The sequence below is a fragment of the Lycium barbarum genome, chromosome 3, assembly GCF_019175385.1.
Source record: "Lycium barbarum isolate Lr01 chromosome 3, ASM1917538v2, whole genome shotgun sequence".
Lineage (NCBI taxonomy): Eukaryota > Viridiplantae > Streptophyta > Magnoliopsida > Solanales > Solanaceae > Lycium > Lycium barbarum.
The window spans coordinates 34,590,535-34,662,623 of NC_083339.1; the positions used below are offsets into that span (position 1 = coordinate 34,590,535).

A 72,089-nucleotide genomic window follows, 5' to 3' on the forward strand; every position below is an offset into this window, starting at 1 on the left:
AACCTCTAATATTTTACTTCTTTAGTGAGCTTATAAAGATTTGTCCTAAAATTATTTTAGGTGTAATTTTAAAATCTATAATTTATTAATGTATTTTAATTATTACTTATTGATATTTTTGTGAGATAATTAATTAGGTTAATTTGTATAAAAACTCAAAATTAAGGTTATATACTGTAGTCTAAATTTAGAGTTATTGAAATTTTTTGTTGCGTTAGATGATTCTAGAAGATGAAATATGAGTGTCTAATACGGATGAAAATAGAATACATCATTAAATCTTAAATGAGTTCAAGCTAAACAGAAAATGAGTTTGAAGCAGGGCAAAATTAAGTGTCGGCTACATGTTTATCAGATTCGGTAGCGGTTTGGTTCAAACTCTTTATTTGTCTTAAGAGTTCATTGAGTATTTATTTGTCTTAAGATTTCATTGAGTATGTATAGATTATAAATTTAGAAAAAAGTAACATAAAAAAGTTAGAATTAAGGATCCATAAACTTAATATTTTGGCTCCGCATCTAATTTGAAGTAAATAATTTCATTAAAAATAAAAGTTAAGATGCTAAAGTAGTGAAATGAACGTTTTATTTTTATATATTGAAAAAAGTCTTATTTGAAATTTTAATTATTATACAGTAAAAAGGTGTAATATAAATCATTTTAAAATTAAACTATCTACTCTATATTTTGAGTTTGGGCTCGGGCTTAGCACGGACCCCGAGAAACTAGTATATATATATATATTTTTTTTTTTATTATTATTATTTTTTTTTTATTTTTTTTTATTTTTTTCAAAATCAATCGATTTAGTTTAATTGTCCGCTCTAGATCCGCTCTTCATGAACCAAATGAGCGAGTGGACCAATAATTTTATCTAGCTAGAATTATTACTGCACTTATTTATCTTGATTCTAGAGCATAAGCAGATGAGCCAAAATTGAAGATGCAGAAAATGAAGCTTTACACCAAAGAGAGAAAAACAAACTTTACTATTGACGTACCTTTTGTCTGGATATTTTCTAAATCAATTATTCTTGGGCGGAGGAAAGAAAATTTCGACTTTTTTCAATACTCACTTTTGAGAACAGCATAGACTGAAAAATACAATTAAGACAGATTCACAAGATTAAATAGGCGTTCGGCCATAGAAATCAAATATTTTTCACTTTATTTGAAACTTTATAGTTGGAGTTGCGTTTGGTTATAATTTTTGCAAAAAAATATTTGGTTGTTTGAATGTACCGAAAGTGAAAAAAGTGAAAAATGATTTTAGGTGTTTTCCAAATTTCATATAAAACTTCAAATTTTATTTGGAACTTTCATGGCCAAACGCTGATTTTCTAATAAAGTGAAAAAAAAAATCGAAAAAAATGAACAATTCTCATGGCCAAAAGGGTCCTAAAAAAAGAAAAGTGATTTGTGATATACTTTTTAATAAAAACTCATCTAGTCAACTAGTCAATTATTAGGTTTTTTTAATGAAACCACGAAACTGATTGTTTGGTAGTATTTTATTAGAATAAAAAATCTGTACAGAAAATGAAAAAACAGAAAGAGAACCTCAATTCCAGATAAACCGCTGGAACTGAGATGAGTGAATTGAAAAAGAATTACAAACACAGAGCTTGTCTACTGCAAATCCCATGGCCTTGACTTGATGCCATCTTACACCTACAGAGGTCTCACCAGGTGCTATGGATCCACATTTTAGAAAAGTTAACTTCAGGCTTCAAGGATGGGTAGAATTCTTCACGTTGTTCTTCAGCATGATCTTCTTTGAAACAGTTTTTTAAATTTGAGTCATGTGAATTTATCAGACTTCAATGAATTCACTCTTGGTAACATTACAACAGAATGAGCATGCTAACATGCTAATACCACACATTGTAATCTAACCAAACCTGATTTCAATGAAGACTAATTCCATTGTTCATGACAGTAATGATAAAAACTGCAGTCTTGTTTTTCTGCATTTCTGATGTTGTTGTCTAATCTCCTGGAATATCAATCCTGCTTTCCTTTGCATTTCTGAATCTCATATATGGAATCTGAGATTTTTCTGTGTTGAGAATTTGCTTAGTCTTGGTTGGTAATTCATTGAAGTTGTTGAACTGCTGATAACCTGCAAAATCAAAAACATTGTTAGCTATAAAAATCTGCCAGTCCATTTCCTTCTCTTAGTTTATGCTCCACCTGAATCTCCTTATCTCTACCGATGTAATTGATAACCATAACTATGCTCAAAGGGACATCCCATTACCCAAACAATATCATCTTCATTGTCATTGAGTCAATCTCTAGCACCAAAGGTACATATGCATGAGATACACAATGATCCAATCCCATCTTTATGAGTACAACTTCTGCAACTAAGTTTGTACCATCTACTTTCTACTTGTTACAGCATGTAACAAGTTGCCTACACTATTTTAACATAAAAAACTACAGAACTTGGGTTTGTATTTCCTCTTGAGGTTCCATCTAAATTTCATTTGTACCAACCTTCCCTAGGAAAACTCAATTACACAACTCTTGGTCTATATGCTTCAAACAGTTACATGATCTGAGGCAAGCGTTTTGGCATGTTAGGTTGCCAAGGGAATCTGGTTCTACACAACATGTTACACCTCGAAAATTTTTCGTTCATGCACAGTGAATAGACTGACGAAGGTCACGACGTATGCGATGTTTTGGTAAGTAAGAAAGAACATTCAATGATTCTAAATAAGATTTCAAAGACATTCGAAGTAAGAAAAGAAAGTTTGCCACGAAGAGGCAAGACATACGAGATGTATCGGAAAAAGATTTATGAGTAACGAGTTAATGACGATTCAATGAGGCTCGGGAGAAGAGTTATAACGTCCCGTAGATTGTTAATGAGGTTCCAAACAAGTGTCAAGAAGGTTCTATAAGGATTGGAGATCAAACGAGTCGACGAAAATGATTTTCGGAAAACTGTGGATTGTACGATCCATTATACGGACCGTAGGTATGGCCGTATATTTAGCCAAGATGGGAAGTGTTCACTGGAACCATTATACGGTGACACATACGGACCGTATAAATTGTACGGACCGTATGTGTGTCCGTATAAATGGGTCGGGATAGAATTGTGTGTATTTAATAAGGGACCAAGTTCATTTCATTTCATTTCCCTTCACACCCCTTCTCTCTAAAACATCCCTCTACACTTCTCCAACAAGAATTCAAGGGGTATTTGTGATCAAATACATCAAACCAAGTGAATCAAATGTAAGAAACTCATTAAAGTTCATCCAAGACAAGGAATCCAAGTGAAGGTGAAACTAGGGTTTTGCTCAAGAGAAGTGTTTGCACTCAAGGTTCATTCCTACACCATCTAAGGTAAGTTTTATGGTATTTAGATGTTGATTAAGGTATTTGAAATTTGAAACACTTGGATTGTAAAAGGATATAGGAAATGGGTCATGAAAGGGTGAATAGTGTCATTTTGAGTGATAACTTGAATTAAGTCACGATTATTGATGTGTTGTGATATGGTTATGTTATAAATGATATTGAGGACACGGGATAGGTATTATATGCAAGGAAACGTGCTAGTATACTATGACCATGATTATGGATGAATTGAAGTGAAATTGTGAAATGAGGGTAATGTAGATGAATGACGATTGATGGTTATGATATTGTGAACGTTATTATGAATGTTTGGGAGTTGATATACAATACGGGAAAGGTTGTATAAGCAAAAGAAATGCTGCCCAATTTTCTCTAGCTTTAGTAAGCACGTTCATATAATCGATTAGCTAATGTGAATGCGAATTCTCTTGAAGGTAGAAACGTGAGCATTGCAGGAGAACAATCAAGCGATGGAAATTGTTAAACGAAAGAGGTATGTAAGGCTAGTCCTTTCTTTCTAAGGCATGAATCTTATGGTATGAATCCCCCTATCTCTCTATGATTTTCCTACACATTGGGAACTATGAATCTACGAGTATAAAGAATTTCACATGAGATAAAGAAAAGAGATACGTTACGAACATGACGATACCGATGATGAATCTAAGTCTAGAAGTCATAAAGCTCATGATATGATATACCTAAGAAGCTGATGATCCTTATATGATTCCTATGATAGTATTTTCCTTGCCTCTCCATGACTTTCCTACTTTCCGGAAAACTAAGAGCCTATGTTTATGAATAGCCATATGGGATAAGATAAGAGGTATGTTACGAATACGACAATGATGAGGATAAGTCTAAGTCTAAAGATTCTAAGGCCTATAATATTACGGTTCTACAAGGCTAATGATCCATATTACGATCCATTGATGTTGTTCATTGACTACACTCACCTTATATGCTAATTCCTTCAAGGTGAGGCATAATGCTTATGAAGGCTCCATAATGGAATCGGGGGCTCTCGACCTTATGTGTCACGACCCGACTCGGGGCCGCGACGGGCACCCGGTGCTAGCCCACCCGAGCACCCTCTTAGCTTACCCTCATACTTACGCCTAGATGAGCCACATAATTATACATACATTTCCATTCATTCGTCAACTAGTCCCAATTGGACAACATTACATTTATATCACCATAGGCATCTATGCCACATCAATGTACGTGGGCCAACGTGGCCGACAAAATGGTATACAAAACATAGGCCGACAGGGCCGGACATGTCTAACCATATACACATGACTACGAGCCTCTAGGAAGAGTATAACATATCACATGAGCGGGACAGGACCCCGCTATGCCCATAATTATATACACAAAATAATAAGTACCCAAAAGATATGGCTCCGGAGGAAATGGAGCTCTCTATGAAATCTCCGAATAGGCAGCTATGGATCAAGTCTGTCTCCCTGTGCACCTGCGGGCATGACGCAGCGTCCACAAACAAAAGGACGTCAGTACGAAGAATGTACTGAGTATGTAAAGCATGATTAACATCAATATAGAAGCATCATAGACAATATATGAAGTGGCATAGGAGGGAAGACAATAATATCATCATCATGGCACTTACCTGCCTTTCATAGGAACTTTCCATTTCTCATGCGTATTTCATAACAGTGCTCGTATTCGTATACATGCCCCTATTCGCATTTATATACATAGTCATTTCACATTCATATTCATATTATATACATAGCCATACACTTATATACATACATAGCGTACCCGACCATAAGGTTTGGTGTTTCATACATACTTGGCCAACCAAGGCTCAATGTTATTTCTACCTGGCCCTACCAAGGCTTCAGGGTTATCCGTACCATCTGCAGATGTGTGCGCGCGTTACGTAATCATATACATCCATATACATATATTCTACCCGGCATTATAAGCTCGGGGTGTCATTATAGCCCTTCATAGGCACATGTGAATATAATAGCCCGTAGGCACCTTTAGCATCATTATTATTATCATCGTCATCACTAACCTCATCGTTTTCGCTACATCTCTATCTTATGCTTATTCGTCAAATGGGGTGCGTAGTACATTCGTAGCACGTATCGAGAATCGTGAGCTTATGAGCTCGGAGTGTTAATCGTTTAAATACAAAATACTCATATAGAGGGTTCAAGAGTTTGGCCAAGGAACCATGCCTTATGAAAGAAGGGTTAGCCTTACATACCTTTTCATCGGACTATTCTACACTTGCACGCTTCCTTCCAATGCTAGCGTCTATACCTTCATTAATATCATAACAATGGCCATTAGTCATTCACGTTATCCACATTATTTAGATTCCTTAATTTGCCTCTAATTCACCCATATTCATGGTCATAACATCCAACTTCGCCTATTCGTCTAAAGTGTCTAGTTCATGATCTTAGTACCATTTATAATGCATTCATATCACAACACAACAACATTCATGATTCAATTCAAACTATTCCTCAAAATGTCACTATTCATCATTCATGACCTACTTGACCATATTTTCTACAATCCATGTATTTCAACACTTCAATACCTTAAACATCATGTAAAAATCATGAATCTTACCTTAGAAGTTGTAGGAACAAGCTTTGGTTAATAATACTCCACTTTGAGCAAAACCTTAGTTTTTCTCCATTTGCATTTCTTGACTTGGATGGTATTTAATGGCTTGCTTACACTTGCTTCACTTGTTTATGTTGTTGTTGACTTATAATCCTTGAAAACTTATGAAATAAATGTAGAGAGATGATTCTAGAGAGAAGTGGTGTAATGTAGAAATGAAACAAAACAAGTCTTGGTCCTCATATTTAATGAATTGAAATTCTGTGCTGAGGGGTACAGTGGTCGTCCATGGAGGTTTACGGTCCGTATTCCAGTTTACGGACCGTCCCTCGTGGTCGTCTTTAACCTTAAGCAGAACCAGAAACTTTGGCTGCATGCATGGTGATTTACGACCATGGTTTACGGGTCGTAAATCACTTTACGGTCCGTCCATCAAGTCGTATTTTACCACTTCTCAACTGGGCAGAAAGTTGAAACCTTGCATGGCAATTTACGACTGCCAGTTTACGGACCGTATATTCCATTTTACGGTCCGTATTTTGCACTTGACGACCACTGGGCAGTTTTGCCAACTTTTAACTTTTCGCATCTCTCGACTTTTCATTCTAATCATTCTCGTCCATATACGCACATTGCTTATGAAACATTATACACTCGCACTCCTCGTACACATCACTAGTTCGTTTACTTGCGTACCAACGGGAAATTTTCCGAGGTGTAACATTCTCCCCCCCTTAGGAACATTCGTCCTCGAATGTTAAAGTCTCGGGGAATTCTATAGAAATTTCGTCAGAGTTCCCCTTATAATATGGCGCTACCATCCTGCCACAACAACCCATAATATCGATGCCGCACAGGGCCACAACGTAACAACATAAAAAATTTGGCCACACATGACCCAAAAGCATAAAAGGAAATATACATACCTTATGATCTTGACGTCTCATCTTGGGCTTCTTCCACGGGCTGAAATAAATGTGGGTATTTAGATCGCATACTTTCTTCTGCTTCCCATGTCATCTCCTCTCGATTACTATTCCTCCACAGAACTTTAATTGAGGCCACTTACTTGTTCCTAAGCCTCCGTACTTGCCTGTCTAATATGGCAATGGGTACTTCTTCATAAGTCAATTTCTCTGTCACTTGCACATCATTCACTGGGACGATCGTAGTAGGATCTCCAACACATTTTCGAAGCATCGAGACATGAAATACTGGATGGACTGACTCCAATTCCGGAGGTAGATCTAACTCATATGCCACTTTTCCTATTCTGCGCACAATCTCATATGGTCCAATATACCGGGGACTGAGCTTCCCCTTTTTGCCAAATCCCATAACGCCTTTCATTGGCGACACTTTCAAGAATACCCAATCCTTAACTTGGAACTCTAAGTCCCTTCGACGATTATCCGCATAGGACTTCTGGCGACTTTGAGCCGCTAACAACCGATCTTGTATGAGCTTGACTTTCTCTATAGCTTGCTGGACCAAATATGGCCCTATCAACTTGGCCTCTCCAGTTTCAAACCACCCAATCGGGGATCTACACTTTCGCCCATATAAAGCCTCATACGGTGCCATTTGAATGCTAGAATGATAACTGTTATTGTAAGCAAACTCAATGAGTGGCAAATGGTCATCCCAATTTCCTCCAAGGTCTATCATACATGCTCGTAACATATCCTCGAGAGTCTGAATAGTGCGTTCAGCTTGCCCATCGGTCTGTGGGTGAAATGTCGTGCTTAGGCACACTTGGGTCCCTAGGCCCTCTTGGAACGATCTCCAAAACTTAGTTGTAAACTGGGTCCCTCTATCGGAGATAATAGATACTGGAACGCCATGGAGTTTCACTATCTCTTTAAGATAAAGCTTCGCATAATCTTCTGCCACATAGGTTGTCCTGACCGGTAAGAAATGAGCTGACTTTGTGAGTCTATCCACAATCACCCATATGGAGTCATACTTACGTCGAGAACGGGGTAACCCTGTAATGAAATCCATATTAATCACTTCCCACTTCCAAGTTGGGATTTCTATAGCTTGCAATAATCCACCCGGCTTTTGGTGTTCAATCTTCACTTGTTGGCAATTAGGACACTAAGCTACGAATTCCGATATATCTTTCTTCATTCCATTCCACCAGTATATAGAATTAAGATCATGATACATTTTCGTCGCTCCGAGGTGTACGGAGTAACGGGAACAATGAGCTTCCCTCAATATTTGGTGACGTAGGCCTACCACATCAGGAACACATAACCTGCCTCGACATCGGAGAACTCCGTCTCCCGAAATATCAAATGATGACTCCTCTTTCTGAGGGAGTGTATCTCTGTACTGCATTAGCATGGGATCCTCATATTGTCGCCCTTTAACTTCCGCTACTAGCGATGAAACTGCTGAATTCTGAATAGTAGCTCCGCTGCTACCTGAGTCCACTACTCGGACTCCTAGGCTCGCTAACTGTTGAAGCTCACGAGCCATCTCTTTCTTTTCTGGTCGTACATCACTTAGACTTCCCATGGATCTGCGGCTAAGAGCGTCAGCCACAACGTTAGCCTTTCCGAGGTAATACAAGATATCAACATCGTAATCCTTTAGCAACTCCAACCATCATCGTTGCCGCAAATTCAACTCTTTTTGCTTGAAGATATACTGAAGGCTCTTATGATCTGTATAAACATCCACATGGACACCATATAAATAATGTCGACATATCTTTAATGCATGGACCACTGCGGCTAATTCTAAATCATGGGTCGGGTAATTCTGTTCATGTTTCCGCAATTGCCTAGAAGCGTACGCAATCACCTTACCGTGTTGCATCAGTACACAACCTAGCCCGATGCCTGAAGCATCGCAATAAACAACATACCCTTCCAATCCCTCTGGAAGTGTCAAGACTGGGGCAGAAGTCAATCTATCTTTCAACTCTTGGAAGCTACGCTCGCAGGCATCTGTCCATTGGAACTTAGCTGACTTCTGAGTCAACTTTGTGAGCGGTGCAGAAATAGAAGAGAAACCTTCAACAAATCTTCTGTAATAACCTGCTAAGCCCAAAAAGCTGCGAACCTCCGTAGGAGTCGTGGGCCTTGGCCAAGTCTTCACGGCCTCAATCTTTTGGCTATCCACCCGAATACCATCGGCTGCAACAATATGGCCCATAAATGATACTGAGTTCAACCAAAACTCACACTTGGAGAATTTTGCAAACAACTCTCGAGCTCGTAGAACTCCAAGGACTATACGCAGATGCTCCGCATGATCTGTCTCGGATCAACCGGAGCGTCCTTAGCATACCATCAATAAAGTCGTGGGGATCCTCCTCCGATTTTGACCCAAAGAATTCCGGAGGGTTCAAAGTAATGAAATCACGGGCTCTTGCACTAACAGCCCTATCACCATACCTTGAACCTTGCCTCTGAGCCTGGGCCGCAACCAACTGGGTCAACAAATTAATGGCCTCTTTCATATCTTGGCCCGAAGCATCTGGTGGAGGAGCTGGAGGTGCTGGAGCTAAGGCGGAGGCTCCCTCACGCTCCTCAGTAATAGGCACTGTCTGGGAGGACTGAGATTGAACCGCACTCTGGGACTCACTTTCCTCTACTACCGGTGGCGGTGCTTTCTTAGCCCCCTTCGCTGCCACCGTCTTGCCCTTTTGGGCTGCCGTAGCCTTTACCTTTATAGGCATCTCTGAAATACACAACACACGATTTAGGAGCAAGAATTTTCTACATCATAGCTCTATCGCACGATTCTTATGAAGAAAGAAGGTCATTTATTCCTAAAATGTCTGCATCTTCTTGTTTATAAGTGTGGCGCGTAACACACCCATAACCAAGACTCTACTAGACACGGCTCGTAGACACACCCTAGGACTGAACTGCTTTGATACCACTTTTGTCATGACCCGACTAGGGGCCGCGACGGGCACCCGGTGCTAGCCCACCCGAGCACCCTCTTAGCTTACCCTCATACTTACGTCTAGATGAGCCACATAATTATACATACATTTCCATTCATTCGTCAACTAGTCCCAATTGGACAACATTACATTTATATCACCATAGGCATCTATGCCACATCAATGTACGTGGGCCAACGTGGCCGACAAAATGGTATACAAAACATAGGCCGACAGGGCCGGACATGTCTAACCATATACACATGACTACGAGCCTCTAGGAAGAGTATAACATATCACATGAGCGGGACAGGACCCCGCTATGCCCATAATTATATACACAAAATAATAAGTACCCAAAAGATATGGCTCCGGAGGAAATGGAGCTCTCTATGAAATCTCCGAATAGGCAGCTATGGATCAAGTCTGTCTCCCTGTGCACCTGCGGGCATGACGCAGCGTCCACAAACAAAAGGACGTCAGTACGAAGAATGTACTGAGTATGTAAAGCATGATTAACATCAATATAGAAGCATCATAGACAATATATGAAGTGGCATAGGAGGGAAGACAATAATATCATCATCATGGCACTTACCTGCCTTTCATAGGAACTTTCCATTTCTCATGCGTATTTCATAATAGTGCTCGTATTCGTATACATGCCCCTATTCGCATTTATATACATAGTCATTTCACATTCATATTCATATTATATACATAGCCATACACTTATATACATACATAGCGTACCCGACCATAAGGTTCGGTGTTTCATACATACTTGGCCAACCAAGGCTCAATGTTATTTCTACCTGGCCCTACCAAGGCTTCAGGGTTATCCGTACCATCTGCAGATGTGTGCGCGCGTTACGTAATCATATACATCCATATACATATATTCTACCCGGCATTATAAGCTCGGGGTGTCATTATAGCCCTTCATAGGCACATGTGAATATAATAGCCCGTAGGCACCTTTAGCATCATTATTATTATCATCGTCATCACTAACCTCATCGTTTTCGCTACATCTCTATCTTATGCTTATTCGTCAAATGGGGTGCGTAGTACATTCGTAGCACGTATCGAGAATCGTGAGCTTATGAGCTCGGAGTGTTAATCGTTTAAATACAACATACTCATATAGAGGGTTCAAGAGTTTGGCCAAGGAACCATGCCTTATGAAAGAAGGGTTAGCCTTACATACCTTTTCATCGGACTATTCTACACTTGCACGCTTCCTTCCAATGCTAGCGTATATACCTTCATTAATATCATAACAATGGCCATTAGTCATTCACGTTATCCACATTATTTAGATTCCTTAATTTGCCTCTAATTCACCCATATTCATGGTCATAACATCCAACTTCGCCTATTCGTCTAAAGTGTCTAGTTCATGATCTTAGTACCATTTATAATGCATTCATATCACAACACAACAACATTCATGATTCAATTCAAACTATTCCTCAAAATGTCACTATTCATCATTCATGACCTACTTGACCATATTTTCTACAATCCATGTATTTCAACACTTCAATACCTTAAACATCATGTAAAAATCATGAATCTTACCTTAGAAGTTGTAGGAACAAGCTTTGGTTAATAATACTCCACTTTGAGCAAAACCTTAGTTTTTCTCCATTTGCATTTCTTGACTTGGATGGTATTTAATGGCTTGCTTACACTTGCTTCACTTGTTTATGTTGTTGTTGACTTATAATCCTTGAAAACTTATGAAATAAATGTAGAGAGATGATTCTAGAGAGAAGTGGTGTAATGTAGAAATGAAACAAAACAAGTCTTGGTCCTCATATTTAATGAATTGAAATTCTGTGCTGAGGGGTACAGTGGTCGTCCATGGAGGTTTACGGTCCGTATTCCAGTTTACGGACCGTCCCTCGTGGTCGTCTTTAACCTTAAGCTGAACCAGAAACTTTGGCTGCATGCATGGTGATTTACGACCATGGTTTACGGGCCGTAAATCACTTTACGGTCCGTCCATCAGGTCGTATTTTACCACTTCTCAACTGGGCAGAAAGTTGAAACCTTGCATGGCAATTTACGACTGCCAGTTTACGGACCGTATTACATTTTACGGTCCGTATTTTGCACTTTACGACCATTGGGCAGTTTTGCCAACTTTCAACTTTTCGCATCTCTCGACTTTTCATTCTAATCATTCTTGTCCATATACGCACATTGCTCATGAAACATTATACACTCGCATTCCTCGCACACATCACTAGTTCGTTTACTTGCGTACCAACGGGAAATTTTCCGAGGTGTAACATTATGTCACCCCGACATTGTTATAGGTTGTCTATAAGCTCTAATACGTGTCCTATGACCAATGTTCCGAAAAGTTACAAGTCTATGTTCATAAAGGGTTCCATATGAGATTAAGGAAAGAGATGTGCCATAGATACGATGGTAATGATGAGCCTAAGTTAGAGATGATAAAGGCTATTATGTGATATTATTGCGAAGTTCGTGCTACGAATACGATGCGATTCTCATAGATTGTCTTTAAATCCAAATGTATGCTCCATGAAAGGTTATGATAAGTTTATGAGACATATGTGATGATAATGACGACGATGTTAATAGTGATGATGATAATGATGACGATGTTGATAGTGATGATGATAATGATGACGATGATAATAGTGATGACGCTAAAGATATTTATGGGATTTTATGTATATATATGTGCTTATGTATGACTATTATGAAACCCCGAGCTTATAAGGCCGGGTAGAATATGTATATATTGATGTAGAATCCGGATAACGTTAATGTGTATGAGCGGATGCGGTGTTATGATATATATATATATATATATATATATATATATATATATATATATATATATATATATATATATATGATATATGAGCTATGATGATACATTGATACATGTATCGTGGTAGTATATGATATAGGCATGAAAGGTATCCTCCCTTAAAAGTTAAGCAGGTTATGTCTTCATCTTAAGTCTTATGATTCTCTATTATGTTTATTTCATTCATGCCTTACATACTCAGTACAATATTCGTACTGACGTCCGTTTTCTTTGGACGCTGTGTTCATGCCCACAGGTAAGCAGAGATGAGACCCAGATTTGTAGAAGTAGATAAGCAGAGTGTCGAAAGCACTCCATTATTCCGGAGGTGCCATTGATTTATCATTTTATGTACATGTATGTTTCGGGCACGACGGGGTCCTGTCCCGTCCATATGTCTAGTATTCTAGTAGAGGCTCGTAGATACGTATGTGTGGGTAGTATGGTCTCACGATTTTGATAAGCATATATATGTATATATGTATGTGTGTATTATTTGATAGCCGAAGGGCTTACGTATATAAAGGTTATTATGTCTCCAAATGAAAAACGATTTTCCTATGATTTGAGTATGAATTGATGAATGAACGTTTAACGAGTATGATAAGTAGCAGAATGAGCGGTGCTCGGTGGATAGCCCCGGGTACCCGTCATGGCCCTAGTCGGGTTGTGACAAAAGTGGTATCAGAGCAGTTCAGTCCTAGGAAGTGTCTACGAGCCGTGTCTAGTAGAGTCTTGTTTATGGTGTGTTGCGCACCACATCTATAAACAGGAGGCTACAGGACATTTAGGAGGGTTACTCTTCTTTCATCTCTAAGATCGTGCGATAGAGCTAAGCCATAGAAAATGAGATTCCTTATACTAACCCCTGATTGCAGCAGAAGAATGGTAATGATAGAAGAAAGTGATGGATGACATTGAAAGCTACGGAGGTAAGCCCCTTCGTTAAGGCTACGTTATCGAAATATGTAATTATATGATGATAAATTGATTGTCGTGAAAGTAAGTCAGTGCTCATATGACAGAGAAATTGATTAAATGTGTCTCTTGATGATAAGTTCAGCTATAAGTTGAGAACTAAGCAAATTGAATGAATCAGAACAAATGTAAGCAACGGTACGAAAGATGTGTGTCGAATAAAGTAAGAATATTGAGATATGATTGAAATGTGAAGCCGAAGAATGAAAGAGAAAGCAGATAGGAAGAAGTAACAGGGCAGATCGCTAAAGGATCAGGCACATCTTGAAGCGTGTTATATGAGGTAAGTTTCGACATCCTTGGGCTTTTACTTGAAAGTGGGAGCCCTGTGTGGCTGAGATATGTCGCATATATATATATATATATATATATTCGTCCTCCAATCTAAAGGCTCACCTACAACACAAGAAGATAGATCACTTACATTGAAAATATTATGAACATTATACTCACTTGGTAAGTCGATCTTATAGGCATTGTCATTGATCTTCTCAAGGACTTTGAAAGGCCCATATCCTCTTGGGCACAACTTTCCCTTCCTTATTTAGGGAACCTTTCTTTTCGAAAATAAACTCACACCCAATCATCGGATTGGAAGTCCACCTATCTCCAGCCATGATTTTGTCTATTGGTGATCTTCTCCATGTTTTCCTTTACCTTAGCATGAATTTTCATCATCTCAGATGCCATTTTCTTGCCATCTAAACTCACACTAACATCACTAGAAAAATGGGTTAAGGTTAAGGGAAACAAGGGTTAAAACCATAACAAACTTCAAATGGAGTCATGCCAATAGGGGAGCATAAGGACCTATGATAAGCAAATTTGAACAAAGGCAAATGGTCCTCCTAAGAAGTTGGTTTTCCTCTAATCATACACCTAAGCATGCTCCCAAGATTCCTATTCACTGCTTTAGTTTGTCCATCCGTTTGAGGATGACAAAAAGTAGAGAACATGAGCTTGGTACCAAGTGCACCCCATAGACTCTTCCAAAAGTGACTAAGAAATTTGGAGTCCCTATCACTAACAATAGTGCGAGGTACTCTATGAAATTTGAGCACATTGGCAACAAACAAACATGCTATATGAGAGGCATCATCACATTTATGACATGGTATAAAATGAAACATTTTTGAGAATTTATCTACCACAACAAAAATGTTATTATGCCCCCTTTTGGTTCTTGGAAGTAAAACAAAAGTCATAGAAATGTCTATCCAAGGACCAATAGGGATGGGAAGAGGAGTGTACAAACCTTGAGGACGAGTCTTGGATTTCGCTTGCTTGCATTCAAAGCATTGTCTGCAAAGCTTCTCGACACCATGCTTCACCAACAGAATTGTTCATTGAGGATGTCAAGTGTTTTGGCAACACCAAAGTGCCCCATCATTCCTCCACTATGGGCTTCGTTCATAAATACCTTCCTCCATGAGCTCATAGGAACACACAATTTACCATCTTTGAACAAGAACCCATCAACTAGTTGGAACCGGTTAACTCTTTTCCTTCATTTAACTCCTCACAATTTTTTTTGAAGTTAGAGTCCTTAGAATATAACTCCTTTAGGCTCTAAAAATCCATCATCCTAAAGGTCATAGTATTGAGCAACACAAACCTTATAGACAAAGCATTCGCCACAACATTCTCCTTTCCCCCTTTATAATTGATCATATAAGGAAATGTCTCAATGAATTTCACCCATTTCGCATGCCTTTTGTTTAGATTTGATTGGCTCTTCAAGCGCTTCAAGGATCCATGGTCCGATCTAATCACAAACTCTTTGTTCCATAAGTAGTGTTGGTGTTGCCAATGAGACAACACCCTCACAAGAGCATACAATTCTTTGTCATAAGTAGAATAATTCAAATACGCACCCTTGAGATTTTCACTAAAGTAAGCCAATGGCTTGACCTTTTGCATTAATACTCCACCTATACCAACTCCTGAAGCATCACACTCGATTTCAAATGTCTTCTCAAAATTTGGCAACGCAACAATGGTGAAGAGCTCAACATGGACTTCAACTCTTGAAATTTTTTCTCTTGCTCAACTCCCCAAACAAAAGGAACCTCCTTTTTTATTAGCTCGGTCAAAGGAGAGGCAATGGCTCTAAACCCTTTCACAAATCGTCTATAAAAACTTCCTAACCCATGGAAACTCCTTACATGGATTGCATTTTAAGAAGTTGGCCAAGTTCTAATGGACTCAACTTCTTCTTCATCAACCTCCACACCATTCACACTCACAACAAAGCCTAATAATACCACTCTATCAACACAAAAGGAACACTTCTTAAGATTAGAAAACAACCATTCACGCAACAAAACATCAAACACTTGCCGCAAATGGCTCACATGATCCTCAATGGTTTTGCTATACATAAATATGTCATCAAAGTAAACAACAACAAACTTATTGATAAAGGGCTTCAAAACATGGTTCTTCAACCTTATGAATGTGCTCCGTGCATTGGTTAGGCCGAATGGCATAACAAGACACTCATAGAGACTAAACTTGGTCTTAAAGGTCGTTTCCACTCATCACCGGGATTCACGAATCTGGTGATAGCCACTTCTAAGATCAATCTAAGAGAACACACTTGAGCCACATAGCTCATCCAATATGTCATCAAATCTAGGAATGTGATGTCGATACTTTACCGTTATTTTGTTGACAGCTCTACAATCAATGCACATCCGCTAAATGCCATCTTTCTTTGGAACTAGGATCACCAGAATGGCACATGGACTAAGAATTTCTTTGATTAGACCCTTCTCACGGAGTTCTCCAACTTGCCTTTGCAACTCTTTAGTCTCTTCCAGATTGCTCCTATCGGTTGGTTTGTTTGGAATTTGAAATCCGGGCACAAAATCAATTTGGTGTTCGATTCCCCTCAATGGGGGCAATCCTTTGGGCCTCTCCTCCGAAAATAGACCATCATATTCCTGAAAAAGAGAAGAAATAATACCAGGCCAAGTGCTAGTATCTTGGTTAGCATGCAATAAAATATCCTTGTTAACAAGGCACACCATGAAATGCCTCTTATCAAGGCCCTTCAAGCAATTACTTGGCTTTGTAATCATACACATTTTGGACCTCTCTTGATCCGACTCTTGTCCTCTTTGGGAAATTAAGGTCTCCTTCTCACGCTTCTCCATTTCCTCCTTTTGAACCCTCTCTTCAAATTCCTTCATAATTCGGTAATCTTCACTCACTTGATAGGGGGTTAGTGGTGCAAGAGTATACTTTCGACCTCCAAATACAAATGAGTACTTATTGGTCCTTACACTATGTTGAGCATCCCTATCAAATTTCCAAGGCCTTCTAAGCAATATATGACATGCTTGCATTGGTACAACATCATATAGGATCTCATCTTGATACCTAAAAATGTTAAACTTGATAACAGATTGCTTGGTTACCCTTATTTCACCATAATTATTGAACCATTGGACCTTGTAAGGACTAGGATGTTTCCTGTAGGGAACTTCATATGCTCAACTAACAATTGACTCACCACATTGGTGCAACTCCCACCATCAATGATCAAGGAACACACCTTGTTCACTATCTTGCATATAGCATGAAATGAGTTTTCTCTTTAATTGAGCTCTTCTCTAGCTAACGCACCTATGACTCGCCGTAATACAACAGAAAATTCCACTCTCTCCTCCATTCTCTCTTCATTATCACACACGGATTCTCCGTCATGCTCACTTTTTTTATCCTCAACATCACTTTCAACTCAACCCTCTTCTTCCTCATCGGTACGGTAGCCATCACGTAGGGCCACAATTGACCTCCTATTGGGACTCTCACTTGCAATATGCCCTCTACCTGACATTTGAAACATTGAATGGTAGAAGGACAAGGGAAGATGAGTTTAGCATTGTTACCTCTTTTTGCCTTGTCATCTCCCTTGGCCTTGTATTCAACTTTGTTTTGAGGAGTTTGAGTAGTATTCTTGGATTTTTCCTACGTGGACGACGGTTTACATTTGTCCTTACCCTTACTCCATTATGAAGATGGAGTACTCTTTTCCTTATACGACTTTTCCTCCTTCATATCCGCTTGAACCTTGGAAGCAACATGAAAAGCTTTCTCTAAACCTCTATAAGTTTGTAGCCTCATGGGTTTGAAGATCTCATGATTCAAGTTAGCTACAAATCTTATCACGGTGTAGTTCAAATGCTCTTCGACCTTGGATTTCATCCTCAAGTTTTCAAACTTATTAAAGTATTCCTCAACACTCTTATGGCCTTGTCTTAGCATGTAAACCTTTTTAAGCACACTTTAGTAGTAGTCAGAGGTCACAAACCTTTCTTCAATAAGCTCAACCAACTCGTGCCAAGTGGGAATGTCATAGATGTGTTGCTAAGCTCTATCCTGCTTCTTAGACTCCCAACAAGTGGATACATATCCTTCTAATTGTGTAAGGCATATCTTGACTTTAAAGCATCAGAAATATTATTAGTGAGAAAGATCCTCTCACTTTGTATCTTCCACTCAAGGAACTCTTCGGGTCACTACTTCCTTTGAAAGAAGGAAGGTTCACCTTGATGGTGTTCAAATTTCGCTCTTTGTCAACCTTGCCATCTACCCCGATCCTCATAACCATGGGGCCGCCCAATACCTCCTTATCTCCCTCTCCCTCGATTAGAAATATGCCCATATGTTCCTCCATATAGTAGCTCATCCAACCATCTCTCTTGGGCGATTTCCTCAACCTCATCATCAAAAAGAGGGTTTTGAAATTATTGTTGGTAATGGTATTGTGGAGGGTGTTTGCGGAGTATTTTGTGAGGCTACTCGTGGGGTCATTTGTGATGGTGGTTCATCTTGGGGCGGGCGATATATTTAGGGGTGTGTGTAAGGATTGGTTGGCCTCATAAAGGCTTGAGTGTTGGTATTTTCGAATGTTAGTGGTTGGTGGTGTTAGGTCTTTTGGGTAGGTGAAGAGGTGAGGTTAGGAAGGCATAATGTATACATTTGCCCGGGAGTAAGAGTTGGTGATGTACTTGGGTTCTTACTTGTGTCCTCTCCAACATTAGATTTTGGAGTCCCCATTCGACTTGTACGTTCAACTTGAACCACCCTAGACTCCAAATTTCCCATTTGTTCCTTCACCTCTCCTACTTCCGCCTTCAATCCGGAAAACTCCTTAAGGATGAGGGATATCGAACTTATAAGGGACACCGGGTCCTCCCCTTCTTAAGAATGTTTTCCAAAGTTAGTCATTGTACCTGCAAAACTCAACAAACGATGTTAGTAGCAAACGTTTCTCACATCACTCGTGTTTGCACTCAATCCATACCACACTCTAGTGCTCTTCCAAAGTTAGTATAGAACCTCGTGTCCAATCAATTCACAAGGTTACTAAGCCTACTTAGAGGAATAAATTCTTGTCAAATTGAACAACGGATGACTCGATAACGCTAACAGACTTGAGCCAAGAAATTAAAAACGAATTCAAACGAGAAAAGCTAGAAAGAAATTAGCAAGAAATAAAATACGGACACAAGAACTAGTAGACACAAGTAGGAACAACTACTAAATGCAAACTGGTTGAGAGACACAAGAACGAAATGCGAGAATAGGGAAATAAATAAAATTTTGGGGTCGATTGTGTGATAACTTGAAAACACGGCCTTGAAGCCCCAATTGATCCAAGGTATCAATTTGAAATAACGAAAATTTTAAAATTTCTATACTCTTTTTTTTTTTTTTTTGCTCCTTACTCTGAAATACGACACAAAACCAACTACAATCACGGATCAAGAAAAATTTGAAAATTGAAGTGAGATGAGATGAGATTTTGAGGCTTGAGACAATACCAGAAATACGGTGATGGCTTGAAAATTTACGAACCGTATATAATTCTACGCCTCACTTTTACGATCTCTGAATTTTTTTACGATCCGTTCTGATGGACCATGAAAAGATTCAGAGAGTTTGATTTCTGAGTGTCAAATTCAAGCTTCGGAATTACGGTTCACAAAACAATTTTGCGGTCCGTAATTGGCCACCGTAAAACTCTTTAGTGATTACATATTTGTACTTTCTTCCTCGAACTTTGGGCCAAATTTTTTGAATCTTGTAACTTCCTTGGGCCCACTCAACCTAGTATTTACTCCTTTTGAGCCTGAAAACACATTTCCAAAATTTGTACTTGGGATCTTAGATTAAACCTTACTTTTGGCACCATCTTCCGCAACAAGATATGAAAATCTTCAAGAACACCTTGAACATTCAAATTTTTCAAATTCTTCAAATCAAGTCGAAATGCTCCCAAACTTCGGATCTTGAGCCTCTATCACGAGATAAACAAATCCCAATAGGTTTGAGCCTTTAATTTTTATCAATCTTCAAGACCCATCAACTTTTTCATCAAGCTTTGAAGGTCAACAATGGTGAACTATCCAAACTTCTCCAAATGACTTGAAACTTTAGATCTAGGCTCTAACAACACTAGGGAACAAGAATATAGTGTCAAAAACAACAAACAAGATAGATTAAACATTTTTTTTTTGGGAATTTTTGAATATTCAGATTTTTTTATTTTTTATTTTCAAATTGAAACAGTCTAAGGATTAAGAATTGTTGGAACAACTCTTTAGCCTAAGCTCTGATACCAAATGATAGAATTCTTATGTAGAAACTCTAAGAAAATAACAATAAAGTAAATGTAAGGAAAATAAGATAGAAGCAAGACACAATTAGTAATGGGTTTATGAGCAAACTTGGATTGGACACCAAATCCTCTCAATCGAATCCAACTAAAGGAACCAATACTATTTGAAATTCAACTAAGAGTAATCCCAAATAATTCCACAAGTGAGCAACTCAATAATAAAATCAACGAAAATGTTTCATTAACAACGAAGAAAGCACACTCTTAGATCTATGACTACTCAACTGAACAAACTATCACTCAAAGATATGTTTACCATCAATACAAGCTAACTAATGAAAATAACTAAGGCTCCTATTTATAGTTTGCCTTTATTACAACTAAGGCCAAATGTGACCTTTGCAAATATAGCCCAAAATGGGCTTTCCATCTCAATCTGCCACTAGCCAATTTTTGTGGCCTCCACTCTTTCGCCTTCATCTTCATCTTCACTTCAAGCTATCATTGACACACTGTACACCCATGTGTGATATCCTTCAAGGGCCTCCAATGCTCCTCTTTGCATGAACATAACTTGCAAGGCTTGAAACTCCATAGTTTGGCTACAAGTGAAAGACTTTGAATGAGTTGTGCACTTTGGTGTCGTATCATTATTTTATTAGAACTAATGGTTCATTTATACTAGTTGCAGCTTTGAAATATCTCTACACCTTTGTTGCTACTGTACCTGTAATAAACAAATGATCTATAGTTTCAAATTATCAGCAACAACACCTTGCCTCAATATCCATTCCAATACTTCTTAGCACCTCTCAACTGGTATTTTAAACTTGCACAGTCTCCATAAAAAGAAAGAATTTTAAACCACAGTATCTTGAAATCATTAGACTTATTGGATTTCCTCCTTAGCAGTTCCCATGCACTCCCAGCAGATAATTTACCAGATGAGGTCATCATCCATCTAGGTTGATCCCACTCCTCTGATGTTTCATGAATTTCTAGCTCCTGAGTGATGTGATCTATTATATCTTCTGAGAAAATTTCCTGCAACTTTCCCACATTCCATCTCCCATTCTTAATAAGTTCTTGAACCCTCTCATCCATCGAAAAGTTTTCTGGAACAACATAATATTGTGCTCTCAATTTTGTCCAGTTGTCAAACCAAACATTTGCAGTGCCACTTGTAGGTTCCCACCAAATCACTAGTTTTATACTATCCCTAGCTATAAGGATCATCTTCCACCCTTGTGAACCACCTTTCCATTGAACAGTCTAAGAAAACGATTTGTTACAACACTTTTTCCAAGTGTAATTTGCCAAAAGTGTATTTGTTGTTCTAAATTTCCACCATAACTTAACACACAAAGCTTTGGAGACATTATAAACTGATCTAAAGCGTAGACGCCTTTATCTTTTGGTAAACACATTTTCAACATGAGGACCAATGCTTGCTTCTTCCTTCTTCTTTGTTGTTCCAAAAGAATTTTGCAAAAAATCTATGCAAATCATTTATGACATGTTTTGGTGGCCTTATTGCTGATAACAAAGGGATGAACATACTCTTGAGAACACTTGTAATTAAAACTGCTTTTCACCAAATGAGAATAATTTGCCTTTCCAAGCCTACAGTTTATTTTTCACCTTTTTTATCAGTTCATTGTAATTAGCCTTCCTCTTCCTTGCATATGGTATTGGGCATCCTAAGTAGGTGAAAGGAAAAGTCCTTCTTGAAAAACCTGTTGCTGCTTCAACTTGTCGGACCAAAAAATTTGATACTTTGTTATGTATGTAAAAAGAAGTTTTTTCTTTATTGATTTTCTGTCCTGGAACCTGTTCATACTCCTCTAAAGTACCCATTATGAGGTCCAAAGATTTTGAATCTGCAGATGTTAAGATTATTGTATCATCTGCATCTGCAAAGTGGTTTAAATCAGCACTCCATTTTGGCATTTAATAGCCTCTAAAGTCATTGTTTTCAAACAAAGAGTTCTGTGCTCTAGTCAATACTTCAGTTGATAAAATGAATAAAGCTGGACATAGAGGATCTCCTTGCTTCACCCTCCTAGTGGAATGAAAGAACTGAGTACTAATTACTTGCATTGTTATCACTTTTCTTCTCCTTGTTATTCTTGCTTCATGGATATGAAACCACCTTACCACTTGATAATACTTTTAGAACAAAGCATGCATTGTTTTGTTCCTTCCTGAAATCTTTCATGCATTCCTTGATTTTGCTTCTTACTCTCCACTAGTTGTTGAGTTTTTTTTTAACTTTCTCTTCTTTTTTAGCAGCTTTACCTAGTTCTGGATGTAGAACTCTACATTCATCAATAGGGTGGCCTTGTAACATGCATTTAGTGCAGTATTTTGGGAGAAAGTCATACTGAATTTTCACTTTATCATATCTAATTTCCTTTGGCACTTCATCCTCTATTTCCATCATTACAAATTTAGGAAGGTCAGCAAGTATGTCCATATGAACTTTAACTCTAGCATAGTTTGGCCTTGTTTTGTTAATAGTAGCCAAATCAAGTTGTAAGGGCTTACCAACTGCAGATGCTAGAGTAAATAATGATTCCTTGACGAAGAAAGTGGGAAGTAGATTTGGAAAAGATATCTCAGCCATCGCAATAGAAGTTTGTTCATCAAGTTTAAAGTTTGAATCATATATAAGGGGTCGCATTTGGTAAGTAAATCCATCCTTAGACTTCAACCAGAAAGCACTTTTAGATGAGATGTTGATGAAATCCTCCATTAACGTACACCTAATCAAAACATGTCTATTTCTGAAAAAACCTACTTGACAGTGTTCTTTCACTCCACATTGCTGAGGAATGATCTTTATCAACTAGTCCACTTTAGGCCAACCATAAGAAAACTCACCAACAATGGCATACTGCAAGTTTTCCAATGCCTCCGTTCTTGACACTTTAGCAGTTGTCCACTTCACAAAAAGTATACCATCGATATAAATAATATTCTTGATAGGGATGGGATCACAATTGGGCTTGGACATGGGATTTGTGACGTTCATAAGTGTTTGAGCAAAGTTTGGAGGAGAAGTAGGGTTAGCGGGAGGAGTCTGGACAATATCTTTGGTTGTGTGGGATTGTGTTAAAGGTAGTGGAGGGAAATGGGGAGAGATGTTGATCGGAAGAGGCTGCTAGTGGCCGGCATGGCCATAGATCGACTAAAGTAGGGTTTAGGTTAGGATTTGCATGAGGTTTCTAGGAGAGAAGAGAGCGCAAGCAATCACTTTTTTATTTTAGTCAATTATTAGTTATAAGGATGTTTTTAAGTAAAAAAATAATGTTGAGGACATTTTTACTCCAATAGGTGGAAGAAGGGTTTTTTACTTTTTGTTAGTCAAATTCAATAAGTTAGGGATATTTTTAAGCCAAAAAATATGTTGAGGATATTTCTGGTCCAATAGATTGGAGGAGGGTATTTTTAAACCAAATGCAATAAATTAGAGACATTTTAACTCTTTCCGTATAAAAAGACATATATAGTAATATCCATATATAGACCTTAGGAATTCATACCTATTCACTACATATTTTAAATCTACCTTTGTATGTATAACTAATTAATACAATTAGATTATATAGGCCGAAGCATGAATAATTCGTGTAACAGGTCCACGTCTTCAAAGAAGACCCATACACTGTAAAATTTCAAATCAGCAAATGTTCATTTACTAATCATAAAATTAAATTTAGCATCATTAATCTCTAAGAATGACAAGTCGTGTAATAAATGCAATAGTTTTTAAGGGGGATCTAAAATATTGGGGCATTATTAGAAGCTTATCCATAAAAATTACATTAGATTTACACAAAATTACCATTGTTATTATTATTATTATTATTATTATTATTATTATTATTATTCTAATTCTAATTCTAATTATTATTATTAAGTACTCCGCTAATCACTTCCAACAGCAAGCCCGACTTCACTGTCATAAATAAGTAAATCAAAATTATAAACCAGACTGGTTTAATACATGCATCCGGCTCAATCACTACCTATATAATCAAACATATTTCTCTCTCTTATTGATCACAAAATATAAGCTATCTTAAAAATATACAAATACATAAAAATTTGGTGTTGCCTTTTTTATTTTTCATAATTGTTGTGTTTAGTGTAGTATTTTTAAAAGACATCAAATCTTTTACTTCACATAGTAATATTATACATATTATAATAGTAAGGATCAATTCTAGTCAATAAGATATTAACCATGTGCTTTCATACATTATCTTGGATGTTGTTGTTGAGTAGTTTAGTTCAAAGTTATAATATATATATATATATATATATATATATATATATATATATATATATATACGTATATGTGGTTTTTTTTCTTTCTGTTTTTGTATAAATTTTGTAACGTCTTTTTACATTCTTTAATATTGACTAAGAGAAAACAAAATCATAAAATCACCACTAAAAAAAAATTTAGGGCCTAAACCAAAGGTTTAGTAGCCTCGCCTTTAAGCCGACCCTGCTACTTATTTTATATTTTTACCTTTGTATGCATAACTAATTAATACAATTAGATAATAAGGGCCGAAGCATAAATAATTTGTGTAACTGCTGCTCGTCTTCAAAGAAGAACAATACACGTAGTAAGATTTCAAACCAACCAATATTCATTTACAAGCATAAAAATTAAATTTAACATCATTAACCTCTAAGAATGGTGCCTCCTTTTTTATTTGTAAGAAATGTACATTGGGCAAACCAATGTGGTACAATTTTTAATCGTTTTGTTTCGTTTTGCGCCACCCATGGGGGTGGTGTTTTTGGACAACCAAACGGCTTCAATGCCATAAACGCTAATGTAGCTAGTATGTAGATATATGTTTATATATATCAGTAGTATCTTTTTAACAAAAAAAAAAAACCTCTAAGAATGAAAGATTGGGTAGCAAATGCCACTATTTTTAACAAGGATCTAAAATATTGAGGCATTAATTAGAATCTTATCTATGAAAATCTAGATTAGATTTAAACAAGATTATCATTATTCTTGGGCGGTGGAAAGAAAAAATCAACTTTTTCAATACCACTTTTGAGAATATTAGAGTTGTAGATGTACAATTAAAACTGATTGGCAAGATTGAAAAAGAAAAGTGATTTATGACGTACTTTTTAATAAAATCTCATCTAGTCAACTAGTCAATTACAAGTTTTAGAGGTATTTTAAGCAAAATAAATAAATAATGTTGATGATATTTTAGTCCAATAAATGGAAGAAGAGTATTTTAAAGCCAAATTCAATATGTTAGGCATATTTTAAGCCAAAAGATAATGTTGAGAAGGTTTTTAGTCCAATAGGTGGAGGAGGGTATAATTAAGTCATTTATAATATATTAAAGGTGTTTTTAGCTCCTTTTCTGTATAAAAAAACGTCTATAATTATATCCATATATAGACCTTACGAATTTACACCTATTCACTTCATATTTCAAATGTATCTTTGTATCTATAACTAATTAATACAATTAGATTATAAGGGTTGAATCATGAATAAGTTGTGTAACACGTCCAGGTTTTCAAAGAAGACGTATACACATAGTAAGATTTCAACCGAACAGATGTTGATTTACTAAGCATAAAAATTAAATTTAGCATCATTAACCTCTAAGAAAGAAAAATTGTGCAGTAAATAAAATCTGTTTTTGTATATCTAAAATAGTGGGGGAGCATTAATTCGAAGCTTATCCATGGAAATTAAATTAGATTTACACAAGATTACCATTGTTATTTTTACCATTATTATTATTAAGTACTCCGCTAATCACTGTAACAACAACAACAACAAAATATTCAATATAATCCAACAAGTGAAGTCTGAGGAGGGTAGAATGTAGACCTTACTCATATCTTGAGAGGCCGTGAGGTTATTTTCAATAGACCATCGGCTCAAGAAAGTCATATAAGAACCACTAATCACTGTACATCACAATTAACAAATATTCATTTACTAAGAATAAAAATTAAATTTAGCATCATTAACCTCTAGAAATGATAAGTTGTGTAATAAATGCAAATTGCAATTGTCGTAACAAAGATCTAAAATATTGAGGCATTAATTAGAAGCTTATCCATGAAAATTAGATTACATTTACACAAGATTATCATTGTTATTCTTATTAGGGATTGTTTGGTTCGCAAACTAAATTATTCCATAATTATAGTTCGTAGATCATAATTTTTGAATTAATTTATCCCGTCAAGGGGGTGTGCTAAAATAAATTCAAGTTTGATGGGATAAGGTGAGATATTTATCCCATGATTAAGTTTGAAATTAAATTTATACCGTCAACTAAACACAATATAAATTTAATCCTGAAATATTCACCTTATCCGGTGTACCAAACGACCCGATTATTATTATTATTATTATTACTAATACTCCACTAATGAGTGCCATAAATAAGTGAAAATCAGAATTACAAGACCGGTCTGGTTTTAATTCAATACATCCGGTTCAAACACCGGCAATATAACCAAACGCACATCTCTCTCTTATCTCCCCTAAAAGAATTTCTCTTTCATCAATCCAACAAACAATCTTACAAGACACACGTCATTTCTTCAACACAAAAAAAAAAATTGCAACCCAAAACGACCGTCACCTAACGTTACCGTCTCCGGTCACCGTCAATTACTTGCCGATGAATCTTCAATGGCCATTAAATCAGTAAGCATTGAATTAGTGGTTATTTTTGTAACCAAATTCTTTTTTATTTGATTATTATTCTTTTCTTGTACTTTAGGTTTCCTGGCTAAAATTTTAAAAACAACCTTTTTGTAACCCTAACCCGCTTTATAAGGTTTTGAAGAATTGAATTTTTGGGGAAATTTCAGAGCTAGGGTTTTTAATTGCATTATTGGAGTTGTGGTTCATTGTTATTTTCGCAAGTCAAGAAAATTTTATTTTTGATTTGCTATAATGTGTATACTGTGTTATTGTTAGCTTGATTTTTTTTCTTTTTGTTTTCTTCCTTCGCCATTTTTTTTAACATTTTCTTTTTTGATTATTGTTCTTTTCGTCTCATTTAGGTTTTTCAGCTAAGATAAAATACCTTTTTTGAACCCTAACCCGTTTGTTTCCGCTTTATAGGTGTTTTTTTTGAATAACTTGGGGGAAATTTCAGAGCTAGGGTTTTTAATTGCATTGTTGGAGCTGTGGTTGTTGTTACTGTTGTTACAGAAGGAAAGATTGAGAGTTAAATAATTTCACGAGTGAAGAAATGTTATTTTTTGATTTGGTATTGTATTTTCGAGATAATAAATGTGGCATAATGTGTATACTGTGTTTGATTATTCTTTTTGTGTCCTTTAGGTTTCGGAGCTAAACTAAAAAAAAACCTTTACCTGTTTGTTTCTGCTTTGTAGGTGCTTTCTCACGATTCGCCTGCTAGGGTTTTGAATAATTGAATTTGTAGTCGAAAATTTGGGGGTAAGAGGGTAATTTTCAGAGCTAGGGTTTTATATTGGATTGTTGGAGCTGTGTTCATTGTTATTGGTGTTACAAAAGGGAAATTTTAATCATATTTTCGCGAGTCAAGAAATTGTATTTTTGAGATCCGTGTGAGTTGAAAGGATAATGTGTATACTGTGTTCGATCCAGAAGTGGTCGCGGGGAGTTGCAACTATGTTACCGTGGTTAGTGATTCCATTGATTGGGTTATGGGCTTTATCGCAGTTATTTCCACCTGCATTTCGTTTTGAAATCACGTCGCCCAGGCTGGCGTGTGTCTGCGTGCTTGTGTTTACTCTTGGATGGTATGAGGTTGTGATGCCTAAGTTGTCGTCTTGGCGGGTGAGAAGAAATGCTAGGCTTAGGGAAAGGAAGAGGTTTGAGGCTATTGAAATGCAGAAATTGAGGAAAACGGCGACGAGGAGGTGTAGAAATTGTTTGACTCCGTATAGGGATCAGAATCCTGGTGGTGGGAAGTTTATGTGTTGTTATTGTGGACATATTTCTAAGAGACCCATATTAGACTTGCCTGTGCCGCCAGGATTGGGGATTTCAAATTCAGGGATTTTGAGAGATTTGGTTGGGAACAGGTGGATGTGTGGGCAGGATTGGTTAGAGAATGGGAATTGGGTTGGGGGGTCTTTTGTTAGCAAGCCAGATTCTTGGAGCAAGACTAGCGGTGGATTCCTTGGGGTGGACCACTGTTTAGCAGAGAAGTCATATTCTCGTGTTTTTGCTTTTGCCTGCAAGGCACTGACTGCTTTTTTCTTAAGTATCATGTGGCTATGTAGAAAGGTTTTTAGGATAAGTTCCTCTGGAAGTGATGCGTCCATGGATGCAGAACGGAGAGCAATGATGGATAACAGAGGTGAGAATGGAGGAAACTGTCAGGAGAGTAAAGGGGAGAAAGCTAGGAGAAAAGCCGAGGAAAAGAGGCTGGCTAGGTTGGAGAAAGAGCTAGCAGAGGAGGAGGAGCGAAAGCAAAGAGAGGAGGTTGCTAGACTGGTGGAAGAACGCAGGAGATTGCGCGATGAAAAGATGGAGGCGGCGGAGAAAGAGCGGGGGAAGGGGTCTCCCTCTGCTAAATTACGGGATAGTAAAAGGGAAGCAGAAAAGAAGCGGCAGGAGAAGAAGAAAGAAAGGGACAGGGGATCTAGCAAAAGTAACTCAGATGTGGAAGAGCTGGATAAAAGACAAGGAAAGGAGAGTGCGCGAAATAGGCAGAGTGATGGTGATAGAAGGCACCAACACAAAAATGGGCCTGAAAGTAGTAAGACACACAGTGCAGAAGTTGTACATGGTTTTAAGGGTGGTTCTTCTAGCAGTCATAACCATGGAAATGTCGGTACTCGGTACTTGGATCGTATGAGGGGTACTTTCTTATCATCGTCTAGAGCATTTACTGGAGGTGGTTTTTTTGGCAAGAGTAATGTTACTAATATTCCAAGAGAGCAGAAATATAATACTACGGTAGATCCTGTTCATAATGCCTCTAGGAGGGAACTATCTCAGCCAGATTGCCTTCCTGGAAAGCTGAATCCAAATGGAGATGACAGGAGTATGAATCGGCCTGTAAGTTTCTTATCATCTTCTTATTTCAATTGGTTATATCTAAGTGCTCCCCTTCATCAAGTGTCTTGTTTGGTACTTCTGGAGTATTAAATTCTCAGCAATTCTGAAAGTTAACTTACTTGCAGCTAGGGCTGGGCATAAAATACCGAATACCGAAAACCGAATTACCGAACCGAACCGGCTATTTCGGTATTTCGGTATTCGGTAATTCGGTATTCGGTTCGGTATTCGGTACTAAAATATAAAATTTAATATTTCGGTTTCGGTATTCGGTATTTACAATTATACCGTTCGGTAATTCGGTAAATACCGAATACCGAAATTAATACCAATACGTGTACAGCCTTAAAGGAGTAAAGGGCTAAAACATTTCAGGTCCAGTAGTCCAGCCCAAACATTTCAAGTCCATTCGTTTCACAATCTTTTCATATTCTGTGAATTCTTTATAAACTGCATAATATATTGCCATTTCATTTCACTTCTACAATACCTTCTATGTGTCAAATATTTATCATCGATCATATTGTTTCAGCCTTAAATCAATTTGATGTCCAATCTTGCGGAAAGAAAGCTAGAAATAATGTTTATGGACTGTTGAAGCCTTAAATCAGTTTGATGTCCAATCTTCACTTCGCAGTCTTATTTAAGCAGATCTTATTTGGTTGCCAATGCGCTTTGCTGCAAAAAAATTGTATTACCGAATACCGTACCGAACCGAAATTTGATTTACCGATTCCCGAATTACCGAACCGAAGTTTGAAAGTTCGGTATTTGGTATATACTTTCAATTACCGAATACCGAATTACCGAACCCGAACTTTAAAAATACCGAACCGAATACCGAACGCCCAGCCCTACTTGCAGCTGATAGCTTCATTTACCATTTACATTTTTCAACTCTTGGCATGTTCATATTGTTGATTTAACCTGAACTTACAGATAGATTCATATCATATCGTGAGAAACGTAGGCCTTTTTGAAGATGATTTTGGCTGTTCATTGAGATACTGGGCTCTTGTTAAGCTGTCAGGCTAAATCTGTTCTTTACAGGTGCTTATTGAACCTCAACCATCTACAGCTCCTAAAAAGTCTTGGCAACAACTATTCACTCGATCATCCCCCCCCTCTTCAAATGTAATCAGCAGACCAAGTGTTAAGCCCCAAGCAGAAATTCTGAGTCCCTCCTCTCAGACTCCAGCTGTACAATCTTTTGACAACCCCATTAGCTTTGGGCTCCCATCGCCTTTCACTTTAACTTCTTTTCCTTGTGGACCCACAAGTTGTAGTACAACTATTCCGTCGTCCCCGAGAGCAATGCATCCTCGAATTGCAGATGGGACAAGTCAGTTATTTGCAGAAGAGTTGGAGAATTTTGAAGATCCTTGTTATGTTCCCGACCCTCTGTCATTGCTTGGACCTGTTTGTGAGTCCCTTGATGACTTTCAACTGGAGGTGGACCTTGGCTTTGTTTCAGACACAGGACTTGATAAACCATGTGTGGTAAAAAATGTGAATACATCTTCCGAAATGACCAGGCCTTCACCAATTGAGTCTCCAATATCACGAATGCGTGTTCCAGAGGAAAGGGATGCTGGGTCTTTTCTTTTCCCCAACACTCCTAATGCTCAGGAAATGCGCACTGTGCCAATGAATGTTTCAAATAATTCAAATGATGTAAGAACGTGGCAGATGTGGAACAGCTCTCCGCTTGGTCAAGCTGGTCTAAGTTTGATAGGTGCTCCAACCAATTGGCGTTTGAGTACAGATCTCAATACATCAAACGTGCCTCCTACACCTCCAAGGACCATGGCTTCATTGTTCAAGAATGATGAACAACTCCACTCCGTCTGTCATCCTCCCCACACAGTTTATACGGGAAGTTGCCAGAATGGTGGGACACTGAGTACTGTTTTGCCTGGTAGTGCTGAAAGTAGGTTTTCAAAAGCTCCATTTGGTACATATGCCGGAGGTGAAAGTCAATTTTCTCTCAAGTCTGAGGATGCTGCTCAAAGTGAAATGACTTACGGGAGTCCTAATGCTACTGCTACTAATCATCCATTTGCTCCGTCTCCACCTAATTGGGCCAAGTAAGCAAAAGAAAACCACTAATTTCTCTTGCCAAGCGGGGCAAAAGTAAAGTAGAATGTTTTTGCCTTTGTTTGAAAGTTTAAGCACTTTGAGGTATCTTATCTGCTGTACTTTTTGCATCGATATTATCTGAATCTTCTCAGTGTTTACTGTATAAAAAAATATTATGTGAATCTTGTCTTTCTCGTAGCCATCTTCTGTGTTTCCATAATTGTTGGCCATTTGTTGTGATTTTCACTGATTGCTCAAAAATGTCCTGGTATGTACTTGAAAAAGTCTCCTAATTCCCTCAAGTATGTAGAGATCCCAGAATCTCAACAAAAGTATTACGTCATGGTTGGCTACTATTTACTCAACAAAACTCGACAGAAGTATTTACATCAAGCATGTAGATGCTTGCATACATGTGTCTTGGCCATTCATATGCATGTGTTTAGCCATATGTACTTGTTATCTTTCTTTTGACGGTAGATAGCGCCATGAATTTTACCCAGACAGGACAGCTGAACATGCTTGTAACTATGAGAGTTTCTGCACAAGGGAGAGTACTTGTGTGCTTTTGGCAAAGCTGCAATTCAATTTGAAGTTAGGTAGAACTAAACTTTACGTTATCCAAAAAAAAAAAGGGTTTGATAGAACTGAACCAGATACATTTGGGCTGTTATGTATTGAACAGCAACAACTTGGCCTCTACCAAAATCAATTGGGGTCGGCCTATGAATCCTTAATATCCATGCTGCACCATTTTGGCCGTGCCTACACATCAATAGAATCACAAGGCTTCCGTTGCTGTTGCATGTTTCCTATGGTTAAATCTGATATTGGGGCTAGCTTGCAATTGGGTTCTTAAGGAGCTCCCTTTTAAGAAAAATAAATATAAAAGGTTATTTTTTCTTTCTTTCATGTTTTAGCAGTGAAATCCTGCTGCAAAAGCACCCTGAATTATACTTTGCATTCTATTCATACGTCTTTCTTTTCTAAAAATCCATGGGCAACCAGGAAAATTTGTGATGTTTCCTTTTGCTATCCCCTGGTCCTTTGGATCTATGGCTAAGCTCATCACGAAATTTCTTCAAAATTCAAGACAGTTCTACATTTTGAAGCTGGGCATTTTTTTATATCAATTGCTTCAAGCAGACTCTCTCATTAGGCTAAAACTCGAACCTGCTTTATACATTCCTGATCATATAGTAGAGGCAGCTTATTGTTTTTCAGATGAAACGCTCTTCGTATAGAAGTGTCAGTTATCTTGAATGTCTCCGCCTTCCAGTCTTCTTGTAAGTAAAACTCCTACAAGCAACACTCCCTGAGGGCTTCAGATGATTAAAATCAGTATGGAACCAGACCAGTTTGGGGCCACCTTCACCAGACCAAGATGTTGACCAAACCTATTAAGTTGGAGATCATGCTTTTTATATGTTGCAATACATGTGATCTGGGCCATGTCAGAGATGAGCCTAAGGCCTAACCTCTAATTTAACCAAAACAAAAAAGTATAAAACATAGTCCCCAGGGCTAGGGCTTAGTGGTAAGAGCGCAACACATGATGTGTGGGTTAGGCGCGTCACAGGTTCGAACCCTCTATTTAAGTGGAGAAGGGTGTATGAGCGGGCCTGTTATAAGGTTCAAACCGTCTGCCACTAGCCCTGGAGATTTCTCAGTTATCCAAAAAAAAGTATAGAAGATGCAGGGGGCCTCCTATTCTGTAATACAGCACTAGATTAGGGCTACACAACTTTTATTAATAGAAGTCTTACATCGTAAAAAGATGTGAAATAATCACGAAGGTATCAACACTTTTTTGTGATGAAACATAGACTGACATCAAAGTAATGGCAGAGTGATTATAACTATTATTGCTTTCCTTGAATCCCTGTGTAATTACTTTTCAACATTGAACGTTAGAGAAGATTGGTGGGGTGTTGAGGTGCTTTGACTTGTATGTCCAATCGATGGAGGTTATGGTGTCAATTTGGTTATAAAAGTGCATGCTGAAGACACATGATAGCTTAAAAGTCTTAAAAAACTAATGATCTATGTTGAATTTATGTGCACTTTTTGCTGCTTCCAACAGTAATGCTTGCTACTGTCTGTAGATTGAAAATTTTATCACATATTACGTAACCTAAATGTTTATGTTGGTCTTGCTTTTACACATTGCTGATGCAGTTTCTTTTTCTCATCTATTCCTCAAACCAAGAAACCCTCCAAAATAGGTGGGCCTTAAACGTCCAGCATTTAATTCTAAGAATTACACATTTTCATCCCTTTCTTAATACTCGCGCCATGTGAGTCACAGACATTAGCTTTGAGAAGAAATAGAACATCTTTGCACGGTGGAATAAAAGAAAACAAACTTGATCAAAAAAAAAAAAAAAAAAAAAGAAAGCCAAACAACATACAACTACGCCTCAATTCCAAGGAAGTTGGGATTGGCTATATGAATCCCCATGCCCATGTCACTCCATTTGAGCTCCTCTCTCCAATATTTAAACGTATTAGTAAATGAAGTGGGTCAAAATTGCTCTAATCCCCAGAGATTTTGAATGCTTTCACCGACACAAATTGATAAACATCATTTATTTCTTCACCTCAGCCTTCTAAGCGGCTCTTTTGGCATACCTTGTAAGTATACACATTTATGTAGAAGTCCTTGCCTAATGGTGAATTGCTGGATTAAGTTGCTTGTTGCCTCCTCTTCAAGTAACTAAAGAGGTCAATGAACTGACTGGCAAAAAACTGGAAAAGCAGGAAAACCGCACCCCCCCCCCCCCCCCCCCTCTTGAGCTCATGAATTTAGGAAAAGTCAGTTGACATTCAAAACTTAGGGACAAAGACCAAGTTAGTTACGTACTGATCATGAACTCCATAGCGATCCTTCGCTTCATGCTTGCTTCTCAAGTACATGCCCACCATTTTTTGATTTGCTGGAACAAAGAGAAGGATTAATTTGGTCTTTTAATAGGGCCGCACCAAAGTAAGCTATGCGATTCCAAGAGTTAGAGGAGAATAAATATCACTTACCACGGAGAAGAGTTTCCATTTGCTCAGGAATGATTGAGACTACTTCAAAGTGTTGAAAGAATCATATGGTGTGGAACCCGGTTCTATAGAGGGTCGAGAAGAGACTAGCAGAGTGGCAAAAAAGATATTTGTCTAAGGGTGGGAAGTAAGTGGTTATCAAGAGTACTTTATCGAGTATCCCCACTTACTATATGTCTTTGTTTCATGCTCCAACTTTGGTTTATTGAAAAGTTGGAAAGGTTTCAGAGAAACTTCCTATGGGATATGGCGGATAAAGCGAGGAAATATCATCTGGTGTGATGGTGTGATGGGAGACCGTTACTTCTCCTAAAAAATGGGGAGGTCTTGGGATTAAAGATTTGAAGGTCTTTAATAAAGCCTTACTGGGAAAGTGGCTTTAGAGGTTCGGGGTGGAGGTGCAAGCTTTGTGGAGGGGGTGATAGTTGATAAATATGGGGGTTATGAAAGGGGGATGGAGAACTAGAGATATCAATTTGCCTTTCGGTTGTGGTTTGTGGAGGAATATTATGAAGGGATGGGATTATTTTTTGGAAAATATCTCATTCAAGGTCAGAAATGGGAGGAGAGAGTGTTTTTGGGGACATAGTTGGTGTGGGGACTTTTTATTGAAAGATGAATTTCAGAGTTTGTACAAAATATCCTGCCAAAGAGACTTGTCAATTTAGCAAATTAGGGGTTCACAAGGCGGAGTAAGTTTTTGGGACTTGAGATTTAGATGGGAATTTCAAGATTGGGAAGTGGTTGAGTTTCAAAGGTTGCTAACCTTACTACATAGGCTAATCAATCCAGTTGATAATGCCAACGTCTGGAGGTGGGGTCCGGGAAATAATGGTATGGTCTCTGTGAAGTCCTTTTATGAGAAACTTTGGGTCTGGGAGGAGACGACTCTTTCATGTAATGCAATATGGATTCCAACGGTGCCGAGGAAGGTGTGCTTCTTCACTTGGCTAGCTGCGAGAGGAGTGATCTTGACAGCAGAAAATCTTAGAAAGAGGAAGGTTGTCTGCGTCAGTTGGTGTTGCATGTGTAAGGAGACGAGCGAGGATGTGGATCATCTTCTCTTACATTGTGGGTTAACCATGAGGCTATGGTTGGATATGTTTAGGTGGTTTGCCACTCCTTGGGTACTGCCAAAAACCGTGAAAGAGTTGATGTTCAGTTGGAAGAGCGGGAGAAAGAAGAGAAGACGAAGGGCTTGGAACGTGTTTCCACTTGCTTTAATGTGGGTAGTTTGGAGGGAGAGATATAGGAGAGCTTTTGAAGGTGTAGAGTCGAGTTTCTCCCAATTAAGAAATAGTCTACGTTATATTATGAAAATATATTTACTTGATAAAAAAAAAAAAAAAAAAAGTGGGCTGGGATGATGATAAAGTACATGCTTCAACAATGACGTATACATAGGATGTCTGCCTCTGGTGACACTTAGACATGCCTTTCTTAGCCTTTATGGGGCCTAAAATTAGATTCTTGAGATAGTGTAAGTATGTGTGTGTGTGTATATATATATATTGATGTCCGAGAAATCCGTCTGGAGCCAACTCTTTGGGCCAACTGCAGCTTCGAAACTCGTGAATGATGGCTCCGCCCTTCCACCCTTCTCCACTTAGATACTAAACTTAGTTCGCTTGACACAAGGCTCTAACTTGTGATTTAAGACACAACTCCCTCAACCTTTGCCAATTGAGCTAATCCTTGTGGGGCAATTGTTTTGATTCCTATATTTATATGTACTTATGAATATCTTCTTAAAGCAAGATTCTAATTCTCTTTTTCTTTTCAGATTATATAATACAAGTTCAGAGAAACTGGTAAAGTTGCCTCCATGTGACCAGGAGGTCACGGGTTCGAGCCGTGGAAACAGCCTCTTGCAGAAATGCAAGGTAAGGCTGCGTACAATAGACCCTTGTGGTCCGGCCCTTCCCCGGACCCCGCGCATAGCGGGAGCTTAGTGCACCGGGCTGCCCTTTTATAATACAAGTTCAGAGAAAAGTCACTGAACTTTTTGATTACCATCAGAATGTCAAAGTCGAGCTTAACCACTAGGTGCACAACAGGCTGTTAGACTCGCTTAAGTAGAACCTTAGTTCAGGAACCAAGATACTAGGGTGTGGATCTCATCACCCATAGGCTTTATCTTGAAGATAGCTGCACCAAAATATAGCTATTTCACTAATTATAACTTTTTTATTAATTTGTACATATATTTGTCTTTTTTTTTAATAATTTGTAGTAATTATTCTTGAATTACATATATATATATATATATATATTATTTTTTGTCCATTTGGTGTTCTCTTTCCTAAAAGCTTTATTTGCCCGTGGCATTTAAGGTCTGGACAGACCTAGCGTCTTTTTCGCTTTTCTCGTTTGGTAAAACTGTTTGCAATGGAATGAGTTGTTTTCTAGGAAAATGAGGTTTGTTTTCCATAAAAAATGGGGAAGAACCTAAAAATTAGATACGAGCATGACCTCCTTATATCAATCTCATCCACTTCTTTACCACCACCAGCAACCGCAATATACCAAATCTATTATCTCTTAGTAAAATACTGTGAAAATGTGCCTCAGTGTTGCTTCTTAAAATGCATTATCCATATATCCTTATGAAGTTATTCTATCGATTTCAGTTGTTTCTATGGAAGCTTTAACACTGAAAGGTATCGCAACACATTCAGCTTTTTAATATGCAAGATCGCGGCCTTTTGGCTGAATTACTACCATAAACCAGATGTGGAACTTTTACCTTCTTTTCCTGATATGTATAGGATATCATTTGTTACCATAACCCATGGTTGAATATTATTAACGTCATTATTATTTCTTAAAATTCCCTGTAAAGTAATGGTCCATGTTTTGGGCATCATTGTCTAGTACACAACCAAGTCTTAATGAGTTAGGGGTCCCTTTCTTGGTGTTGTTTTTTCCATATGCTTTTTAGAGCAAAATTGTCTTGATTCAATTAGTCACTCTTTGAAGTAGATATGCAACTTAAATGTTTTGTCTTTAAGTTTGCTAATGACATCACTATTAGGTGCACACACAATTCTGTGTTGTATTTCTGTTGTACACAGTGGAACCAGCAGCTTGCATGAGCTGCAGACTGCTGCATTATATCTGAGTAAAGCTTAATTGCTCTACTCCCCCTCAGCTTAAACTTATAACTTAAAATGCTACGTTTGATTGGGGCGACAAGAGGAGGAATTGCACGAGCGCTAGTAAACAAAGTGGTGTAAGGGAATTTTCTTAGTTTGGTAAAGAATTAAAGTTAGAACACTACAACTATTACTACGCCTCAGCCCCAAACAAGTTGGGAAAGAATTAAAACTTAGAGCGGCAAGTAAAAATAGAGAAGTCAATTTTTCGTTTGGATGGCAACCTGGAGTGCTATATAGTTGCTGAAGATAATTTAGTTAGGCATCGCTATGTCCACATTAACTGGAAGAGATGAGCAATGAATTGAAGGAAGATGTACCTTTCTATGCATTGCAACCTTTTGAAAGAACTGTGCAATACAATGCTAAAGATTTTTGCGGTAAGCTGGTAATAGCAAATGCGGTTAAGGAATTATTGGAAGCTGGACAGTTTGGGTTATTTTTTTGTGTTTGGCGGAGGGAGGAAATACTCGTCAAGCACTCATGTTGACAACATGGCTGGAAAGAGATCATAGAGCTTTTGACAGTCCTTGTTTCAGGTGCAGATGGTACCACTGATAGTTTCACTTGTATTCTTTCTGCACACATACCACTCCAACCTGAATAGGTGAGTGGGTTTGTCGAAAGGAATCCTGTATGTAGGTTTGTTGATGTATTTTTCTTGAATATGGGTTGACTCTATTATTTCTAGTCCCTCCCCCCACCCCAAAAAAAAGCATGGAATAGTACTAGTTTTTCTAATCCCGGCTATGTTGGACGGAGAAAGTAGATGCCAGTTTACATCCTTCCAGCTATTGTAGACAAATAAAGGGCAAGAACAAATTCTGCTCATAATGGAAGTAAATCAACATTCATCTTCCGCTCCCTTCTCCCTCCTCTTCCTTAAAGAAAGCATTTTGTAAAGCTGCCAGTCTTAACAAATTGTTGGAACCTCCACTTATTCCTATTCAATATTTACTACTAGCTCAAAGCAACTTATTGGTAAGTCTTGTGAAGCTCACGAGTGGCTTATATGAATTGTTTGCAACCTATGGCTCATTAGCTTAAGCGAGTACCTGTAAGCAGATAGTAAGTTGTGCCCTAGTAGTTTAATGGGGGCATATTGACAAAAGTTCTTCCCAATTCTATGTTGGGTTTTCTTCACAATACGTTGGAATGTGCTCACCTAAGCACGTGTTACACTGGTTGAAATGAGTCCAAGTTGAGCGGATTGGATATTGAGGATTCATATAGTCGACCCCAGCTAGCTTGGGACTGAGGCATAGTTCTAGTAGTTCAATGAAAACGAGCATTATGTTTAAGTTTTTCATAAAATGATGATGTTGACTTGGATTGCATAAGTAGACCATGTATATACATGGTCTAGTCCTTTCTATTCCTATGGTCATGGCTTATTTTTATGTTTTTTGACTAGCGTATTTAAACTTCGGTTAACTTGCTGATGCTGGTTTTTCTAAGTTGCTTCTTTGACATCTTTCTCTTATTTTGCATATATTATGTGTCTTAGAAATAGATTGTTGAACTCTACATTCTGGTGATCTCGGCACCTCTTTCTTTTTATTTTCTAAAGATTTGCTTTTCCCTCTGCTCTTTTGTTCAACACCATCTTACCCTTGTAATTTGCTGATTTTCTCTTAGGAAGGAGTGGACTTCGCAGCGTCGGGGTGAAGATTTTGGCAGCTCACCGATGACTAGTGCCTCAGTTGGTGGTTTATATTCCAAGCCCAATGTACAGTCTTTTTGGTCTTATGAATAAAATTGAAAGAAAAAGGGAAAAAATGGGGATAGAGTACAAGGGACTTGAACACACCCTCCTGTTACTGAAGAGGAAAGTAACCTCTTTTGGGAGGAGAGTTTAGAATGCTGCACTTGTTGCATCTTCCTTCTTTTCTTTAAAAAGGAAGAATTACATTAGCATGATAGGGATACATGTTTCCACGCATGGCTTTTGATCAGGTAACAATTAATTGTGATACGGCTGGGTACTTCTCTTTTTGTCTTTTTGACACAGAAGGACAATCACTGATATAGATGACCAGAGCTGTTTCCACTACATGTTACCTCATTTTGGATACCAACTTACTTAGATATTAAAACATAGACGATACTTCAATTTATACTGCACTTCTCTGTAAGGTTCAGCAAAGTTTTTGAAGGACTAAGCAGTGAAGGACGCTTTTCATTTTTCATTTTTGGTTGAGGGTCATGGATTTGTGCTGATGCAACATTCAAGTGAGAAAGAGGATATATGAGGGCTTGGTGCAGCTGCTCAGGTTTTGATCTGTTGTCCTTATAGTAAGCAGGGAACTACTTAGTGTATATAGTTCTTACTCGGCCATTTGAAATCTAATTCACCTTCTCCTCCTCTGTTACTTTTTCCCTCTTTTTTTCCCGGTGCTTCCCTTTAATGTACTAACAAAAGGTAGTATGTCGCATGGTGCATTTTTGGGTGAAGTTCAATTGCAATAATGGTTATATATCCTATAAATGAGAATCTAGTTGGGGGACTTGTATATTAGAAGTTCTAATTATAGGTTCTTAACATAATATCAAGAAATAGACTTTTGGTAAGACCCTCAGTTCTGAGAGGAAAAAAACGCCGAATGTGATTGTTTTTCTCAAAATTTAGCTTATGGGATCTGCATAATGGACTTTATGGGAAATCTATAAGCTGTTTCTGGGTGGATGAACATATTTCTCTGCTTATTGTCCAGGTATCCCTTGTATGTATATCTGATGGTGTTGGTTACTATAAACATCTTTACAAGATATTGCTAGTGACAAGTTCGAACTATATCCAGAAGTTCAAAATTAGTTTTAGTTCATTTCTTTTCCTCTTGCTTTCAGCTCGTTCGAAGCCATTAATAGTTGAGCAAAATCAAGTGGTGATGATCGATTAATTTTCAATGCAACTGATTTACAATTCAGGATGAAAAGTTGGATACACTGATAATTGTGCACCACTAAATGTTCAAGTTATGGTGAATGGTGGGAAGTTAAATGGAGTGACTCATAACTATTGGGGTAATACAATCAAATGGAATCACTACAATTGGTTCTTTCATCGAAGTAGCGTAGTAATAAATTAGTGCTGAAAAGTATATCAATTGGCATATCTTGAGGTGCACCATAAAGGCTATATATAAAGCTAAATGTCATCACACGGAAAAACTTATCCGTATAGGGTCGATAAATTAACGTGAGAACGTGTATTAATAAACTATGTTTTAGTGCTAACCATGTATGTCAAGACACAAATCTTTGAAGCATATAATTTATGAAAAATTTAACAATATCAAACATAATGAACCTAGTTATCTAGTATTCTCGCCGTCTCAAATTATTTGTCGTGGTTATTATAAAATGTTTGTCTCAAATTATTTGTCATTTTAAAATTTGAAGGCACAATTAATGATTTTTTTTTCATTTTACCCTTAGTAGAATTCTGTCATTAATGAAGATGATACATAAATATAGTGTACATTTAATGGAGAGAGATTATTACTTAGATATAAATAAGGGTAAAGTTAGTCAAATACTACTAATTAATACTTCCTCCGTCCCATAATAAGTGTGACCTTAGTAAAAAACATGCATATTAAAAAACCAATAATGCAATGTGAAGTTTACTAAATTGCCCCTATATAATAAAAATAAGTTATTTTTTCAATAGTAATGTTTTTGACATTGGAATCCAACAATACCAAGTTACTATGTGGCTTTTTCAATCATTATCTAGATGTGACTTTAACTTGTCATTTTTTGTCTAAGGGTAGAGTTGGAAAAAAACTAGCCAATTTATGTCTTGATTTCCTAAGGTGACACTTATTATGGAACAATTTTTTTGGTTAAGGTGACACTTATTATGGGACGGAAGGAATATTTTTTTAAGGGACATATACAACAAAAAATAAAAAATGACAAATAATTTGAGACGGAGGGAGTAATAAATTTGCAATTAACAACTAATATCAGTATCGAAATTGTCAGTATTAATCAACACCTCTTAAAAAAATAAAAAATAAAAAACTGATTGCTTCTTGCATCATTTTTCGAAAAGCACCCTTATCTAAAGCACACGTAAAGGTCCGAATTCTACAACGGACTTTGGGTTCTTGAGTCAATCTTCTCAGTTATGCTGTAACCCTTTCTTTCTCATCATGTCATCACTTTAAGTGACAAAGCAATGTCTTTTAATAACACTGAAAATGATTTTGTTTTACTTACTGTTTGGCTCAGAGAACAAACTGTTATACAAAGTTGATGCTAGCTTGGATCCAGAACATAAAAGAAATTACAGAATGGACATAATTTCTAGGTTTAATATATAAGTACACCACTAACAGCACAGAAAATGGAAAAGTTCAAGTTACAGCAGAATGGTAGTACTCTATTATGCATTCTGAGGTGAATTGGTGTCAAATGAGTTCTGTTCCTCACCTTGCCAAGTCCATACAATGTCTTTCAATGCAGGTCTTATATCCCGCTCCATCATCTTCTTGTACTCTATCGTATCTCCGTTCGATTTCTTCACCTCAACAAAGTGAAAATTTGGAGTTACCTCAAAGATTTCTGCATCGATCGTCAACACCCCTTTTCTTCCTTCTTTACATCCTTCCAACTTTAATACCCCTCCATCCTTTTTCATCACCTTCAACTTTAAACGCTTAGCTACATCCTCTAGCTTTGAGATGATTGTTTTCGCCGGTTGCTTTGATGTAAATATTACTTCCCTCTTTTTGTTTCTTTCTTCAAACAAACCAGACAAGTCAAAGCCACTTGAGAAAGAGATAATATCAAATGCATTCAAGTGTGCTGGCTTTTGCTCATCTGTTTTCTCACAAACACTAAAAATTGCATCATCAGTTGCTGCCTCTTCAGCTTTTATAGGTTTGATCAGCTGCAACCCTTTCTTGAACCAAGAATTCTCCATTATCTTGGAAATGGAAATTCTTGTGTTAGGATTTGGATCTAATATTTTCGATATTAGCCTACGAGCATCAGGAGGGAACCAGTTAGGACATTTGAACTCAGCCTTACCAATCTTTTTGTACATCTTCACTAGATTTGAATCAAGGAAAGGGAGATATCCGGCCAAAAGTGCATATAATATAACCCCACATGACCAAATATCAGCTTTAGCACCATCATAGCCCTTCCTGTTTATCACTTCTGGTGCAACATAAGCTGGTGTCCCACATGAAGTATGAAGTAAACCGTCTTGGCGTTTAGATTCTACTAGGGCACTCAATCCAAAATCCGAAATCTTTAGATTCCCATTTTCGTCGAGCAATAGATTTTCTGGTTTTAGGTCTCTGTGATAAACACCTCTACTATGACAGAAATCAATAGCGCTAATCAGTTGCTGAAAACACTTCCTTGCAATATCTTCTTTTAACTTCCCTTTAGCCACTTTGTTAAATAGTTCTCCTCCTTTGACATATTCCATTACACAATAAATCTTCTTTTTGGTTGCCATCACCTCGTAGAGCTGCACGATATTAGAATGCCTAGCCAATCTCATGACTAAAATCTCGCGTTTGATTTGATCAATCATCCCAACTTTTACAATCTTCTCCTTATCGATCATCTTAATGGCTACGTTCATGCTAGTTTTGAGGTCTCTTGCATGATAGACCTTAGCAAAAGTGCCTTGTCCTAACAATTTCCCTATCTCATACCTTTCCATTAGTATACTCACCTTACTCTCCATCTCTCAACTTCAACAAGCCCGAGTAATTAAACTAGCTATGAAACGCAATATTTTTACATAAGATGCAAGATATATCAAGAATTGAATAACTCAACCATCTTCACTGAGATGGTGATAAGATACAATTTGACCCCAAAAGAATCTAGTCGGGTTTGGCATTTGATGAGTGAATCTTGAAGAAGTTGAACTATCGGTGCAATCTCATTGATTTTAGAGGATAGCTCCAATAGAGCTTCAATCTCAGAGAAAGACTTCCTAGCTTTTAAGCACATCTTTCAGCATTCCCTGCTCTTTTTAATGAACTAGAGAATACTGAAGAGGATGGAGCAAACTCAGCCAACTGGAATCTTTAACTTCTAAGTAAAATCAGATGTTTACCTGAATCAAATGAAAAAGGGTAATTAAGAATATAGTTTAACTTATATACACTGACAATGACATGACACTGAAAACTTTTGGCTTTTCAAGTTTAACTGATATACATTGACAGTATAGAATCGTCTACAATATCATTTCACTTAAAAGTCAATAAGTGTTGAATATATAACCTTCATTTAGAATCTTTTCCAGTATCAGGTCACTTAAAAGCCAATTAAGTGCTAAATATATTAACTTCATATAGAATCTTTTACACTATCAGGTCACTTAAAAATCAATTAAGTGTTAAATTTATTGACTTCATATAGAATCTTTACACTATCAGGTCACTTGAAAGTCAATTAAGTGTGCTAAATATATAACTTCATAGAGAATCTTTTACACTATCAGGTCATTTAAAAGTCAATAAACTGCTAAATATATTAATTTCATTAAATTAAAACTAGATTGCTCATAAACAAGTCCACTGGTCCCAGGGATCAGAGGCTGTCAAGATCAAGAATTGTTTTAGGAAAAAACAACAGAATAAAGGGCAGCCCGGTCTCCCGCTATGTGCGGGGTCCGTGAAAAAAAAACAGAATGCATAAAAAAAACAATTCTTCTATTTAGAGAAAACAAAAAAGTTCCATTAGCATAAGTTTTGGACAATAATCAGAATCTTGAGACTGCAAAGCAGCAGAAGAGCAAATTTCATGAAAAACAAACCAATTCACCAACAGGAATCTTTAACTTCTTAGTAAAATCAGATGTTTACCTGAACCAGATCAAAAGGGTAATTAAGAAAATGTATTTAACTTAGTTTAGGTGTCTGAATGAAAAAAAAGGACAAGTTTAGTGAGTCGTATATGTATTCAGCCTTCAACTTATATACTGACAATGACATGATAGTATGAAATATCTGACGTTTGAGTTTATAGTATCTTTTATACTATTAGGTCACTCAAAAGTCAATTAAGTGCTTAATTATATTAACTTCATATAGGATAGGTCACTTAATAGTCAATTAATTGCTGAATATATGACTTCATAAATAATCTTTTACAACCATCAAGTCATTTAAAAGACAATTAACTGCTAAAATAGATTGCTCATAGCTGCAAACAAGTTTACTGGTCCAAGGGATCAGAGACTGTCAAGATCAAGAATTTTATTTTTTAAAAAAGAACAGAATGCATAAAGAAAATCAATTCTTGGATTTAAAAAAAAAACAAAAAAACAAAATGTTCTATTAGCATAAGTTTTGAACAATAATCAGAATCTTGAGACTGCAAAGCAGCAGAACAGAAAATTTCTTCAAAAATAAACCAACTAGTTTATAGTAAAGGTTTTCATTAATGGGGTTGCTCCATAAGACCCCATCAAGTTTATTTTTAACTCTTCTTTACCTCTTGAACTTTGGAAAATCCATATCGAAAAACAAAACTTCTGTCCAAAAATGAATAAGACATACAATACATAAACACAAGTGCAGAAACACACAGAAAACCAAATAGGTTTTGAAGAGCAACGTATACATAATAAGCTTATGTGAAACTTTATTTTTAAAAAATGTAGTATGGTGAATATGCTTACCTTTAAAATGAAGAAATACTAAACACTCCCACCAGCAGTCTTCAAATAAAATGATGATTAATTATGTGGTTTCTGTGTGAGTATTTTTGAAAATATTAAGGCAGACACAGAAATATGAGACAAGGCATGGCCTTTTTATACCAGCTTTTTGTCTACTGTTGCTAGGTGTTTAAAATAATACACCCTCCTGCCTAAATTGTAGGTAATTTTTAACTTTGCCAAATTATGATTAGTGCCTTCGAAAAATTAGTAACTAATGGAGTATGAATTTATGCTATAAAAAAAATGAAAAAGGTAACTCTCTTATTTTTTCCAAGTTGCGAATGCCACTTTTACGTATGATAACTTGTACTCCCTCCGTCTCAATTGATGGGGTTAATTTCCTGCCCAAGTTTAAGGATTTTTTTTATAAAAATCACTTTTGTTTCGTTTAGAATAATAAAGTCACTAAACTATCACTATTTTTCTCAAAAAATACTTAAACACTTCAAAAGCATCCTTCTCTCCTAGTTGACATGTCATGTCATTAAAGTCCCATCTTTTTTAACAATAGACATATTTAACTCATCAAACTAATTTAATTAAATTTATGTTTTATACCCAATTAAATATGATGCTTTTTAACTGGGTCATATTTGATTGGATATAAAATATGAATTTGGTTAAATAGGCTTTGATGAGTTAACTATGCTTATTATTAAAAAGGAGGGGACTTGAATGACATGGCATGCCAACTAAGAAAGAAGGAGACTTTTGAGGTTTTAGGTACTTTTTGATGAAAATAGTGATAATTGAGTGACTTTATTGTCCTAAATGAACAAAAGTGATTTTTGTAGGAAATTTCCTAAACTTGAGTGACCATATAGGGAATTAACTCCTTTATGTGATATAGTTTGACTGGACACAGAGTTTAAGAAATAAAGAGAGACTTTTGAATCTTGTGGCCTAAAATAATCCAAGATATTTGTGTGGTTATAGATTATCTTGTTAAGCGTAAAATGTAAAATTTAAAGTTAAATTGTTATCAAATAAGGAAATGTATCATTCTTTTTGGAACAAACTAAAAAGAAAAGTGTATGACATGGATTGGGACAGAGATAATAAGTATTTTTCAGATGACATGATAGTATAAATTTTTTATAGCACGATTAGGATATCTAATCATCTTCAGCAGTGAATCTCACCTCTAATACTATATAATACTTGATCAATTAGCTGTAAAATACATAAAGTGAAAAAAAAATCCTTAAAAAGAAATATTTACATATATATATATATATATGGCAATATCTGAATGGATAAATAGAATGGGACTTTAATTGCCACCAAATACAGGCAAGTGGTATAGGAATATACAAATTGATATATTAGAATATTCATTATTTGTTTACCATATTGCTTTTGTCCATTATAGTAAGATAATATTATGATATGAATGAGCATAGGACAATTTTTGGCAAAAAAGAAATCATCATTGTGATAATATTTAATATCAGTTGGTGATGGCAATTGGGGTAGATCTTATCCCAGGCCATTGTTTACTCTTTTTGTTTTTCCTATTTAGATTTATTTTAATAAAAAACAATTGTTTATTTAATAGGTTTTCTTTGTTATAACATTATTCGTGCCGTTTAATTTATGTAATGGTATTTGACGGAGTACAAAGTAAAAAATGTTCTTGAAATTTGTAGTATAAAATAAGTTATAGACATTTGTGCTGTTATAAATCATTCATAAGAGTAAAATAAGAAATTTAAAATTAAATCATTTAACAAAGAAAATAACATTCTTTTTGAGATATAGTTAAATGGAAAGTATTACATAGATTGGGCCGGTGGGAGTACTACTAAGGGGTCGTTTGGTAGGAGAGATGAGTTATCACATGAAGATGTGATTTGGTGGGATAAGATGAGATAACTTATCTCACCTTCTATATAGGATTACTTATCCCACCTCTTATCCCATATAGATAGGATTGGGTGAGATAACAAAGGAGTTATCCCACCAACCAGACACGAGATAATTTCAATCCCATGGGACTAATAATCCCATCCTATCCCTCCTACCTAAGGGGTCGTTTGGTGCATGGTATAAGCTGGGATATCCCAGCACTAATTTTTTATATCATGTTTGGTAGAAGGCAGGAATAAATTTATACCTTGTACCAAACAAGGTATAAAATGCATCCCATCCCAAGAGATGGGATATCCCTTCTTATCCTACTTATACTGGGATAAATTAGTCCCGGGATTATAATCTCGGGACTAATTTATCCCATCTATTGGGATTATTTTATACCATCTAAAAGATGGTATAAAATAATATAAAATAATCCCAATATAAGTGGGTTAAGAAGGTAGCACTAATTTTTGTACCATATTTGGTACAAGGTATAAATTTATCCCAGGATAAATGTATACCTTTTACTAAACATGGTATAAAAATTAGTGCTGGGATATCTCAGCTTATACCTTCTACCAAACGACCCCTGAGAGTTAGACGAAGTACGGAGTTAAAAATAGTGTGGGCCGGCAACTTTTCGAGTTAATTTGGAATTGAAAATTAGTCACTGTTACCATTTACTAAAGTAATTAACGAATAATAATTTTTAATGTAGTAATAAAATCTGGAAACACCGAAGAGCTCTGGTGCATGTGTTGGAATTTGAAACTTTTAGAAGTGAAACTTTAAACTGTTTGCAAGAGTTCAAAATTCTCTACCTGTGAAACTCCAATACACTACAATGGAGTTTAAGGGTGTGTTTGGTATCTAAATAAGTGTGTTTCTTTCTTATTTTCTAGATTTTTGGTAAGTAAGCAAAAAGAATATTATGCTAAGAGAATTTATATGTAATCTAGCAAAACACTATGAGAATAGGGTGGGGAGTGAGGTATCACGGTTCCCGGGGGAAGGCGGTGGGATAGTCATGAAGGGGTTGGGGGTGTTGGGTGGGTGGGGAGGAGACAATGAACTTGAAATGTCACTCTTGGAACTTGTTTTCCTACGTCTATTAGGAAGTCATTTTCTTCATTTTTAAGGAACTTTATTAACTAAAAAATATATTTTGGTCAACCAAACAAACATAGAAAAAAAATATTTTCCTTCGTACCAAACACACCCTAAAACTTTTATAAGTGAAGAGTTCGAGAGGGTCTTAAATGTAAATGGCAAAACCTTCCATCGAAAGCCCCATTGAGCCTGTAGTTGAATTATGTGAGTGTATTTTTGCCGGAGTGCCATGCTTTTGTGTTTTAAAAGAGAATTGCGTGTTTTTTAATTTATTTTTGGTTTCCCATCCAGTATCCGGATTTGACCCGCATTGGGGCCCGCCCAATCCGGATTCGTGCCGGCTAGTCCCACTTTGAGAGGCAAAGCACTCTCTAACAATGGTGATTCTGTGCCCAAGGGGGCTCGAACTCGAGACCTTAGTTAAGGATGGAGTAGTACCGGCCACTACACCACAACCATTGTTGATAGAGAATTTCGTATTGATACTTGATATCTACAATAATAACATTGAGCTGGTTAGCAATAGCAAGTGATTTCTTTTTCTTTTTAATATATATCTATCTGTATTGATGCTTCCTTTTTAATCATCCGAAGGACACCTCCGTTCGTAACATGCTACATAGAATAATATCTTGGAGTTTCACTTATCATGATCAATTTCAAACTCTAACAGATTGTGCTAACATTTAATTTGAAAAAAAATTGAACTCCAGCATATTGCGCTGGAATTTAACTTGTTGAAGATTAAACTCCAGTATTCTATGTTGGAGTCAAAAAAGGTGAAATAGTGTTGGAATTTAATTTATAAAAGCTTGGACTCTAGCACAAGTTCGAAAAAAGCGGAAATATGAATAAGCAGGGTTTTTGTTGATTCTCAAATTGGGGATATTTTTATCCATATATTATTGTCACATGAAAAAATAGTTAAATTTCGGTTAGTTATAAAACAGCATAATTATTTTTAAATGGCAAATCACAAAAGTCACTATTTGTGAATTTTACGTGTTTCAAGTACTCCTTTAAAAATGCAAAGAAAAATAGAAGGAACGCGACTTTATGTCTTCACTGTCACATACCTGCAAAATTTTCCTCAAATGGTTGATCACTTTAGTTATCTGACTCTTTCTTTGCTAGTTTTAAGTAAAACTTATCTGAAACAAAAATAAATTTCACTTATTTGGAGTCCAAAAAAAGTGGAAAACAATGAATTAGCATTTATGCTAACTTCTCAAATAGACTTGTCACATATTGTATTTCAATTTTGGCTTGCGTAGCTAACTATTGTCTAGTGAGAATGGACATTGTTCTGGTTTGGGTCAATTATCATGATGACAACCCTAACATTCGATGGCCCCGTCAACTAATTAATCAAACCCTTTCGATTTAGAGACAAATTAAAGAAAGATTAACTTAAACACTTAGGGGTCGTTTGGTAGCTGGTTAGGAGTAAGTTATTCATGTATTAAAATCCTTCAAAAGTAATATTGTGTTTGGTAGCTAGTTATGAGATGAGCTAATCATGTATAAAATTAATACAATGTTTGGTTTGCAATTTAGAAACCCGCATAACTAATACATGTATAAGTTATGAGGGAATCTATGTATTATTTTATGCAGGGCAAAAGGTAGAATAGCTAATACATGAATAACTGTACCATGCATAACTAATACCTACATAAAATAATACATAGATTCCCTCATGACTAATTCATGTATTACTAATACCTGCATAACTCTAACAAAAAAGGGATGATTTGGTAGTTGGTTAGAGTTATGTAGGCGTTAATAATACAGAGATTAGTTATGAGAGTCTCTGTATTATATTGGTAGCGGGTTAGAAACTAAGTTATCATGTATTAAATTATGCATAAGCAATGCTCCCTTCGGTTCAAAAAGAGTGTCGACTTAGCCATGTGCACACCAATTAAGAAAATAATAACTCCAAGGAAAAATAAGTAATTTGACTAAATGACCCCTAATTGAATAGGTATTGGGTTTGGTCACCTAGCACTTAATAAGGGCAAATCTGAAGGAAAAAAAGAGGTTAATTCTTTTTTGATTTTTGGTAAGTGGACACTCTTTTTGAACAAAAAAATAAAGACTAAGTGAACACTCTTTTTGAACTGGAAGGAGTACCATTTTTTGTAGCATTCGATTCCTATATATAAAATCCTACATACCTCATACGGTATTTGGTTTGCAATTTAGAAAGCAACATAACTAACATATGTATAAATTATGAGAGAATTTATGTATTATTTGATGCGGGAAAGAAAATAGAATAACTAAACCTTGCATAACATAATACATAGATTCTCTCGTAACTAATCCTTATATTGCTAATACCTGCCTAACTAACCAACTACCAAACGAACCCTTATGTATAAACATTTTCCATTTTAATATCCTATTGAGTTTATTATATAAAAAATAATATCCATAAAGCCAATCGGCTCCAAGTAGTTTTTGTGTTTGAGATGTAATTGTTGTTGTTATAGTTTCATATGAATTTATCTTAATCTCTATTAAATTTTGGTTACCCGTTAAGAGAACGACTAGATGGTCTATTATAGAGTTGAAAATCAAATCACAGTTTCAGGAAAGAAAAGGCATAAATGGACAACACCTTCGACAAATTTTTAAGTTATAAACAAACATGGCTCCACCTACGGGATAAGGTTGAGGTATCAACTTTGTTGAGGTTATTGCAGACATTAGTTTAATCTCGTGAATTGAGTGATAATTTAGTGGTAGGCCTACCATATTTTTGCGCGGATTGCCCTTCTTTTGGGGTGGTCTTTAAATTTTGCCCCTCATAATTGCGATCTTTAAATTATGCCCCTCATATTGCTGGTCTTTAATTTTTGCCCTTCGTATTGCAACCCTGAGCATTCACGCAGAAATCATGAGGTTCTGGGTTCGAACCCCCACTCAAACATAAATTAAAAATAAATTACAAGGCAAGGTTTGGGTCGCGTGTATGCCGGATCCGGCATACACTTGTTAAGGAATTACCAAAGTTATGCCGGACCCAGCATACTCATGCCTTATGGGCAGACTTGGCATAAGTATGTCTGGTCTGACATAACTTTGGTAATTCCTTAACAAGTTTATGCCGGTGGGAGCATACTTATGGGCAAACTTTTAGTTAAGCCTTAACTAAAAGTCTTTTCCTAGTTATGCCTTATAGGGCAGACTTTTAGTTAAGGAACAACTAAAAGTATGCCCCATAAGGCTTAACTTTTCCTTAAGACATAGACTTTGTCTTATATAACAAATTTTTAGTTATGCCTTAAGGAAAAGTTCCGCCTTATGAGGCATACTTTTAGTTATGCCTTATAAGACAAAGTCTATGTCTTATAAGGAAAAGTTAAGCCTTATGGGGCATACTTTTAGTTGTTCCTTAACTAAAAGTCTGCCCTATAAGGCATACTTTTAGTTATGCCTTATGGGGCATACTTTTAGTTAAGGCATAACTAGAAAAGACTTTTAGTTAAGGCTTAACTAAAAGTTTGCCCATAAGTATGCCCCCACCGGCATAAACTTGTTAAGGAATTACCAAAGTTATGTCGGACCCGGCATACTTATGCCAAGTCTGCCCAGAAGGCATGAGTATGCCGGGTCCGGCATACACGTGACCCAAACCTTGCCTTGCATTTTTTTTTTAATTTATGCTTGAGTGGGGGTTCGAACCCAGAACCTCATGATTTCTGCGTGAACACTCAGGGTTGCAATGCGAAGGGCAAAAATTAAAGACCAGCAATATGAGGGGAATAATTTAAAGACCACAAATATGAGGGGAAAAATTTAAAGATCACCCCAAAAGAAGGGCAACCTGTGCAAAAAAATGAAGTTGGAGATCACTTTAAAATGAGCTATGTTGGGTTAGGTTGAAATCAACCCAATATGAAATTATCTTGAGCCCAACCCATAAAATTTTGGGCGGATTGGGCGGGCCATCACATTTTGAGCCGAATTTGACACCCCTAGTCCTGGTCCATCCCAAAAATAAATTGATTCTTTTAATTTATAATTGCTTATTAAATTTAATATAGAGTAGGATACGCGAGTAGATCCCATGTCAAAAAACAAGGATTATATTAATTTTGTATTTTTTATTTTGTTTCTAATTTTTAACTGAAAAATATGTTATAATACCACATTATTACTTTGAATAAGTCAATTATGGAGCTGCAATAAATTATAAATCCAAGAAAGAAAACTAAAGTGGAAGTAGGAGGAGTTCTAGGAAAGCAGCTTCTCATCAAATGGTCCCACAACAAAAGGTTGGTCTGTAGCAGCCAACCAATGGCATAGTGACACGTAAGAAATTCAATTAGACTAACTACTTTACTATGCTTAATGCTTTGATTAGTTTGAGGAAGTGGACTGGAAGACTAGAGTGGTCTATGTAGAAAGACTTGCGTAACTTAAATTTTTATATAACTAGTGAAATCTTACAATGTAAATGCACAAAAAGTAAAACTAGCATGCTAATAAGTATAAACCGATAGATTTTCTAAAAAGAAAAAAAATCTATGGAAAAAAAGGAAAACAAAAAAGAATAAGAATATAACGTGCGTAACACGTTAGCTTCGTACCTCTCTCTGTTCCAAGATACAAAATGAACCTCATAACCTGACATTAACAAAACAAAAAGGAAAAAAAGAAAAAAAGACTATATAAAATAATTTTACCATCGGTAATGACTAAGAAGTAAGAGCATTATTTAGAAACTTGTTAAAATTTCTTGAAAACCTCATGACCCGTTTTCATGCCTTATGAACTTATGCAAATTTGTTCTTTTTCTATTGCATGGTACCTACACATTCATCATGGGTGGCATATTAAAGTCTTCTTCTCAACAGTTGTTTTAAAAAGGCAATAAAATGAGAATATAAATTAAAGTATAGTAATAAATATCAGAAATAAGGCCTTGAGACCTTTATGGAAGAACTCGAGAGCCCAAAATAAGTAGTTATGTGAAGAAAAAATTACAATTTTATATATATTCATGTATGGAAGATGAATTGGTTTAGTTGCATTACTTTTCCTGCACATAATATGGGTGAAGAGAATTTTCATCTCAAATCTAAAAAAACAAATGGACAAAAGGGACATGAATAGTCAATTCCTTAGCAGACGCTCATTACAGTTTAAAGAGATTTTTTAATTTATTACATTGTAATTTCATCATTATGGTTGTTGAAACTGCTACACCCTTCCTTTTGAAAGGAAGAACCATTAAACATATAATTTAATTAGAAAAATGAGAAGAAAAAGGCAAAAACATGAGGAAAAAAAAGTTAATCACTTTCTTGGGATAATAGAGGTGTCACATCACATTTCTAATGCCTAACTTTGTAGTATGATATACAAATTGCTACAAATTCTTATAACAAAAAATCGACTTATGTCAAAAAGTCATTAGTTTTTAAGCATAATTAAGAGAACTAAAGAAATATCTTTCAGTTTTTAAACATAACACGTAATTTATTTAAGATTTTTTCTAAAAAAACGAAACCACATATTCACTTCAGATAGACTTACATATCGCGTGCATCAAACACCTTTTATTAAAAATTAAGGGGTCAAAATACCTCAACTCATGCCCTTGAAAGAAAAAAAGGAAATAAACTTCTTGATCAGCCTATAACAATACGTTTATTCTTAAAACTTCGAAAAATAATAGTTTCACTGACCAGATAATTAAACTGGACCCATTTGGCCATAAGAATTATTCACTTTTTCCGAATTTGTTTTCTTCACTTTTTTCAAAAAACTAGTGTTTGGCCATGAAAATTCCAAATACAACTTGTATTTGGAATTAGAAAAACAACCAAAATCTTGTTTTTCACTTTTTTCACAACTAAAGCTTTGTTGAAGAGTACATTTCAACAACAAATTATTATTTGCAAAAATTATGACCAAACACAACTCCAACTTCAAAAATTCCAAAAAAAAATGATTTTTTTTTATATCTATGGCCAAACGCCTACTAATAATATAGTACATCAACTTTTTACCTTCATTGTTGGATTTTAAACACCTCTGAAAACCTACTGCTTTGTGACACAGTCTCTCTTTGAGTACTTCCTGCAATGCATGTATAAAGTTTGTTAATCTTTACATATTGTGTTGAAAAAAATATTCTGAACAATCTCAAAATTTGCAATACCACCAAAATTTAACAAATATGATACATTTTGAAACTGCCCCAAAAAAGGGCATGCCCCATAATACTATCTAGTTGCTCCACCAGAAGTCCTATCACCCAGCAAAAGAACTTGGGACGTGGAAGATTGCTGCAAGAAGAACGGGAGGGGGCAAGAGGATATCTTAGAGCCATATTTCTACATTTATGCTATTTTATTGCATAATAAATTAGCACTAAATTACTAAATTAATGATAATGGCTTTTGGGCTTTCTAAACTGAAAAAGTTATTGATAATTAATTAAGAGAATTTAATTAAGAAATACTTTTCGGGTTTTCTAATAGCATATCATAATTCATATAAGTAGGAAAAATTAAGAAAAATGCCAAAAAATTGAGAAAAAAGATAAATAGCATTCTAGGCATAGAGAGGTGCCACATCACCTTGTCTATGCCTAGCTTTATATTATATATAAATATAGATTTGTATTACACTATTAAGTTACATTAGAGATAATTAAGGGTCTGTCAGAAAAGCCACCTTGTTGTTTGCCCCCGGATTGTGGCTAACAATTAAATTTGTAAGTGGTGACTAGGATATCTAGGTGGACTTATTCTATTGTGATTTGAGATTCTATCGATATATATATATATATATATATATATATATATATATATATATATATATATATATATATATATATATATATATGATGTACATTAGTAAGTTATAGCAAATATTATTGAGCAATAACAATAGAAACTAGAAAGGAAGAGTTATCAAACGCTGTGAGTTGGTCCGGTTGGGAGTGAGCTTCCTTTAACCGAGCCAAAGTACTTTGAAGAAATAATTGATCCTTTGTTGATTACAATTTGTTGAATAGTGAAAAGCTAACCTAAAAAATAGGGGTTGCCCTCTATTTATAGGTAATCATAAATGGGCCTTAATGCAATGCTAAAAAAGCCTTTCTAGAAAAATCCTAAAATGGATAAGGCTGTCCGTACAGTCTGACACCCGTACCGTTATCAGCGCAGATGGCGGAACGGTTTAGTGACGTGTGGTCGCTCCATAACTAATTATCTGGACCTACATCGGATACTTTCATTTGAGTTCGGGTATACCGTGTCCAGAAAAATACCTTCGACGTTGAAGCCGAGTTGAACGCATTCATACCCATTCGAACCTGTCTTTTACTCCGGTCCCATCGGACACAAGTTGACCCGATTTTTACCGTATACAGATAGTCCCCACACTTTCCGGATCAGATTTTCACCGAAGTGACGGGAAGTGAAAAAGACTCTTCCGGTGACTTCCTTAATCAGTTTATTCTTGCCTTGAAAATAAGCGGGAATCGTAACGTCTCTTCATGTCACGTCCTTCTGACTTCGGCCACGTGTCACATTCCGAATGGCCAACTTAGGTAACCGCCTCAGGGTCACGTCGCTTCAAATCACATCTCATGATGATCCGCCTATATAAGGGAGTTTGCATTTTTCACTTTTCACCTTTCACTTTCATCTTTTCTTAACTTCGCTTCTTTGCTTAATCCACTTCGTGATCTCGAAATCTCCTCATCTTCAACCATCAAGTCTTCAAATCTTCATCCTTTTAAACCAAACCTTCGTATCTTTGAAGCCCAGGCCTTCATACCTTCATCTCAGCCTTCAAATATTCATTCCAAGCCTTCATATCTTCATCCAAGCCTTCAAATATTCATATTTACCCTTCATAAATTCATACTTGATCAAAATTTCAACGAACACCGACTCTGCTTCCCAGAACATACCCTCGGTTTCTTCCCCGAATGCCGAACCTGCTTCCTAACCCGGGGGTAAAGTACTTCTTCAACCGACAGCTAAAGACATAATACCGTTGAAGCCTAATTATAACTACGAATTTGCTGTTGAAAAAGTAGTGTAGACATCGGACCGGGGTTTCGACATGAGGCGCTACCCCTCGTTAATCAAAGAAGATCGCCTTCCTTGGGTTCCGGCCGAGTGTGGATGGGACAAACATCCGGTACAAGTTTTTTCTCCCGGTGATGACGAATCCATCACCGACTATAAAGAAGGGTTTCTATACGTTTATACGTATCGGTTTACTCTCAAGCTCAACCCCCCGATTGATCCGGTCATTCTCAAAATGTGCCGAACATATAATGCGTGCCTCGCCCAAATTGGCCCGATTATCAGGTGGAAATATTGAGGAAGGCTAAGGGAAAATTTGAAAATTAGGAAAATAGTTTTTCATGAATTACAAAAAATTGGTCATGAAATAAAATGGGCTTGAAACAAAAAGAAAAAAAAAAGAGGATGGGCTTAAGTATATGGCCAAAGTGGCCGGCCAAGTGGTATGGGCCAAGCCCACAAGGGAGCCCAACATTAATTCATAAAAGATGATAATTAGAGCTCACTTTTCATTCTTCATTCTAAGACCCTTCAAGAAACTTGGAGAAGAGAAAATAGAGGGGCCATATTCGGCCATGACCAAGAAAAAGTAAAGCCTTCAACTTTGATCCAAAAAAATTATTTTGGCGAACAACGTCAATAAAGAGCTTACGTTGGCGCATTTCATTCAGTTGTATTGCCCGAGGATCTTTTGCGGGGGTGTGATAATGTTATATCCCGCATTTTGTGCATTCGGGTAATTTAAGATAATTGCGGCAAGTTAAGGACAAGGCTATATTTTGATCTTGTTTAATATATAAGTTGTTCATGAAAATATTTATGTGGAAATATTGAGGAAGGCTAAGGGAAAATTTGGAAATTAGAAAAATAGTTTTTCATGAATTACAAAAAATTGGTCATGAAATAAAATGGGCTTGAAAAAAAAAGAAAAAAAAAAAAGGATGGGCTTAAGTAAATGGCCAAAGTGGCCGGCCAAGTGGTATGGGCCAAGCCCACAAGGGAGCCCAACATTAATTCATAAAAGATGATAATTAGAGCTCACTTTTCATTCTTCATTCTAAGACCCTTCAAGAAACTTGGAGAAGAGAAAATAGAGGGGCCATATTCGGCCATGACCAAGAAAAAGTAAAGCCTTCAACTTTGATCCAAAAAAATATTTTCTTCTAGTATTTCCACTAATTTGAAGGTCCTCTTTAATGTGGTGTAATTGTTAGAGCAAGAAGACCTCTCTTTGTTGCAAGTTCATGATCATAGCCAAGTGAGAAGTTAAGGGAAAAAGGTAAGAGTTTATCTTCTTTTATATGTTATGGATGGTTGTGTATGTTGTAGTATGTAGAAATGGATGAAATTCATGAAAATATGGATATATGTGTTGTGGCCGTATGGTTATTGTATGATATGGAAGAGAATGAATCAAATTAAGTATTTTGGTTGTTGTTGTAATGGAATCTATGATGGAAATGGAAGTTTGATGATTCTAGTTGAAGTTGTAAGTGTTGGAGAGTTGTTTAAAAGCTAATGTGATGTCAAAAACCATTTCTTGTATTTATGGAAAACAATGTTGTTAGTGTGTGAATGGTTGGTGTAGTTCATGAATTTGAAAGGAAGAAATGTGTTATTATTGTTCTTGTTGAATTTGGAAGGTTTCGGGTGGAATGGCATATTGGTTGGATTATTGTGAATATTGTGCGGATTGTTTGAAGCGTTCTTGAATATTGTTTGAATGGCTTCGGATTAGTACTTGAATGTGTGAGCAAATATGAATTGAATATAAGTGAAACGCCGTTGAAGTTTGTAGAAAGAAGTTGCTAATGTTAGTATGCGTTTTGAATCGATTGAGGATATGGTTAGAATAATTGTTGGTATTGTTGTTGATATTTTGGCCGAGTTAAATTCTCGGATTTGTTGTTGTATTTTTGGCCGAGTTGAATTCTCGGGGTTGTTGTATTTACAGGGGAAATGCTGTCGAAATTTCTGTAAATAAAGTGTTGGTTTAGAATTGGACCCTTAGTGTTATGGCTAATGTTTGGTATATATGAATATTGTTGTAGATCTTGCAAAGCCAAAGACTTAAGTTCGGATTAGCATAGAAAGCGGGCAAGGTATGTAAGGCTTACCTTTCTTTCTTTTGGCATGATCTTTATGAAACGAACAAATGACGTATATGTATGATTTCAAAGAAACTCTTATTCTTAGAGCCACTAGGATGGCTACTATCCTTGATTTCCATAAGCTGTTTCATATGGTTTTGATGCGGATCTATGATGTCCGAAGTTCTGTTTGATATGTTTCCGAATGGCATTCGAAAGATAATTGATATGACTAAAGTTTTGATATTCAAATGCTAGCACGTTCGATTATTCCATTGAGTCTTTGATACATTTTGATATGTACATATGGTTCCAAAAGCTATATTTGATTTGATCCATAACGATATCCGAAAGGTGCTTGACAGGATTGTTGCTTTGATTTCCAAAAAATGGCTTCTGAAATGTTTGTAGAAGGTTCTGTACTAAAACGTCCATAACTTTTTCATACTAACTCGGATTGACTCGAAACGTGTTTATGATCCTCAAGTGTCGATTTGCGCACCTATCTATCGAGTCTTGATTTATATGCATATAGTTTCTCACTACTCTGCTCGTGCACGCCTCAATATGTCTTTCACCGAGTCCCGGGCCGGGTATGTTATCGTGCGCACTCCACTGCATTGTTCACCAAGTCCCTCATTAGAGGGCCGGGTACGGTATATGTATATGATGGCATGATGAGATGATGATGTGTTATGGCGGCCAGGAGGGCATATGAAGATTTGATTCACCGAGTCCCTCACTAGAGGGCTGGGTACGGTATGTATATATGTATATGCATGATGACATTATGGCATACTGATATGATGATATGACTTCACTCACCGAGTCCCTCACTAGAGGGCCGGGTACGGTATATATATATGATATATGATGATGATGATATGTATGACTCTATTCACCGAGTCCCTCACTAGAGGGCCGGGTACGGTATATGTATACATGTGTTCATGATGACATAATGACATGATTTCATTCACCGAGTCCCATAATGGGCCGGGTACGGTGTGTGATATGAGAATGTTTGATTCTGTCTCGTACTGTACAGGTACAGTGGTTCTTTACTATCGTACTTGACTCCTGGATCTCTATTTCAGTTATGATCTTTCCAGTTGTATTTCATGCCTTACATACTCAGTACATATTCCGTACTGACCCCCTTTCTTCGGGGGCTGCGTTTCATGCCCGCAGGTACAGACGTTCACGTGAGTGACCCAACAACTTAGGCTATCCATTCTGCTGCTTTGGAGTGCTCCCTTGTCCTGGAGCCTACATTTTGGTACAGACTCTTCCGTTGTATATATGTATGTATATATTCAGCGGTACGGCGGGGCCCTGTCCCGTCATATGATTCTGTTGTCTTTGGTAGAGGCCTGTAGACATGTATATGGGTCATGGGTCGTTGTGGTTCAGTTATGTCTGTGTGGCGTACGCCTAAGCGGTTCCATTTGCTATGATAGCCTTAACGGCTTGTACGTATGTATACATATATATATATATATATATATATATATATATATATATATATATATGTTTTGGATGATATGTTCCACGACAGCCTTGGTGGCTTCTGTATGATATGTATATTACAGGTGACCGCTTAAGACGACGTCTGTTCTCAGTATCTGTAGAAACTAATATATGTTGGATATGGATAAGTTATGGATATGTCGACTTGGTAAGTAGGTGTGTATGGGTGTCCAGCTCGGGCACTAGTCACGGCCCACGGGGTTGGGTCGTGACAGATAAAGGTCTCCAAACGAGGCCGAAACCCGATCCTTTCCAGTGTCAACAAGGACAGAGACCTAGGATGGCTCGATTGTTTTGTCCGGGTTAGGACCGCGGATATCATTCCGGCTGAGTACATGCCTTTTCCTGAAAAATGGAATGACGAACGTGAGTTTCTTAGATGTGTTTCCTTCACATGTATTCGAGCATTTTTTCTCTTCTTTTTTTGACTTTTTCAATATTATAGCCGAAGCATGGATTCCTAATGCCATTCCGAGTTTCCCCGAGTGGATTGAAGCAATCATCGGCCAATATAGGCATGAAGAACGGACATGGGCAGATTTGTCCCGTGACCGGTGTGTTGTGCAGAACCACGGTAGCCTTTTCTTTCCCTTAATCCTTGTCACATTTTTTGTGTTCCATCTTTTCTTCATTTAACATTCCGATTCCTAGGTTTAGGAAAAGGTTCCATGGACCCTCGACCCGCACCAACGGAATAGCCCGCAACACCGGGCTCAGATTTTGACATATCAGGGTCATCTCAGCTCATCGCCGCTGCTGAAAAGAGAAAAAGGAAACCCTCAACCAAGGGTCTAAAGAAGAAAAAGAAAAGGTCGAGGGATGATGTTCGGGGTCTGAGGGATGAAACCGAACCTGACATATTGATTCGAAGAGTCGAGTCAGGACCCTCTCTTGCTGCTACTACCGTGTTCGAGACTGCTCCGGTTGATGTTTCGACTCTGATTACAGATGGGGAGGATGAGGTTCCTTTTTGTCTAGTAACCGAGTATATCCAAGCTCCGATTCCACTAAGGTCTGTTGAATTTATTGATATTTCAGGTGACGCTTCACCCAAGGCGGCGCCCTTAGTAAAAAATCCAAGAAGGACTGACCCAACTTCTGGGACCGAGACGGACCAAAGGGTTGAAACGGCTCAAGATGTCGAGATTACTGCGGTTACCGACCCACCGCCAAATATCAATCCAGCTACTGCAGCTGAGGTATCGACAACTGCTGATGCTGCTTCGGCTTCTCCTCCTTCTCCTTCTTCCGGTCCGGAGAACCTTGATGACATGCTTGCCGGTACTCCTCCTGCTACGGGTGAAGCTTCGAGATTTGGTCACCTCCATATTCCTCGAGCTACAAGGGTTGCTAGCCCGTCTACTGAATCAGGTTCGAGATCAAAACTTGTAGATATTTTCCCAGCCCCGAGCTAGGTCGGCCGTGGTCACCGTCCCCGAGGACTGCAACTTTTTATCATGTCCCGTGGGGGTTTCAAGTTATCTAAGGCCTCTTGTTTCAGATTCAGACAAGGAGAAGATGGAAAGACTCCCGTGGCAATGTCTTATAAACGAGGGCATGCATGCTGGAAATCGGGTAACCATTTTTATGCGTTTATTGATTCTTCGTTTTCATTTATCAATTTTTATATCTTCGTTTGTTTTACTTTTGCAGAGTGTCGTGCTCGTAAATGAAGGCTTCGTCTGAGCCCAACACTTAGTGGATGATTTGAAGGCCCAGCTAGATGCTCAAGGTCAGGAAACCAAGAAGTTCAAACTTCTTTTGTAGGAAAAAGAGGATCAACTGAGCTGGGCAGTCGCTCCCCCGAATCTTCAATGCGAGCTTGAGGCAGCCAAAGCTGAGAACCTCCATTTAAAGGCCGAGACTCGCACTTGGATCATTGATGAGCTTAAGAGTCAGCTCGAGGATACTATCATGGCCAACGATGCTCTTCACACTGAAATGGCATCTATCAATGAGGTTCGAATTACTCTAATTGACGTGAAGTCCGAGTTAGAGGAGAAGATGAAGAAGGCTCAGGCTGACCTGGATGAAGCTCTTAATGATATAGTGGCCGTCGAGGCTCGTTCTACGCTCTTGGCTGAGCATGAACGGTGGAAATCCCAAAGGATAACCCTCGAGCAAGTTGAACGGGGCATGGAGAATATCTCGGCTCGTATACTCGATGCAAGGATGATCGAGGAAAAAGCTAAGAAAGCTCTCGAGGATAGTTCCGAGGATGATTCCGAGCGGACCCTTTCTGAGAACTCGGTCTTGTCTCATATCGAGTAAACGTTTTTGTTAATAGGGCCTGTACGAGCCTTTTTTGTTTTTAATCATGTAAAAGTCCTAAGTGTAAAGCTTCGGTTTGTTATGCCATATATGAAATGCATATTTCCTTTTTGCCATCATTTTCTTCGATCTTTGAGTTGAATATAATTTATGATAACGTTTTCTTCATAATGAGTGACCGGGGCTTGGCCCTAAGATTTTTATCCGAATTGAGCCAATCTTAACTCATCGGTTATGGGCTTCATTTTGTTCGGTTTACCTCTAACCGAAGGTTTATAGATGGCTTACCCGCTGGACCTTTTTATGCTCTGTGAATTCAGACGTCTCCGAATCACCTAGGGCATTTAAGTCGAGGCCTTTAATTATTTGACCTTCTTCCGACTGTTTAATTTTAGTGGGTTAGGTTCGGGTACCATAACCTTTGTGCCTTTGTCAATTTTATGACGGCAAGTCCCTATTTTGGGCTCAGTTAACTAGAACCTTTTTGCCTTTGTCTATCTTATGACGACAGTCCCCAGTCGAGGGTTATATTTAACCAAAGAACGAATTTAGGACATACTTTTTGGAAGTATTTATCTTCATATTTCAAATGCTTATCTCATACAAAACTACGGATTTCATCCGATCCCTTCTGCTCTTTGCCATAGAAACATTACCCGGGCACGATTCGTTCTATCGTTTGGCCCTTACCTTAAAACCTAATACAAAATGTTCGGGTACTTAGAAAAAATAATTTTTTTTCGGATCTTGACTTCGTTTCTTGTTTTGCTTCGGTGAGCTCTTCTTCGGTCTTTGTGGGGGTAAAGTTTTGCTTCGGTGGGCTCTTTTTTGGAGCTCTTCTTCGATCTTGATGGAGGTATAGTAGTCCCCTAGTGTTTGTTCGAGAAGTATGAATGGGAAAACACTATCCAGTCCCTTGTGTTTATCTGGCCTCGTACTTATGGGCTCTTAGCCTCATCTTCATAGGGTAACACGTTGTACTTGTTGCCTCGTTAAAAACCTTGCCAGAAAACCCACTTCGAGACAAAACCAAGCTAAGGAAAAGAGTGCAATACCTGTTTTCAGACCTAGTTCTAATACCTTCGGAATTTATCCCGATTATGATTTCTGCAAAAAAGGATAGGTAAGAATTTTTAAATTAATCACAAGGGTTAACGGACCATACCTCAGCAATAGTATTTCTTCAAATGCGCCACGTTCCAGTTGTTGTGTAGCCATTGACTGTCTATGGTTTCCAACTGATACGACCCTTTTCCCGTTATTCCGATTACCTTATACGGTCCTTCCCAGTTCGGGCCCAATTTTTCATCATCGGGGTTCTTAGTGTGTAGGGTAATTATTTAGAGTACTAAGTCCCCTACTTGGAAATGTCGAAGGTTTGTTATTCGGTTGTAGTACCTCTCCATTCGCTGCTTTTGAGCTGCTAAAAGGACCAGCACATTTTTGCTTAGTTCATCCGTTAAGTCAAGTTTTACGGCCATAGCCTCTTCGTTTGACCCGTTGGTAGCGTACCGAAACCATAGACTCGGTTCACCAACTTCTGCAGGGCTTAGAGCCTCGGTCCTGTAGATTAATTAAAATGGCGTTTCTCCCATGCTTGACTTTGACGTCGTTCTAGAGGCCCATAATACCTCTGGTAACATGTAACACCCCGTACCTTTAACCTAAGCTTTGACCATGATCCAAGACTTAGAAAATCAGATAAAGAATGTGCGAATTGGAAATTTCCTCTTCAGTTGTAAGATGGTGGATTACGCCCATGAACAGTGACCGTATTTCAGTTTACGGGCCGTAAATCAAATCGTAAACTGGTAGTTGAATGTCAAATGGTTAAATACGGACCGTATTTCAAACTACGGCCCGTATTTCAAAACATATTTGGAATTGGGGAAAACTTCCTTCATGAAAGTTGTAGAGCTTTGAAATACCTTTCCAACGGTATATTATGGGGGTGAAACGGACACCTGTGAGAAGAGTTATGTCCATTTTACTGAAGAGACGCAGTGCAGTCCACATTTCAAAATACGGCCCGTATTTCAAAATACGGCCAGTATTTAACTGGGCCGAAAATCTAATTTTTCCAGAATAGTATATATTCATCCATATCAGTTCAAATCATTATTTTTCATTCCTTCAAGTCCTAGAACGACTTCCTACCCTCTTCCATCATCAATAACACCAAGGTAAGCCTACTCTAATTATTCCAAATCAATTCTAATACCTATCCTTGTAATCTAAACAAGAAATCATCATTCCAAGACTAGGGTTTTCAAGAAAACCTATCTCAAGGTTCAAGAATTCAAGATTTTGGAAATCTTCTTCAAAGCTCAAATTTTTAATTCAAGTTTTGGAGCAATTAAGGTATGTAGAACTTCCATCCACATGTGGGAATCTCTACGTTCTTCCCCATGCTCCGTTTCTTGATATCCATGAAGTTCAAACCCTAGGGCATTAAACCCAACATATTGGTAGCCCGTATTTATGTATTTATGTACATGAATTTTGTATCTATATTCGTTATTGTATTCCTAATCTTCCATTACGGTTATTAGGAACCCTAGCTTAATCCATGAATCATGAATTCTTCCTCATGTGTTCTCATTATGTTTATATGAATCTTTATGAATTTATGTAGCAAGTTACAAGCATGTTTTCAAGTCAATTATATATATATATATATATATATATATATATATATATATATATATATATATGAAATATTGTTATTACTCATGAATCAAGAACATGTTTGCAAGACTATGGCAAGTTATCTCATGAAACCATATTACAAGATATTTCATGAAACCAAGTTACAAGTTATTTCGTGAAATCATGATTACAAGTTATTTACAAGTTATTTCACGAAAATCATGGGCTTCTTAGCCAACTATATTATGTTCATGTTTTGGGAATTGCTTAGTTAACCGAGAAGGCTCAGATAGCCTGAAACTACGTAGCCACCGTAGGATAAGGGTTGTCAGCAAGGAGGCAACACCTTCATTATGCAGTTTGGATCCTTACATGCTTATTATTACTTAAATCTCATATCCCTGGCAAGGTTGTGAGTGTTCTTTTGGTAGGGCGTAAGTACCAGACCATGTTGTCGGTTATACTATAGCATTCCCCACGTTACAAGTAGTTTTACATACAAGTATTTCTATTGATTACTGTTTTAAGACTTCACTCACGTTTCATGTTCATGTTCAAGTTACATTCAATTTCAGTTCATATCCTATATCTATGTTGTGCCATGTTCTTCATTTCAGCAGGTTTTACATACTAGTACTATTCACCATGTACTAACGTCCCTTTTGCCCGGGGCCTGCACTTCACGGTGCAGATACCGGTTTTCAGGAGCATACATCTGCGCAGTAGGATCACTTCAGTTATCAGCTTATTGGTGAGCCCCACTTCTCTCAGGGTTCAACATGGAGTCTGCATTAGTATTCAGTTTATGGTAGTCCAGGGCTATGTCCTGGTAGTTAGTATTCAGACATGTTTTAGAGGTTTCATAGACATATGTTAGCTCACAGAGTCAGTTATGCTTTTATGTTTGCAAACTATTGTGTTTCCATGATATTTCATGCTATGAGATAATTTCAAGACTTTATTCCGCAAATTACATTTTCATGATGTATTTAAATTGCATCATATAGATTATATTGTTTTGATGCCCATGTTGACAAGCAAGCCATGAGGTTCGCTCGGACACATGCAAGCAAGGCCCGAGTGCCGTGTTACGCCCAGGCCATGGTTCGGGGCGTGACAAAGCTTGGTATCAGAGCCATAGGTTCAAGTGTCTTAGAGAGTCTATGAAACCTTGTCCAGTGGGGTCACTTTTATATGTTTGTGGCGCCCACACATATAAACAGTTGACCACCAAGACATTTAAGATTGTCTCACTTCTTTCAACTCTAGATCGTGCAATAGAGCTATGTTTCAGAAATCACTCAGACTCTTGTGTTCTTTCCCGTTCTACAGAATACGCCACGTCTCAATGGATGAGAAAGATATAAATCTAATCATTATCGATATGTTTCTTTCAGATGGGGTCATCATGAATTATTCCAACTCGTGCCATGAAGCTTAGAGCAGTAAGTAATATTCTTTTTCCATCGAATTCTGAACGTATCAAATGTGTAAGCGGCAAGAAGAAAATTCAAGGTCAAGACTAGCTAAATAGTGCATGGTGTGTTTATCAAGTGATAGTACCATTTGAAAGACAAATTTCGGTATGGTAGCACACGTAGGTTATATACCCTATAAGGTAAGTTGATTTGGACTCTTTGACCATGAAGCTACAATATAAGGATGATAGTTCAGATTTAAGACCCTACAGAGTAACATGTTATGAAATTAGCTGCAGCAATCATAAATTATTCACGGTAGTTTTGAGCAGGAAATAGCCTAAGAGACAATCACCTGTAATACTAGAAAGTCTCAACTTTTTTTTTTAGGATATATATATTTTTGTCATATGATGTATGCACATGACTAAGAAGGGACTGATGTGATAAGAAAACCACGAGCAGACGATATAAATTTTTGTAGGGTTAGTTTTAAATTATTTCAGCTTATTCAGATCAGACCTAGAGAGTATGACGTTAGTAAGCTACTAAAAGAAACAAATATTACTATGAGATAAAAGATATGACAATTCTCTCTTAGGTTATATGATTAAATATTTATCCCTCGTGTTTAGTATGATATAAATTTTGAAAGTGTATAGAGAGTTTGGGGTTAGTTGATCCAATTCCTTGTTTAAGACAGATGAAATTTCCCTAAGTGTAATCCATATCTATAGTTCAGAAAGATAGTATACAACTCCAGAATAGAGTCAGATAAGGAGGAAAAGTTAGAAATAACCTTATGCTTCACTTTAGTACTCAGAGAAGAATTAGAGATTATGATGCTAGTAAGTGGTCAACAGAAGCATAGTGGGTAAGTTTGAATAGACACAGTGAATTAGAAATTTTCAGCAGAGTTAGTAGAAGTACGATTTGAGTTACTTAGTCAAGTTAGCACTACTAAGGTAACTGTCTGAATACACCGAAGGCGTGTTAGAACCCAAAGGGTTTAAGTTAAATTCGAGGTATAGAAATTGGTGAAAGAACAAAATCATCTAAGCAGTAAGAGAGCAAGCTACAGAAGAAGAGTCTTTAAGAGTTATCAGAAAAGAGTTTTCCCCAAGACTGACAAAGCTAGCATGCCAGTTATGTACATTAGAAACCCGTTTATTTAAGTAATCCAGTTTTCCCAGTAAGTAAGACTTGCTTGAAGTAAGCGGAAGAAATTAGTCGTCAGTATTTTTGAGGAGATTAGCAGAGCCATTAGATGACCACTTATCGCTAACTCGAGAGATCCACAAGCTTTAAATGTTAAGTTTTGAACTAAGGGGGAGATTGTGTGATAAGGTACCGATATAGATTATGTGTTTCGTAAGTTGATAGGTGTTGAGGAGATTATGTTAGAACATCACAGTTTTATGAACCAAAAATAAGATGCGTAAAATGTGGTTTTTATCATGTTGTTGAGATCAAGTACTAGGTAATTATGTTACAAGATAAAGTTGTAGAGCGAATAGTGGGTTTTAAGGGTATAACAGTTCCAATTCCAGAGTAATTCATGTATTATGTGGTATTAATGACCAGACGTAGTCTACTCGTGCCTTTCATACCCATACCATGCCCATGTTAGAGCTTTACACTCCATGTTTAAGATACAAGAATTAAGACTTCATACGATGGTAAGGTATGTAAGGGAATGTCCTTTCATGTTTCGCACATCAGGTGTGCTCGTGTCTAAAGTTAAAAAAAAAAACCGCATTCAGGTCTCACGTATCTATCATGCTTTTATACTCATGTCTATGTTCTAGCATCTAAGTGCTTTTCAAATCTGATGATGATCTTGACCCCTATGGTTATGTTATCCATGCTATCACATACTCGTTCCCTAATTCATTTCGCTATGTATTCCACTTATAGCGGTATCGTAATAATGATTTTGTGAGATAATAATGAAGGTGAACCAAGATGGATGTCCTATCCATGATTCTATGTAATTCGTGCTTACATTCCTTTAGCTAAGGTCTTACGATTATGATGACATGATTCCTTTTTCCTTTTGCTAAGTATCTAGGCCTTATTATGTTCAAGGTGACTTTCTACCTTTGTGTTATATGCTCGAGAAACGAATTATTCATGCCTATAATCTATTCCTTCATGAGCCTTATTTATAACAAGGGCATTTACTTACAGTGATAAGAGTAAGCTGTGTTGAACCATGTCCTATTCTTTCGGTATATCTAAATTCTAAAGGTAATGTTTTATCTATGCCTTACGTCTTTGAGTACCCAAGAGTTAGCCTGCAACTTGTGCTCTATGCAAGTCAGACTAACGCCTTAGTCTTACTTCAATACTCATGAACTCAAGTCCATACGCCATGGTGTGTAGGTACTCATACAAACGCCAAATGTTTTATGTACCTATGACCTATGTCATTCTATTCACGTAATCATGTTTCATGCCATATGAATCACGTTCCCATGTACGCATGTTCCACGTTACGTCTTCCATGTACAATGCACCATGTCATGTTTGTTCTCTAAAGCAAAGTATCTCATGTGAATAGTATCAATAATTCCTTTTATCTCAGTCCTCTATAATTCGCTCACGAGAATGAGCAAGATGAGATAAGGTATTCATAATCATGATTAACAGCTAACAAGATAAGCAGAAGTAAGATGCATTCCTATATTCAAATAGATAACTTTTCATATAACATGTGGTACTTATCTCAAGAGTATTCTACTCAGATTTGACGTATTCATGTCATGCCTATGCTAGAGATTTATGAATACCTATGTTAGGATCATATTCTTGTTATACGACTCAAGTCTGTTTCATTCGCATCGAGTTGCGCTTACATTCAAAGCCTAAGTCATACTCCTATCTCATATTACCATGGTGACATACGAACGTCTATAATTAAGTCTCTAAGTATCCAATCCTACGCGCGCTTAGTATTCAACCTTCATGTTGTAACAATCATGTTTTCGACATTCAGATCCCATGTTACGATATCCATTTTCACACGTATTCGTATCTCATGACAGTTTAGCACTCATGTATTCATGTCATTCAGTATTCGTGTATTTATGTCCCACGTCATGCGTCTCATGCCCAGGTAATCATGTCATGTTCGTGCCTATTTCCAGTACTCCTGTCATTCATGCCTATGGATTTTCTTCCAAACCCCATAGTAATCATGTAATCATTCAGCCAATATCCGTGTGTTCAAGCCAGCTCAGTATATATGTTAGCTACATTCAAGATCCAGTAATCACGTTATGTCACATCAAGCGTATTAATATACCGTGTGAGTTGTGTGTTGGTACTTTAGTTAGTTGGCTGGCGTTTGAGAAATGTCGTGAGGGTCCGGATTATGAAGGAAGTCCTACCATAAATTTTGTAGATTCCAGAGTTAGTAGCGATTCTTAACCACTAGCCATAAATCGAGGACAAATGTTTCATGATTCTCATTCATGTAGGCGCTACTCAGTTTCATGTTCCCCATGTACATGTTTCCATGTAATCACGTATTCAGTTCTCATGATCCATGACCATGTTCCCATGTAACCATGTCAAGCTCTTATGTTTTACGTCAAGTTTCTTACATGTTCACGTATTCAAGCCATGTCCAGCTATATTCTTAACCATGACCCATCATTCGAGGACGAATGATCCCAAGGGGGAGATATTGTAACACCCCGTACCTTTAACCTAAGCTTTGACCATGATCCAAGACTTAGAAAATCAGATAAAGAATGTGGGAATTGGAAATTTCCTCTTCAGTTGTATGATGGTGGTTTACGCGCATGAACAGTGACCGTATTTCAGTTTACGGGCCGTAAATCAAATCGTAAACTGGTAGTTGAATGTCAAATGGTTAAATACGAACCGTATTTCAAAATACGGCCCGTATTTCAAAACATATTTCGAATTGCGGAAACCTTCCTTCATGAAAGTTGTAGAGCTTTGAAATACCTTTTCAACGGTATATTATGGGGGTCAAACGGACACCTGTGCGAAGAGTTATGACCATTTTACTGAAGAGACGCAGTGAAGTCCACATTTCAAAATACGGCCCGTATTTCAAAATACGGCCAGTATTTAACTGGGCCGAAAATCTAATTTTTCCAGAATAGTATATATTCATCCATATCAGTTCAAATCATTATTTTTCATTCCTTCAAGCCCTAGAACGACTTCCTACCCTCTTCCATCATCAAGAACACCAAGGTAAGCCTACTCTAATTATTCCAAATCAATTCTAATACCTATCCTTGTAATCTAAACAAGAAATCATCATTCCAAGACTAGGGTTTTCAAGAAAACCTATCTCAAGGTTCAAGAATTCAAGATTTTGGAAATCTTCTTCAAAGCTCAAGTCTTTAATTCAGGTTTTGGAGCAATTAAGGTATGTAGAACTTCCATCCATATGTGGGAATCTCTACGTTCTTCCCCATGCTCCGTTTCTTGATATCCATGAAGTTCAAACCCTAGGGCATTAAACCCAACATATTGGTAGCCCGTATTTATGTATTTATGTACATGAATTTTGTATCTATATTCGTTATTGTATTCCTAATCTTCCATTACGGTTATTAGGAACCCTAGCTTAATCCATGAATCATGAATTCTTCCTCATGTGTTCTCATTATGTTTATATGAATCTTTATGAATTTATGTAGCAAGTTACAAGCATGTTTTCAAGTCAATTATATATATATATATATATATATATATATATATATATGAAATATTGTTATTACTCATGAATCAAGAACATGTTTGCAAGACTATGGCAAGTTATCTCAGGAAACCATATTACAAGATATTTCATGAAACCAAGTTACAAGTTATTTCGTGAAATCATGATTACAAGTTATTTCACGAAAATCATGGGCTTCTTAGCCAACTATATTATGTTCATGTTTTGGGAATTGCTTAGTTAACCGAGAAGGCTCAGATAGCCTGAAACTACGTAGCCACCGTAGGATAAGGGTTGTCAGCAAGGAGGCAACACCTTCATTATGCAGTTTGGATCCTTACATGCTTATTATTACTTAAATCTCATATCCCTGGCAAGGTTGTGAGTGTTCTGCTGGTAGGGCGCAAGTACCAGACCATGTTGTCGGTTATACTATAGCATTCCCCACGTTACAAGTAGTTTTACATACAAGTATTTCTATTGATTACTGTTTTAAGACTTCACTCACGTTTCATGTTCATGTTCAAGTTACATTCAATTTCAGTTCATATCCTATATCTATGTTGTGCCATGTTCTTCATTTCAGCAGGTTTTACATACTAGTACTATTCACCATGTACTAACGTCCTTTTTGCCCGGGGCCTGCACTTCACGGTGCAGATACCGGTTTTCAGGAGCATACATCTGCGCAGTAGGATCACTTCAGTTATCAGCTTATTGGTGAGCCCCACTTCTCTCAGGGTTCAACATGGAGTCTGCATTAGTATTCAGTTTATGGTAGGCCAGGGCTATGTCCTGGTAGTTAGTATTCAGACATGTTTTAGAGGTTTCATAGACATATGTTAGTTCACAGAGTCAGTTTTGCTTTTATGTTTGCAAACTATTGTGTTTCCATGATATTTCATGCTATGAGATAATTTCAAGACTTTATTCCGCAAATTACATTTTCATGATTTATTTAA

General features: G+C 37.0%; 2 protein-coding genes across 3 annotated transcripts; one reads left to right on the forward strand and one right to left on the reverse strand.

Annotated features, from left to right (window-relative positions):
• Window positions 1-26,864: 26,864 nt before the first annotated feature.
• Window positions 26,865-40,523, forward strand: LOC132630985 (uncharacterized). The gene is made up of 4 exons (XM_060346577.1): window positions 26,865-27,089; window positions 27,788-29,444; window positions 30,495-31,531; window positions 39,368-40,523. The coding sequence occupies exons 2-4, from the start codon at window positions 27,999-28,001 to the stop codon at window positions 39,483-39,485; spliced, it is 2,601 nt and encodes an 866-aa protein (XP_060202560.1). The 5' UTR covers window positions 26,865-27,089; window positions 27,788-27,998; the 3' UTR covers window positions 39,486-40,523.
• A 1,491-nt stretch (window positions 40,524-42,014) lies between these two features.
• Window positions 42,015-45,489, reverse strand: LOC132630986 (CBL-interacting protein kinase 18-like). 2 transcript variants are annotated; one of them, XM_060346578.1, is made up of 2 exons: window positions 45,393-45,489; window positions 42,015-43,820 (listed from the first exon to the last, which is right to left on the reverse strand). In XM_060346578.1, exon 2 carries the CDS (start codon window positions 43,440-43,442, stop codon window positions 42,123-42,125), a length of 1,320 nt encoding a protein of 439 aa, XP_060202561.1. In that variant the 5' UTR covers window positions 43,443-43,820; window positions 45,393-45,489; the 3' UTR covers window positions 42,015-42,122. The 2 variants fall into 2 exon arrangements, with proteins under 2 accessions (XP_060202561.1, XP_060202562.1); XM_060346579.1 differs by lacking the exon at window positions 45,393-45,489 and adding an exon at window positions 44,534-44,645.
• Window positions 45,490-72,089: the final 26,600 nt, after the last annotated feature.

Excerpts from the sequence above, each read along its gene's own strand:
- LOC132630985 (XM_060346577.1), top strand. The coding sequence starts at position 27,999 with ATGTGTATACTGTGTTCGATCCAGAAGTGGTCGCGGGGAGTTGCAACT. Across the intron at positions 29,445-30,494 it reads ACAGGAGTATGAATCGGCCT|GTGCTTATTGAACCTCAACC; the intron begins GTAAGTTTCTTA and ends TGTTCTTTACAG. Across the intron at positions 31,532-39,367 it reads TCTCCACCTAATTGGGCCAA|GAAGGAGTGGACTTCGCAGC; the intron begins GTAAGCAAAAGA and ends ATTTTCTCTTAG.
- LOC132630986 (XM_060346578.1), bottom strand. The coding sequence starts at position 43,442 with ATGGAGAGTAAGGTGAGTATACTAATGGAAAGGTATGAGATAGGGAAA.